Here is a 67,818-nt window from a genome sequence, read left to right as displayed (position 1 = left end):
TCCTAGAGTTGGAAGAGACTACAAGGGCCATCCAGTCCAACCCCCTGCCAAGCAGGAAACACCATCAAAGCATTCCTGGCAGATGGCTGTCCTTTTATTTAAAATGCATCTCTGGGTTATTTGTGGGGCCTGCCTGGTATCTTTACATGAGTAGAATGTGTGATTTTATTTAAAATGCATCTCTGGGTTATTTGTGGGGCATAGGAATTCGTTCATTCCCCCCCCCCCCCAAAAAAAGTCCGGCCCACCACATGGTCTGAGAGATGGTGGACCGGCCCATGGCTGAAAAAGGTTGCTGACCCCTGATCTAAACAGAGGGCCCTGAACTAAGAACTGAAAGTGCTTATTGGGGCAAGTGCCCTGAACAGCCTCATGGGAGGGGGCCGCAGTGCCTGAGTGCTTGCCCAGAAGCCCTCCAGGAGAAATCTCAGTTGTGGGCCCAAGAGGGGAATTTTCGCAATAATCTCTCCCTCCCATTGTTCCTTCAGCAGGACAAGAATAATCCTGTTGGACTACTTTACAGGGTTGTAAGTGTTACTGAGAGGACGTGTGTGAAAAACTTTCAGCATGAGAAAAAAGCAATGAAAGGCTCCCATATATTCTTCCACTTGCCTCTCCTGGTCCTGCAATACATTGTCGCCAAGTTCTGCCACCCTCATGAGCCTGCCTGGTTGGCTATGAGGACCTGGCCTCCCCATCACCATAGAAACGGAGCCAGCTGTGGAGTGCACCTGAGCAGAGGAGGGGGAAGGGGAGGGAGGGAGGAGCATCCACTCACCTCTCCTCTCTGGACCACCTGGCCTCCCTTTGGAGGCAAGCAGGATTATACCTGGCCTAGTTAGGTAGGTAGCTTGGTTGGTAGCCGAGCTGCCTTACCAGGTAGGGACTGGTAGGCTCCTGGCACTCTCCCACCTTTGGCATGCCAGTGGGGCTGCATGGGATGGGAGTAGGGGACCCTTTCCCAGGATAATGTCTGACCCAGTAATATCCCCTTCCTCCACCAGAGGCTCACCAGGAGGGTGGGAGGGGGTAAAGCAGCTGCTGAGCCTTGCTGGAGAACCTTCAGACTTCCTGATCCCTGGCTTCCCTTTCTCTTTCCAGGTCCTCCTCCTGGCCATGGAAACAGTCACTGGAGCTATGCAGGTAAAGGCTGGTGATGAAGGCTGCCCCCCCTCTCCTCTGGGCTTCTGGCCAGAAAACAGACGCTGTGGGGCTTAATGATTAGCCAGCTCCCTGCTCCCTCCCTCCCTCTCTCACCCAGAGCCCTGCTCTTCCTGGGCGGGTCTGGGTCTGGCTGAATGAGAGTGGGGGCAAAGACCTCTTGCCAATCAGTCCTGTTGGTCCCCCGGCTCAGTCGGGCACAGTGGTGGACCGGGAGTTCTCTGCAGCTGCAGAACAGGTGCCACCATCTCCTGTGAAGCTGGGCCCCCCAGGGCCTCCTTCCCTTCCGTGGATCCAGCACTCCCTGGCCCCCTCCTCCCCTAGCAGGAAGCTCAGGTGCCTCTGCTGGCACTTTGCCCTGTGGGAACCAGCTGCTTCTGAGATTCAGCCGGTTTGCCTTGGGGAGGAGAGCAACCTTGGCACGTGCCCTTGAAGGCCTGGCTCAGCGTGGCCGTGTGTGGGGCCCAGCTGGGGGGGGGGAGGGATAGCAGGGAAGCAGACACCACTTTGCAACAAGGGCAAGAGAAGTTGAGCTGCTTGCCTCTCATCTCTGGGGTCCTTGAGGGCCTCTTAGTTTATCCCTCAACAGCATCAGGATGAGAGTGAAGGGCTTGTTCAACCCCCAAGATGGGCCACAAGGGGCTAGAAGGAAAGCCCCTCCCCTGATGCCTGCTCTCCTCTTTCAGACAAGGCAGAGTGGGCCTCCGATTTCCCCCACTGCGGGGGCCACATGCAGTCCCCCATCAACATTGAGACGAGGGCTGCCCTCTTCAGTCCCCAGCTGGAGCCCATCCTGCTGCCTGACTACAGCCTGCCTCCCAGGGAGATGCTCCGCCTCCAGAACAATGGACACACAGGTGAGACCCCCTACCTGCCAATGCCCAGGGCAGGGAGGGGTTGGCACATCAACCGTTTGGGATTTTCATGAGGCTGGCAAGGGGCACCCCCACAGGTTGGAGGCCCAGGCAGCCTTTGGCAGGTGGAGCTGCTCCTCTGATGACGCTCCAGTTCTACATTATTATGGTTCCCCTCCCCCCAGGGGACTTCATATCTGAACCTCGTTTCAAGCCTGGGGCTGTCATGCTGCACTCCGACCCTTCTTATTATTCATTTGTTTATTCACTTAAAATGTTTCTCAGCCCTTTCCGAAAGGCACCTGTCCTAGGGGGCTTGCAACAGTCAACATTTACAAAAGGATCAACAACGCGCACAAAAAGAAAAGAAAACTTCCCTTTCCTCCCCATCCCCCACTTTCCCAAGATAAAAAAACCAATAAAGATATTCAGCCAAGCAATTAACATTTTTTCCACAGCTCAGCAACCCACAGTCTGAGCCAGAGGGCATTTCTCAAGGACAGGCTGGTCGTAAGAGAAACTTCAACGCCTCCCCAAAGGTGAACGGGAGGCCAAGTCTGCTTCAGATCCATCAGCAGGGAGTTCCAAAGGCATGGGAGCCACCACAGGGAAGGCCCTCTCTCATGGACACCAACAGCACTGAGCTAGGAGCTGGGCGCATGCAGAGGGCTTCAGCCCATGGGCAGCCTGATAGTGTGCACTGCAGGCAGTCCATTGGAGAACTTGGGCCCAAACGGTTTACGGGTTTAAAGGCTGAAGCCATCACTTTAAATTGGGCTCAGAAATGCACCAGAAGACAGGACAGAGTCAGGACAGCAGCAGAAGGGGTTACAGTAGCTGACCACTTCTTTCCCTTGTCAAAGATCTAGTCAGAGGTGGACTTTAGTCTTTCAAATTTCAGACCCAATGAAAGGCCAACATTTGGGGACCCCCCCATCTTTCACATGCCATTCTGCTTAATTCACTGTGTCATAGCTGTTACACCCCCTTAGTTCGGCACCCAGTGCGGGAAAATTGGTGACACTGCCCTAAAACCACCTCTGCTCTAGTGGCCACATTTGGGACCAGCTGCCTTTCAGAGCAACCCCATGCAGAGCACATTGCAGTAGTTAAGCCTGGATGTGACTCCAGTGTAGGTCACAGTTTCTAGGTCAGACCTTTCCAGGTGGGCTGAAGCTGATGTACAGTGCTTCTTCACCTGTCAGCCAAGCTGCATGTGGGATATAGAAAAGGCAGGATCTAGCCCAGAGCCGTTCCCCTGCACCAGCTAAGGATATCAACAGCCTTCCTGGGATAAGGAGGTGGGGGAAAGAGACAGAGCCAAATGTCATACTGAGGGTGCTGCACCACAAACCTTGGGATAACAGCCTCCCAGCAGTTCATGGAGAGGTTGAAAAGCATGGGGGGTGGTGGCGTGGACCCCTAAGCTAGGGGGTATGGGGCAAAGCAAATGCCCTCTCCCCAGGCTCCATCATTCTGAAAAGGCTCATCCTGGAAGGACTGGGACCTTGTGAAGCCTAAGCCCAATCCAGACAGATGACCAGAAAGTTGCTGTGATGGAGGGCATTGAAACCACTAAGAGGTGAAGGAGAGAGACAACAGGAGTGCCCCCTGTCCTCTCTTCATCCTTTGCCATAAGGAGGCCTGAGCTGGAATGGATCCAAATAATCAGCATCATGTGAGGCCACCTGGAAGTGAGAGACCTTCAGCCCCTTGCACCGAAATGACACATTTGAGAGCAGATGGTGGCTTTTGATACTTCTGGTGCATCTCAGGGAGGTGGGATTGAGGACACTGCTTCAGTGAGTCCACTCTTACTCCCGGTCTGTTTCCACGGTAGTCATGGGAGGCGACAGTTCAGCGCCATGCCATGTGAGTTGCCCTGTGGTGTTCCCTGTGCACTTTAACATCTATATAAAGCTTCTAGGAGATTCAGAGTGAAGTGCCTTAGGGAGATGACACCCAGCTCTATCTCTCTGCTCCATCTGAAACAGGAGAGGCAGCTGAGGTTTTAGAGCAGTGCCTGCAGGCAGAGAAGGGCTAATAAACTGAAGCTGAATCCTGAAATGACCGGTGTTGTGTGTCCTGGGTTCTCACAACTGAGAGGTAGGGAGGCATCCTGCCCTAGACGGGAAAGGAACAGGCTTGCAGCTTGGTGGGATTCCTGGATTCAACAGCATCCCAGAGGCTAAGTGGCCTTGGTATCTCCTGCCATCTTGCCCCTTCTTGTGCTGCTAGTTTCAAGGGTGTCTGGCTGACTGGTCAACAGGCAGCAGGTGATGTGAGCAGTACTTTGCTCCCAATGCAGGGAAATCCACCTGGCTCTCTTGTGCTTTTGCCCTTCTACCCACCTTCCTCCAACCCTCTCCTCCTCCTCACTTTTGCTGGGCTAAACAGAATTATTCTTCTAACCTCCGCACAGAAGAAAGGACTTTTGGAGCTTCCCAAGGATCATCTCCATCCATTTGAAAAGTCTTCCTCTGTGCAAAGTTAGTCATTTGGGGGAGGGAGGATGAGGCCCCCGCCCCATTACTCTCTCATAGGCAGCAGGGAGCCTCTTGAACTCCCGGGGGCTGCCTGTGTACTCTGGAGCCCTGGTTTTCTTTCCTGAGCTCTAAAATGTGTGAAGAGCCAACAGCTCCATGGAGTCTCTCTACTCAGAGTGGCTTGACCCTCTGCCTCTTGGAGGACAACCAGGAAGGCGAGGGAGGGTGTTGGGCAAGCAGGTTCATCCCCACCTTCCTCCTCTGCATGATTAATATCTCAAGCACAAACCCAGCTTCAAATGGGGCTCTCGTGTTTTCCTGCAGATACTCAGATGACTGATACTACCTTTTTGCCGTCTTAGTCTGTTTTGCAGCAAAAGCAGCAATGGGGGGGGGGGGAGGTTGAGGCTCCCAAGAAACTAGTGAATGCACAGAAGCAGAAATACATTTTTTGTGGAATAAAGCCTCTAGCTACACCTGATGGACTCCAACCTTCAAAAGCTTCTTCTGTTGTGTATCTGAGGAGCCTAAAGACTCAGTGCCAGCAAAGTGTCTTTAATGCTCATCCCGTAGGCAATAGAGAAAGTGAGCCCAAGGAGGGGGCAGGCAGGTCTCACTGGGGCCAAATTGCCCCAAAGGCTTCCCCCCAGCACTCTGGCCAGGCCCTGAATGCAGAGGCATAGCAAGCCCAGGTGGTACCCAGTGTGGAATTTTTTTGTCAACCCCCCCCACGCCGCTTTCTGGGGCGCTGGCAAAGCTGCACCCTCTTGGGAGCCATGGCTCCCGTCCATCCCCCTCACTCCTTCCCTCCCTTGCTCGCTGCAAAACGGCAAAGCAGGAGCCAGGGTGGGAGGGAGGCTGGGAGGGGCGGGATCCTCTGCTCACGGCTCCAGTTGTGAATGGAGAATCCTCTACATGCGGCTGCAGTGGCGCAATGGCTTCTTGCACCGCCGTGGCAGGGCACCGCCTTGTCACCCCCGGAGACATGCCACCGGGAGCGCACTCCCCCCCCCCCGTTGTGATGCCACTGCCTGAATGTAGACTATCCTGCCTCACCAGGCTGTTGTGAAGACGTGGAAGAGAGGGCCGGCCGGGCACTTTGTGCAAGGCGCTTATCGGATGTAGGATGACTGTAGGGCTGGAATAGCTGCCATTTGAGGAGAAACATAAACAGCCCATGCTCCAGGAAGTAGAGAGGGCAGGATACCTGAGCTCATGAATCATTTCTCTCTCTCTCTCTCTTTTTTTAGAAGAATATTTATTAAGGATTTTCTTGGTTTACAGAAATATGTGCAATGTCTCTCGTAACATTTTGACAGATCAGTTTCATTTATTGAGACATTGGGAGGGAAAGGGGGGGGAAGAGGTAGATGGGGGAAAGGGGGATGGGGTGGTTTGGGGTGATGATGTTTCTATTTTACTTAATATATGTGGGGGTTTTGTCAGCGTCGCTTGTGCAGGTTCTCTGTTGTTTGCTTGTGTTCCTTTATGAATCATTTCTCTTCTTTTATAATATGAAAGTGTAAAGGAAGCTCAGTGAAGGAAATCGGCTGCAGGTGTAAAGCTAGTCAGGGGGCGGTGGCTGCTTTTCCACACCCAAAAAGGTCACGGAAAATAAAGAGAGGCAAAATGATTATGGTGGATGCAGCAACCACACAAAGGGCCTTTTGACGACTCAAGGGGCATTGTGAGAGAAAGCAGGACTGAGCATGTGCAGCAAGCGGGGGGGGGGAGGGGGGAGAGAGAAATGCCTCAGGAAGAGTGAGTGAAAGTGTTTCTGCAAGCTGGTGGAGGGGGCGTGGAGTAAGTCTGTTTTGTCAGATCACGAGGGGGCATCTGCTGGAACCCAGGCAGAAACCCTGTCTGTGGGTCCTGGTGGGGTGCCAGGAAGGGCAACATTGGGGGGTGGAGCTGAAGGTTCCAGTGGGCAGAGGCAGAGCCGACTGCTAGTCTGGTCTCCTCCTCCTCCTCCACCCTCGTGAAGACCACGGAGCTGCAATCCTTTACATGGCAGGAGGAAGTGCCATTGAGCTCAGTGGGACTGGTGTCTCACTCCTGTATTTAGGCAGCCTTTAGACCCTCTTGCACAGACCATAGTGTCATTTACAATGAAGCAACTAAATAAGGCCACACAAAACATTTTAAGACACACAGCAACAAGTCACTGGTTCACAATTCTTGCCAGGAGCAGCAGTGATCCTGAAACTCCTGCCCATTGTTGCCCAATTTCCCTCCCCAAAAGATGCACCTTGACCAGCTTCCTGAAGTTATAAAGCAGGCATCCCCAAACTGCGGCCCTCCAGATGTTTTGGCCTACAACTCCCATGATCCCTAGCTAACAGGACCAGTGGTCAGGGATGATGGGAATTGTAGTCCAAAACATCTGGAGGGATGGAGTTTGGGGATGCCTGTAAAGAGATGAGGCCAGATCCACCTCAGTAGGGAGAGAGTTGCACACAAGGAGCCACCACCGGAAAGGCCCTTTCGAGGGCCCTCGCACCACGTCTTCCACCTCGCATAGGGATCATCCCCTGATCTTAGCCCAGGCAGGTGATGGGGCTTGCTTTGCTCTATTATATACACACACAGAGACACACTTGGAATGGAGTCTGGGCACGGCAGTGCAGACCCCAAGAAAGACATGAGAGAGAGCAGAAAGTCAGTTGTTATGGTTGGGGGGATTGGTAAGGAAAACTAGGCTCGAGGTGTGGGCTGGGGGGAGGCAGTGCCCCAGTTCCCCATAGCAGAAGACATCTTCTGGCATTGCTGGGAACCCTGTTCTGCATCCTCCCCCTGGCACTTGTTGACTAGAACTGGAGTCCAGCTCTTTAAAAAGCCACAGAATATTTGGGAGGCATCAATAGAGTTGAATCTGGGGAACTCCTGTATACATTTGATCTGCCTGCCCCCTCCCTCTGATGCCTCATATGAGAGGAGGTCCAGAGCCAAGGCAAAGGATCTTGGCCAGAGGGAGCTCTTGGCCAGCCCTTGGAGCCTGAGATCGTACACACTGGAGATGGTGGGGGCTGAGCTGCAGACCTCCTCCTCTTCCTCTTCTATGTGAAGCAAGGGTTCTGCCAGTCCTACAGCCAAGCAGGGAAGGCCCATCACACCTAAGTTAGCCTGACTCTATTCACGGGGCAGTGTGAGGGACCCAACAAATGGCAAACAGAAGAAGCTGGGTGATGGATGGGCACCCTGGCCTCCTCCTCTCCATTGTCATGGCCATTGGTTCAATTATTAAGAGAGAGTCAGGGAGTGTCACATACCCCTGTCTTCCTCTCTTTTTGGGTGATCACTCCTAACTGAGTAAGATTGTCTTCCATGAACACAATCTTCAGAGGCGTGTTTCCCATAGGGCTTAGAGCCTGTTGCGCCAGGGCGCCGGCCTCCCAGGGGCGCCCCAGCAAGTGACGAAGCTGTACGGCTTTGCCTTCCCCCTTCCCTGCACGCCACCAGATGTTTGGCGGGGTGCAACGAGCCACTAAGCCCTATGGCAGCTCCACCACGGCCGCCTCTCCCTTGGCCGTGGGAATCCCCTCAGCCGCCAGCTGCCAAGCCGCTGTCTTCTGAGGGAGCAGCGGTGGCGGGAGCAGCTCCCGAGGGGCCTCCTCTGTGTCACCAGTGCCTGCCACCCCATCACCACCACTCCCCAGGACCCAGGCGGGTGGCATGGCAACCACCTCCTGCTCCTCGGGCCACTGGGCAGCAGCGAGAGTGCCGGCAGCGAGCTGTTGTCAGGCAGTGGAGGAGGAGAAAGCGCCCCGGAGCCTCGCAAGCGAGTGGGGGGTTCCGGCCATCTGGCCAGCCGCACCACAGCCACCACATCGGCGGTGTCTTATGTGGGCAGTGGCTCCTGGGGCTGGGCCCTGAGTTCTAAATTCTGGGAAAGGGAGGGGGCGCCAGAGGGATCTTTGTGCCACGACGCTGGATGTGCTTAGGACGGCCCTGACAGTCTTAATAGTGTATCCGTAAGTGACTGTGGAGGCCAATTCTGGATCCACACATCTTCCACAGTGGGGACATAGATTTCCAGGCAGGAGTTGATCATGGTGAGGGTTTGCCAAACATGCCTTCCTCTTAGCATGTTTCTCCCTTTTGTCCTGAGTTTGAGCATCTTCAAAGTCCACAGCATCTTTGGTAAAGGCTATTCTCCAATTGGAGCACTCACATTCCAGTGTTTCCCAATTGTCTGTGTTTATACCACTTTTTTGTTTAGATTTGCCTTGAGAGAGTCCACTTTTGTTGACCACCAGCATTACGCTTTCCATTTTTAAGTTCGGAATAGAGTAGTTGCTTTGGAAGACGATCATCAGGCATCCGAACAACATGAGCAGTCCAACAAAGTTGATGTTGAAGATCTTTGCTTCTTCCAAAGCAAAGTCCCTTCAAGCCTATTGTGCTGGTTGTTGGGGGAGGGGCAGGGAAGAGCAGCCTCTTTTCTTTGCCAAACCTTTTCACTCTGGCTCCTTGAAGCCAGTGGATCCCTGCCCTTCTGGGTGGGATCTGCTAAGGACAAGCACCTGCTGCCAGCTGAGCTCCCTGCTTGTTGGCTACTCTTGTGTTTGGGAAGATGTGGGCATCTCCTTTCCTGGCAGGGGGTGGGGGGTGGGGAACAAACTGATAAGGAGCTGGGACTCTCCCCAGCAGATGTGGCAGCCAAGGCAATTTGATCCCTGGACAAATTGGACAAGTTTTCCAGTGCTAGGTTGCAATGATCTTGGCCCATCTTGCTCAGAAAACCCTACCCACTCTCCCTGGCATTTGCTCTCAGCCATCTCTAGGGATGGGACCAGGGTCACTGCCACATGAAGTCACTGGAGACAGAGGCTCCTTCTGAGGGGAGACTCTCTGAGTTATAACGGGGGGCGGGAGGGGGCAGATCCACAGTACAGTGGTATCTCTAGTTATGAACTTTATTCGTTCCAGAGGTCCGTTCTTAACCTGAAACTGTTCTTAACTAGAGGCGTGCTTTCGCCAGTGGGGCCTCTTGCTGCTGCTGAGCTGCCTGCCGGCACACGATTTCCGTTCTCATCCTGGGGCAAAGTTCTCAACTCGAGGTAACACTTCCAGGTTAGCAGAGTTTCTAACCTGAAGCATTTGTAACCTGAGGCGTTTGTAACTCGAGGTACCACTGTGGCTCTACTGCTGAGTTATGCCATCTTTATCCTCACAATCTCCTTTCACAATTTGCTGTGCAGCAAAGCAGGTTTCCTCTCTGCCTATTTCTTGAGTGGATTAGAGTCCAGCAAAGTCTGAAAAAGTCTACTTTGGGTCAGTTTGGTTTGGATGGAGGAATGCAAAGTTTTTGCCTTCAACAGGTTTGACTGATGCAAATATGAGGCAGATTGCAAACATTGTTGGTGACAGAAGTGGAAAAGAATAGAAAGTTGAGCAAAGCTGAGTGAATAAACAGGTGCCCTTGCAAAGCGATTGCATGGGCAGGAAATAGAGGCGAACCTGGAAACTCCTGTGGGCTGCAGACTGAGCAGGGCTCCATAGGAAAGAAAGAAAGAAAGAAGGAAGGAAGGAAGGAAGGAAGGAAGGAAGGAAGGAAGGAAGGAAGGAAGGAAGGAAGGAAGGAAGGATGAGCCATGATTTTTCAGGCAAATGAAAAGGGCACACATCTTCTTGCACTTGGCCTGGACAGATCTTGCTCCGTCTTGCTCTTTGCCAGTAGTCGAATTTCCTTCCATTGCTGGAGCAATGCCTTTGCTGAAGCTGTGCCTTTGCCCTCAGGCCCTCCTTCACTTATTTCTATTCTGAGAAGCCTCTTGATCAGGCATCCCCAAACTCAGCCCTCCAGATGTTTTGGGACTACAACTCCCATGATCCCTAGCTAACAGGACCAGTGGTCAGGGATGATGGGAATTGTAGTCCCAAAACATCTGGAAGGCCGAGTTTGGGGATGCCTGCTCTTGATCTTCTCCTCCCTTCAGCTGGGCTTCAGTTGACTGACTTCCCTGTGCAGTGCAAGCAGCGGCCTGCAGAGAAAAGCTGACTGAACTCAGTGTGTGCCCCCCACCCATTTCCCTTACCCAGAATAATGGCCACCCACCCAAGGGGGGTGGGATTCATGGAGGAGAAACCTCCTGATGTCTACTAGACATGAGGGCTGTGCTGTGCCTGCGCTGCCAGAGGAGTCGGTGCCTCTGAATGTCAATTGCTGGGGTTGCAGATGGGGAGAGAGGGCTGAACTTGCACTCAGGTCCTGCTTGTTTCTGGGCTTCCCTTTGGGACAGCTGGTGGACACAGGGAGAAGATGATGGGGATTAGGTTCCCTGTAGGCACTTAAGAACATAAGAAGAGGCCTGCCAGATTAGGCCAAATAGGACCCATCCATTCCAGCATCCTGCTCTCCCCTTCACCAACCCAGAAGCAGGAGCTGAGCCCCAGAGCCCTCTGCCCTCCTGCAGTTCCCTACAACTTGCCTTCAGGCGCCTTGTGAGTTTTGCCTGAGAGGTGCCCTTGACTGCAAAGAATGCCAAGGAGGGAAGCTCTGTCTCCAGCATGCAAAGGAGAGGGAAGCAGCAGCCTCTCATCTTGAGTGTCTCTCCCCTTTACCCCCCCCCCCAGTGGTCCTCGAAATGCCCAGGAATTTGACCGTCACCGGCGGGGGATTCCCACAGCCATACCAGGCTGCCCAGCTGCACTTGCACTGGGGGTCTGACCTGAAGCCTGGCTCCGAGCACACAGTGGATGGGCATCGCTATGCTGGAGAGGTAAGTCCCACTGCCCCTTGCCTGGCTCCCACCTGGTTCTGGCCTCTTGCTTGGCAGGATCGCCTGCCTTGAGAGAGTCACATGTAGAAAGGTAGCTTATGAGTAGTTCGAATAAAGAAAAACTCTGACAGCCCTGCTGGCAAAACCAAACCCTTTCAGGGGTCCCTCCCTGCCCCCCCCGAATCCCCAATCCTCCAGATCCACAGACCTGACAGAAGGGGATGCTGATCTTGGCTGGCCCTTGGCTCATCTGGGGGCCCAAAGATTGCAGCAGCAGCAGGGAAGAGCTTGGTGGTGGGGCAGCAAGCTGGATTTATGACATTTACAGTCCCCCCCTTAGAAAAAATGCCTCAACGGGAAGCTCACCAGTCCAGTCTAATCCATAACAACGAGGGCAGTATCACAATAGAATAGTAAAAAAATATTGTATGATGTCATATAATAATGACCATGATGACAGTACAAAATATTAATATCAGGTAAGCACAGGTATTTAATTTTTTTAAATAGCAGCCAGTAATTTCACCTTTTGAAATTATAGATTATTTTGCATAGACTTTCCAGCTGAAAACTTGCTGAATTCAGCTAATGGTCCATTGAGTGCAGCATTCTTTGCCCCATAGCTGCCAGCTGGATGCCTCTGCACCTCAGGAGGAATTACTGAAGGTGGGATGGCCATCCCTGGAGGAACAGAGGAAAATAAGCTACCAATATCAAAATGCCATTCTACAAACATACTGTACGATGTGAAGCACTTGGAGTACTCTACCGTTTTGGCTGCCTGACTTCTTGAGCTGCTTTTGAAGGTCCAGATGGGACTTTTGAGGAACTCATGGCTGTTCTCTCTTTCTGCTTCCAGATTCACGTGGTTTATTACAGCTCCCGCTTTGACACCATCCAGGAGGCACAAGTCGAGCCTGGAGGCCTGGCTGTGCTGGCTGCATTTCTGCAGGTGACGGTGGTAGGAAGAGAGGGCAAATGAAGCAGTGTGAGGGGGCTGAGCAGCTCCTCCTGTGCTTTGAGGCAGTGGGAGGGAGCTGCTTTGGAGACACCCACCAGCACCAGCTCATGAGAGGTGCAAACACCCCCACTCAGAGCTCTCATGAGCCCTTTCCACTGCCATTCCAGGTTGGGTCGGAGGAAAACAAGCCATATCAGCACATCCTTGAACATCTGAATGAAGTCCATGAGGAAGGTAAGAGCAAGGGGTGCTGCAAGGAGCCCACAGGCAGAAGATGCCCATCCAGCTGGTCAGCTCTTGCTGGGCTCCTTTTGCTTTGCCTTGTCTAGGGAAATCAAGATTCCTGCAAAACTCTGTGGGTGCAGAGTGGGTGCTGGGCTATGGGGAGTCTGGGCTGCCTCTCCCTGGGCTCCAGCCCCTTTGGGCAGGGGTTCTGCAACACAGCTTTGCATTTGCACTTTTTTGGGGGGGGGTGCACCTCGTGATGTTTTGGGACCTGAGATATTTTGGGGCTGGAGCAACTCCCCTAGGAGGAGAGGCCACAATGTTTAGGGCTTGTCGATTTAGAAGAAAGGCCAGTGAGGTGTGTAAGATTGTGCATTGTGTATAGAAAATGGCCAGAGAGTTTTCTCTCTCACACAGTCATTACTGGAATTTTCTGAGGCCGTCTAACAAAGCAGATGTTCTGGGTCCCTTCGCTATGGACCACCCTCCCGTCCTTTCCTTTCTCAGGAGAAGAAACCTGGATTCCTGCCTTTGATGTAGCCAAACTCCTTCCTGACGACCTCAGTCGCTACTTCCGCTACAATGGCTCACTGACCACTCCACCTTGTTACCAGACGGTGAACTGGACGATCTTTAACCAGACAATTCGACTGTCCCCAGATCAGGTCTGTCTGGGTGGGTGGAGGAACATCCAGAGGGGTTGTCTTGTAGGGAGACGGTTCCCTGCATATTGCCTTGCTTCTCCATCACAGTGTGTGGTCTGGTGATCCAGCTGTGATTCCTGCATTGCAGGAAGTTGGACTAGATGACCCTGGGGAGTGCTTCCAGCCCTACAATTCTATGATTCTGTGATTTGCTGGACTCCTCGGGGGCTCTGCATTCCCTCTACAGTAGTTCTGTCTTTGGATCCTTGGGAGTGTTGTTTTCTGTCCGTTGGCCCATCTTGATGACCTGTGCCTTCTCATTTCAGATCTCCGTGCTGGAGGACACCCTTCATGCAGATGAGGACGAGCTGATCCAGGACAACTTCCGCTTGCCTCAGAGTCTGCAGGGCCGGCGTGTCCTGGCCAGCTTCCCGATGCTCCACAGCCCAGAAAGGGCTCAACCGCCTGGTAAGGGAGCCAGTCACTGGGCTTAGCTGAGAGTTCTGCCTCAGGAAGGTCACACCTCCAACCCTGTAGAGCAGCAACAAGGCAGCCTGTGGCTCCCTAGATGGTTTTGGGGCGCAACTCATGATTCATGGGCTGGAGTCCAGCAACATCTGGATGGCCACTGGTCAGGGGCATAGGGGCGGTGGGGGCGGGCCACCCTGAGTGGCGGGCTCCAAGGGGCGCCATCGCGGCCGGCCGGCCCACCCCCAAAACGCATGCCCCACCCCTGGAACGCATGTCACACCCCTCCGGGAGGCGCCCCCACCCCCAGAACGGGCACCAGCCCCGCCCCCGCCACTGCCACTGGTTCTCCATCCCCTCTTAAGGAGGGCCAGGGATCAGAGCAGGTGGAGAGCCTTCCCAGAGACACCTCCTCCGCCACCGCAGAGTCCAGCCACTTCTCTCTTTGGATGTTTCATCCCCTGACGCTCACCAGTATTTATATCTCTCTCACAGGCTTTCACGGATGAGCCTTTAGTCTTTGTTTCTAGTAGCCCCCTGCCCTGACCCCTTTCCTTCTCCTCCTTGTTTTGGTACTTTGTCTTCCCTGTACTGGGAGCAGCTGTTTTGCAGGGGGTTGGACTAATTGACCCTTGGGGTTCCTTCCAACTCTAACGTTCTGTGATTCTCAGAGTCTAGAGCAGCTCCACTCGCCCACTGATTTCTGTCTTGGCCTTGTTCTGGATCAGAGGATCAGTCCCTCCATTAAACGTGATCTTGAGCAGCCTTGTCTCTTGTGTACTGAGGTCCATGACTCTGGGACAGACTGACACAGCCCTTTCTTCTCCTCTCTTCTCCCTCCCTTGGTTCCTGGCTACTTCCTAGTCTCCTCCGTCCCACCCACAAAAACACAAGCAGTCTGACCCTGATTCCTTGGGCTGTGGGACAATCTTGTTATCAGTCAAGGCTGTTGATCTGGCCTCCCTCCCAGGGCTGCCACTTGCCCTCCTTCCTGGTCTCCCTGAATGGGCTGCTGCGTCACAGGAAGGTTTCCCCTCCCAAGGCAAGGTGTGCCTCACCTGGTGGCTAGCCCTGGCCTGGGCGGGGAGGCAGGTGGAGCCCTTTGAAGGAAGAGATAGGATTGTTTGCCAGGCTCAGCAGCCACAGGAGGGTTTCGGGCTCCACCGTCTCCACCTGGCATGGACGTCACTTGAGGGCATCTGTGGCTTTGCTGGGGAGATACCAGACGGAGCCTGAATCTTTGGTGCCAGGGAGGACCTTACTGCTACTGAACAGGTGAAAGGGCTCTTAATATTAGACAGCAGCACCAAGCTTGGGTAAGAAGCCTTTGATGAAGCTGAGCAAAGCCGTCAATCCCAGGACAGCTGTGCAGAACGACAGCCCCTTCCCAAAGACAACCGTTGATATGCATGACACTTGGTACCTATGGGGGGCAGTTTCAGGCAACCTGGATGGTTGGCTGATGGTTAGCTCAGTTGGTTAGAGCCTGGCGCTAGTAAAACCAAGGTTGCAGGTTCTTTGATTCCTGCCTTGCAGAGGGTTAGACTAGATGACCCTCATGGTCCCATCCAACTCTACAATTCTATGCATCTACTACCTCGCCCGGCCACGCGTTGCTGTGGGTCATCCCTGTGATTCCCCCCCACCCTGCCCGATCCATGATGTATCCCACCCCTCCTCCCTCCAACCCCCTGGCTCATCCCTGTGTTTTGGTAGGACACCCTTCTCTCTGTTTTCCCCGGGGAGTGTTGTCCCCTCCCCCCTGTATCGCCATACATTGGCCCCTGCGCACGCATCGTGAACATTTTTATATATTTAAATTTTAAATTTTTGAAATAAGAACATGAGAAGCAGAAGTTATTATTGTTTACTTTTATTTTTGGGGTTGTCATTTATTTTGGTGGGTATTGTATGATTTGGGCGTGGTTGTGTGTGTGTGTGTGTTTGTTTGTTTTGTTATTTGGATTTTCTAATTTTGGAGTAGGTGACCCAGAGAACCTAGAGAACTACTTTAATAATCCCGACCTGGGGGGGGGGGAATCAAATAGCGAAGACCTACCGCCCCGTAGCAACAGAAGGCGAGTTCTGAAGCACCCGAGCTGTTTGGTTCCATTAAAAACCCAGAAAGTGGCAAGGGGAAGGTAGGAGATTGTAAATGGGGGGGGGGGTTGGCCACTGCAAATATCCGAGGACTTAAACTGGGGAGAGAAAGTGCATGGTTGTTGTTTTTTAAAGACGCAGAGGCTTGCAATCAGTCATACAGTAGTATAAAGCATAGATTAAAAGGGGCATGAGTGCCCTTACTTAAAATGGCCGCCAGAGCCTCGTATGTGACACAACGGCCGCTAAATTTTAAAGTAAAAACCCTTTGCCGTGCCCCCAAGTGCGTTGCTGTGGGTTATCCCCTCCCCCCGGGCCTAGCAGGGGCCTACATAAAACAAAGGCCATGCTGCGACCTGCGATCCGGGCGCTCACCTTCTCCCCCCCCGGGCCTAGTGGGGGCCTAGCAGCCTGGCAGGGCCTAGGGGTCTGGTAATGGCCGCCTTGGTGGTTTCAGTTGCTTGGTTGATGATGTCATTATTTGGTTTGTGGGTGTGGTGTAGATTTCACAGGAAGGGAGGGGGTGTACTGTGGGAGGAATTCCACTTGAGGGCGCTGTTTTACTTGGGGAAAAAGCAGGTTTCCACCTGCGCAGGTGTGATATTTGAGGGTTTACCCCCCTGCAAACACTTGGTGAGTGGCATGGATCATTGTGTCCAAATTTCAGGACGATTGGTCAAGCGGTTACGGAGAAAAGTGGAGCCCACACTTTCACCATTTTTACATATATATATATATATATATATATATATATATATATATATATATATATGATTCAGGCAGTTATGGGGAAACCAAAGTCATGGGATGGGCGTTGTTGCAAGTCCTGCTCAGGGAGAGCAGTATCCTCCCCTTACTTTTCCCACCAAATGACAAATCCAGCCACACTCCCTGGAGGTGCAGCTGTGGCAACTCCCTTGCACTCCTCTCGGAGGCTGTGAAGTTGGGCCACAGGGCTGCCAATTTCCTGGGATGAGGTGGTTGCCCCAGGGACATAGGAAGCAGAGGGTCACAGGGAACTGCCTTGAACAGAATCAGACCCCTGGAACATCATGCTCAGAGAGCAGCAGTGGCTCTCCAGGTTTCAGGAATGACTCTCCCAGCCCTTTCTGTAAATGCCACCATTAGAGATTGAACCCAGGAGCTTCTGCCTGCAAGGCAGCAGCTCCACCACTGGGCCATGGCCCTCCCCTGGCCCCAAGGGGTCTCGCTACGGGGCTCAGTCTTTGCCTGCTGCTTTGAGTGAACACAAGGACCAAAAGCGCAAATCAAACACTGACCAGATCCTTGTGCTCGATCCTTCAGGTGAGGGGGCATCGACAAGGGTCCCAGATCCTTATGGTCCTGCAGAGGAAGGCGGGGGCAACAGTGCAGGATCTGCAGCAGGTAAGGCCTTGGGCTGCCCCCAAAGCGAGGGGGGCTGGCGGGGAGGTCTGGCTGGCAGCTCTGCTTTCGGGCTTCCTCTGGGGCGGAGGCTAGAGGGGGAGACATACCCCTGCCCCCCCCCAGCCTCGATACTCCAGTTGGTAGGCTCAGCAGGCACTTCCCCTTGGGCTGCCTCTTCGGGCAGAAGCAGCTGTGGGTGAGGAGGGGCAGCCCCAGGAGCTTCCCCTGGAGGGGCAGGTCTGATGCTTCTTGGTCTCCTTGCAGGCGGAGGGCAGCCCCTCACCCCAGATGGTGCCTCAGGGAGAGACTCTGAACCAGCCTCTGGAGAAGGTATGGCTCTCTGGCTGGTGGCTATGCTGCCCCTCCTCTCCCCCCAGGCTCCTTTCCTCCTCTGCTCCCTCCCCAAAACCCTGCTCTTCATGCTGGGTTGGCCACTGCCGCTGCCTCCCTGGTGCTTGTCTGGGCTCTCCTTTGGCTGTGGTGCCCAGGGAGCTAAAATCTGGGCTGAGCTGCACCCTATAGGCTGTGGGCCTGATGTGGGGCTGGGTGGTGTGTTACATAACCCCCCTCCCCTGCTCCCTAACCTGCTGCCTCCCTTCTTTCCCTTGCTCCTATTCTTTGGGGAACAGTCAAATCATTCCTCTTCCTGCCAAAGAAGAAATGAATGAAGCCCTCAAAGGTTCTGCCACTGCCTCAGCACCCCCCAGAGTTTTTGGGGGGAGTGGGGTCCTTGTGAAGCTCCCTCTGTGGCTACACAGTTGCTGTGGCTTTTGTGTGGTTGCTGCTGTGAAATCTTCCTTGGTGCAGCAGCATAGCTGGCTGGCTGGCCACCCAGGAGTGGAGAACACGAAGGCACCCTCCAAGGGGGAAGGGTGTCCGTCACGCGCATGCGCACACAGGAGGGATAGGACGTGGCGACGCAGCAACACAGCAGGCAGCTGCGGGCAGTGTCCAGCAGGCCTCCCCCTCCTCCTCTGGCCTCCCTCTGCCTGTCCTTACCGCGCTCAAGGTGGTTCTCCTCACAGCCAATATGTACTGGCTCCGCAGGGGCCGGTCCTGCTCACCCACCGTCTGGCTTTCTTCAGGGCCATTGTGGAGGCGGGCAAGGGCTGCACTGCTGGCGGAGGGCGGCTCCTCCGGCAGGGAGGATACGCTGTGGAGGAGCCGGGCTCGGAAGCCGCTGGAGCTCTTTTCGCAGCGCACCCTGGGCTCGCCTGCATGTGGGTGGCAAGGGGTGCTCACAGCGGCAGCGGTGGCCGTCGGAGGTGGTCACCCCCATCCAGCCTGCTGCCCCCCACCCAGCCTGCCGCCCGGGGCGGCACGCCCCCCCCCCATTACTACGCCACTGCCTTGGTGGGCACATGTGAAAATTGGGAGGGGAGGAATTCACATCTTCTCTCTTCCCCCCATCCACCCATCAATCAATCAATCAAGCTCTACCTATTTTTTTGGCACCAGGCTCCTCCTTCCCTTTTTACCTGGGTATTTGGCAATTAATCTTGAGGGTTTTAAGTGCTGTTACGCCTTTTCGTGTGGCAGGTGACGCCTTTCCCTGGTGCTTTTGGGGTTTATACTGCTCTGCAGGCTTGTTCTTGTTGCTTTTAGTGTCTAGACCAGTGGTGGTGAACCTATGACACGCGTGTCAGCACTGACACGCATAGCCATTTTGGTGACACGCGGCCGCATGCCAAGACCTCACTTCTGGCCGGCAGCGGAATGCTGCAGGCGATGCATCTCTGGGGGCCTTGTGGACTTGCGGCAAGGCAAGATGGCGGTCGGCACGGAGCCGCGAAGCTCCTGAAAGTGACCAGCGCTGCAGGAGCTGCAGGACGGGCTTCTGAGCCACCGAAACCGCTGCCACCACCCAGACACTGGGGGCCACCACTGCAGCAACCGGGGAGCTGCCGGACCCCACCCCCACCCCGCAAACCTGACGGACGACCTCGAGGCGGAAAAAGGAAGCCCCGGCCCCATTGCTGCCGCCGCCGCCGCATGAAGCAGAAAGAAAGGAAGGATAAACAAGGCAAAGGAGAACAGGAGTTCGCTCGCTCCGTTGCCGTCCCTGTCGCCCCCGCCTCAAGGGAGAGAAGGGGGCCCTTGGAGGAGGGAGAAGAACCCCAACCTCAACCCCAACCTTGCTGCTGCCACCGCCGCCACCTCGCCGCCATCCTGGGAAGAGAGAAGAGACACCCAAGTAAGCTGAAACCCCTTCCCTGTTGCCCCGCCACCGCGCAAGCATAGCCGAGTGAGGGGAGAGGTGGGCTGAAGAGGGCCACAAGGAGGCACAGGCCCAACCCAAGCCCACCTCCCCAGCGGCAGTCCCGTTGGAGGAAGGCCTGAGCCCAGAGTCCCACTGGAAAAGACCTCTGGGTTTTGCCTTATTTTTTCCCCTTTCAATATATATATATTTTTTAAAAAATTACAAAAAACTTTAATAATTTCCCCCTCCCCTTTTTCCTTTTTTAAAAGGGGAAACAATTATACATTTTTGTTATTTAAACTATAAATATCGCGAAATTATGGTTTTTTTCTCGGAAGTGACACACCACCCAAGCTATGCTCGGTTTTTTTGGCGAATTTTGACACACCGAGCTCAAAAGGTTGCCCATCACTGGTCTAGACTCTCCTGTAAGCTTCTTTGAGACACTTGTGAGCAAAGCACCTAATAAATATACAGTGGGACCTCGGTTTACGAACACCTCAGGTTACGAACTTTCGGTTTACGAACAATCTTAACCCGGAAGTAAGTAACCCGAGGTTTCTGAGGTTTCCGAGGCCCCCGCGGAGGCATCGGAGTGTCCGCGACTGGGCCGCAGCCACGGAAGCGCTCCGATGCCTTCGCGCTCCCCCTCCCTCCACCCTAGACAAATGTCTCCTCTCACCCCCCCAACCCAGCCAGTCCCCCCCCCCCGGCGCACTCACCCGGCCTCCCGCATGACGTTGCCGTCCCCGCAGTCGCAGGCTCCGCCAGCCTGGCTGCGGAACATGTTTTATTCGTGGCCGGCATGCTCGCCTTGGTGGAAGCACTCAGCGCACAGGCTCAGATGCTGCATGTCCGGCACCGGTAGGCCACGAAGTTGGCCGTCCACACCAGGCTGCACAGCGTGGCCGGGTCGTAGGCCTGCACCGCTCGGCTCCGCTTTCCCCTCCCTTAGCCGCCTCTCGCGATAGCCGAGAAAGCCGGCCCGCCTCAGGCTGCCTCCTCGGCTCGGCCCGCCGCCACCTCCTTCTGCCACGGCTGCGGTCCAGGGACTGCGACTGGGACGCAGCATGGCTGTTGACCTCTCCGCCGCCGCCGCCGCCTTCGCTGCCTTCCAGGGTGGCAGCCATGGCCGCCACTAAACGCTGCACACCGCCGTCACGCTCCTTCACGATCCAAGCCGGCGAGAGGAAGCTGAAGCTGCAGGCGGCCACGAGGCAGGAGGACCCAGAAGCAGCCCACACAGCTGAACATCCTCGGCAGGGTGGTGGCGGTGGGAGGCGGCTGGCCCAGGGAGTCCGTGGCTGCTCCGGCTGCCATGTGCTCCCGCAGCAGCACCGCCACTTCCACGCGACCGCCGACGGTGCCTTTCTTCTTCTTCGCCTCCTGCTTCTGGCGCGCTGGCATGGAGGGCCCTCTCTGGCTGGCTCACCTTGGGCCGGGAAGGGAAGTGAGCCGGCGGCCTGGGAGGGCCATGGGACAAGGGGCAGCGGCACATGTGGCGAGCAAGAGGCGACCTCTTAGTCGTCCTTCCTGCACACTTTGGAGAGGTCAGGCGTGCCCTTGGAGGGGTTTGGTGACGCTTGCACGGCGGTACGCCTCCGTGTGCAGCAAGCAGGTGCACTCACTGACTCTCTCGCTGCCCACCACCGAGTGTTTTCTTTCGCTCGGCTCCCGGTAAGAAAAAAATCACATTTTCATTTTGTCTTAATTATTTTATAGTACAGCACATTGATTATTGCCTTCATTTTATGTTTCAATGGTCTTGGTAGACAGTAAAATTTGTGTTAAATTGCTGCTTTAGGGGGTGTTTTTTATTGTCTGGAACGGATTAATCCACTTTCCATTACTTTCAATGGGAAAGTTCGCTTCGGTTTATGAACGCTTCAGTTTATGAACAGACTTCTGGAACCAATTGTGGTTGTAAACCGAGGTATCACTGTAAAAGAAAACAACAGCAGCTCCTCCTACAATTCACTGTCTTGTGTGTTTTAGGTCAGACTCCAGCGACAAGTGCAGGTAAGAGCAGAACTAGGGGCTTGTGCCTCCCCTCTTCCATCTTCAACACACACCCCCCGCAACCTGAGGCATTGATCACTGGTTAGTAGCTGGAAAGAGGAGCCCCCCCCCCAGCTGCCCCTCCCTAGCTTCTGACTCCCATTTTTCTGCTTTGCTTCCAGGTGCTGACCAGCAGGTGGGCTCCTCCCTTCAGACAGGTATGTGCCCCACCCCTTGCTCCACCTGGGCACTATAGCTTGTGACCTCACTGCCTTCTCGCTGGGGCAAGAGCTCCCCTCCACCAGTTTCCCTGCAGGCTTTGTGGTTCACACTGCCACCCTTTATGTGCGGGTCACAGCTGCCCTCCTTGCAAGCCTGGAAGGTGCATCAAGGGGGTTCCCCCCCCCACCAGCCCAGTTTCTCCAGCCAGACAGGGCAGGACCTCCCTCACTCCCCCCACACCACTCAAGGCCTCCCCTCGGCCACCTTCCCCAGGACAGAACCAACAGGTTGCTCTCTTTCCACAGGGGACGTGTTGGCCGCCGTGTTTGCAGCTCTCTTTGGCATCACTGCTCTCGCCTTCTTCCTCTATGTCCGGAAGCAGCAGGCCCAAAAGCGCAGGTAAGAGGGGAGGGGGCATTGCAAGCCCCTGGAGCTGAAGGCACAAAGCCCAGCAGAGGCTCCTTCAGGGCAGCTCCTGGATCTGGGGCTTCTGCCTAGGCCCCCTTTCTGGGAGGGGTGCCATGAGAGCTCACGTGGCTGAGGAGGGAGCCCATGTGCCTCCCCGGTGCTCCTTCTTGGCCTCTCTCCCCTCTCCCGCTTCTCAGGAAGGGCCCCAAGAGCTGCTCCCTTTCCTGCCCCTGTCTCTGACCTGTCTGAGGCACAAAGGAGTCCAGTGGAGACTGCTGCTGGGGAGAGGGGGAAGAAGGCTGTCCTAAATGTGCCTCTCTTGTGTCTTGACTTGCCTCCCACTCCCCACCCCCCCGCAGACGGGATTGTCAGCCCACCAAGTCCAGCATCATCTACACAGCAGCCACTACGGAGGAGAATGCAGCCTAGAAGGAAGCCCCAGCAGCTTCGACTCCCTCTGCCCCGTCTGAACACCTCCCTGCCCCCACCCCACAAGGAAGAGACACGCAGGCACCCATCCCCACGGTGTCCCCACAGCCTTGGCCCTGGCCCTTGCCCCCTTGACTGAGCAGAAGTGTGCAGGAAGGAGCCTCGGAGACCAGCACAGGGACCTCGGCAAGGGCCAAGGGCTCCTGGGTGAAGCAGTGGCAAGCTCTCTCTCCCTTTACCCCCAGTCCTGGGCAGCAGCGGCTGGATCTGGCCCACTGGAGGGGGCTCTGCTCTGCTGGGTCAGGCCCAAGGCCTCTTGAGCCCAGCCTCCTGTTGTCCCCTGTGGCTACCCAAGTGCCTTGTGCAGGACTTCCCTGGGATGGGAGACCCTCCCTGCGGCTGCTCTCAAGAGTCCAGGTGCCTCTCCTTCTACAGCCAGCATGCCCTGTGGCCACAGAGGGCCTCCTCCTCCTCCTCCTCCTCCCTGCCTTGGTCCAGTCCGCCTTTCAAGGCTCCCAGGTGGCTTGCTGACACTGCGTCTAGTGGGAGCGATGTCTAGCCTTGGAGAAGGAGCCCTTCCTGCTGTCCATCCTGAATATGTCAACAACTGTCTTTGTTCTGGTTGGTTCTGAATGGAAGTAAGTCTGAGACTGAGCACCAGATGAAGCCCATCTCACCATTCCCACCTTGCTAGGGAGACAACTTGGGCCGGCTGCTCTGAGCCATTGCAAAGCAGTGCCAGGTGGGCATCTTGGCTGATGAAGGGATGCCCAGCCTGGGAGATGAGCAGCGCAGAGACAGGCACCAGGAGGAGGCATGCGCTCAAGATTCTGCTGCTTTCTTTTTTCATCCTGAAAACGTTTTTACCGGGTTATGCTGGCAATGTTACAACCAGGAGAAATACATACAGGGAGGAGATGGAAGAGAAACGTAGCATTTCCGCATTTTCCTTTTGTCTCTTCCTCTTCCTCTTTGTATGTGGCGTGGTTTATTTTGTTTCCTATTTCTATTCCTTTCCTGTGGTTTCCTTGCCCACCAGCAGCACTCTGGACTGCATGGATGGGATGGAAGCCTGGCTGGGTGTGGACTTCACTGCGGCAGCTGTTGGGTCGCAAAGGCCACACGCAGAGCATTTGTTGTGAACTGAGACCTTCTCGCACCCCACCCCCTTTTTACAAGAACCCACAATGGAAACAGGCCTTTATTGTGTCTTCTTTTTTGCATTACAAAAAGGTTTGAAGCACATGCTCCCATCTCTGCCCACTTTTTAAAAGAGTCACAGATGTGTTGGGTTGGAAGGAATCAAAGCTAAAGCATCCCTGATAGATGGCCATCCAGCCTCCAGTGAGGGACAGACCACCCTCTTCCCAGGGAGTCCCCTCCCCACCCTATCCGAAAGAGCAGGGCTTCAGGGAGACCCCAAAGGGCCCTGAGGATGGGGAGAGGGGAAGGCAGGCCTCAGAGCCAGCGTGGCCTGCTTCTGCCCCCAAAGGCTCTAGCCCTGCTGCTTCTGATGCCCACTTGGCTGTGGGGTGTCCTTCGGCCAGGCACAGCGGAAATGAAGTGTGGCACTGGATCCAGGTGTGAAGGTGATGCCCCACGACACAAGGCAGAGATGGGCAAAAAGGCCCTAGGCAGCATAGCACACCTAAACCATGTTGTCCACATCCAAGCAAGGAGGCCTTCCTGGAAACTGCGGATTGCAGGGGGGTTGGACTAGGTGACTCTTTGGGTCCCTTCCAACTCCACAATTCTAGGATTGTACAGGAGAGGGAAATGTCAGGATGCAATGCGTGAATGGATCAAGACCACTTTGCCAGTGGCGCTGCCATGTCAGTCGTTCAAGAGAAATCAGAAGCCCAAGAGCACATAGACAAGTTTGGTGACTGAATTGCCATGGCCAAAAAACCAGCTGAGGTGGGAGATGGGAAGGGCTGTAGAGCACCTGCTTTGCAGGTAGTAGTACTCCAGGTGAATCCCCAGCATTTCAAGAGTTGGGAAAGAGTCCTGGCCTGAACCTTGGAGAGCCGCTGTCTGTGGAGAAAGTGTGGGACTCACAAGACCCAGTGCTTTCTGGACTCTGCTGCAATGCCAGGCCCAATGGCAGTGGTGGTGGGCACCTTTTTAGCAGGGGGGAGGGAGGGAGGGCCTGTGGCAAGAGAGGTCCCTGTAGCCTAGGGGCAGCTGCCTACTGGCATGGCCCTGAGGCTGAGCCACAGGAAGGGGGGAGGGGCCCAACAGGCCGTTTCTGTAAATCAGGGCCAGGGCACATTTTTGGCTCCACAGACCAGCCTTTACTAAAGCTGGCAGGTGGGTGAAGCTGGCCGACTGTGAATCACATGACCTCATGCTGTCACCTGATTGACAGGTGAGGTGTCCTTGCCACCTGTCAAGCTCTCTTGGCTGGGGTTCCTGGTGTGGTGGCAAAGTGGTGGCTGCAAAGTGGTGGCAGCTGCAAGCAGGACTTTTTGGCTTTGCCTGCAAAAGGTTGCTTTCTGCCTGTTCTGCTTGCAGGGTTCCCATAATGGGCATCTGGTTGGCCACCGTGAGAACAGGATGCAGAACTCTATGGCCCTTGGCCTGATCCAGCAACCAGGCTTCACTTAGGTTACTGTTTTGTCCTCCTCACCACTTGACATGGGAAGGAGAAACAAGGAAGGAGTCAGCCAAGCAGGATTGGCCTCCCATCACGCCAGCTGGCAGGGGCTGGCAAGGGCCCTCCTGGCACTGGACTCAGCCTGGTACTGCCAGGATTGCTCTCTTCACACTGGCTTGATGTGAAGGCGCCACAATCCTCTTCTGGGCATGGATTTAAAGGCCAGACTTCTCAATCCCCAAGAATGGACAACGATCAGCAGGACAGAGATGGACCAGGTGAAGACCCCTTAACCAGCAATGCCCCTCTTTTCTTATATTTATTTCTGTTCTCTTTATGGCCAACATGTTGGCGTGTCAGGCTGATGGGAAGCTAATTGCAGAGGTTTACTGGCCAGGGGGGTTTTTGTGGATTTGGCTGAGGTTGAATGTAGGTATATCCTTAGGGTATCAATGAAGGGGGTATAAAACGCAAACAAACAATGATGTCAGAAGCAGGATAAGCAAAGTGAGAGGCAGTGAAAGAGCTCAAGCTTAATGCTCTCAGGATGAATCTTCATGGCAGTTATTTGGAGCTATAGTAACTTTTTCCATAAAGAAAAAGTTTGGGGACGGTTGGAGGAGGTGGTTCATGTGGCTTTACCTGTGTAATTTATCAAAGAAGCTGGCTCTTTCTATTTGGGTGCTCTTCACATTGAAAAACTGTCCCAGAATATACAACAAAACAGGAGGTATTTTGGGGCCCAATTAGTACTTGTGTTGAAAACCCTGGCTTGGGGTCCAATTACCCGAACGTATTTATTCATTTAATAGAATTGTAGAGTTGGAAGGGACCCTGAGAGGCATCTAGCCCAACCCTCTGCAATGAAGGAATTTCAACTAAAGCATCAATGGCAGCTGCCATCCAAGCTGTGCTGAAAAACCTCCAAAGAAGGCAAATCCACATCCTCCAGAGCAGTGTTTCCCAACCTTGGGTCTTGAGCTGCTTTTGGACTACAACTCCCATCATCCCTAGTTAGCAAGACCAGTGGCCATGGATGATGGGAATTGTAGTCCAAAACAGCTGGAGGCCAAAGGTTGGAAAACACTGCTCCAGAGGGAGACCGTTCCACTGCCAAACATCTCTTGACACCAGAAAGTTGTTCCTAAGGTTTAGTTGGAATCTCCTTTCTTGTAACTTGAAGCCATTGGTTGGAAGCTTACCCTCCAGAGCAAGAGAAGACAAGCTTGTTCCCTCTTCCATGTGACAGTCCTTGAGATATTTGAGGATGGCTCTCATATCTCCTCACAGTCTCCTCTTTTCCAGGCTCAACAAAACCAGCCCCCTCAACCATTTCTCATCAAACTGGAAGGACACCAAAGGAGATATTGCCGCCCCCCCCCCAACACAATCCAAACAGGAGGGGCCCCTGAAGCAACCAGCAGCCAACCCAGCCCTATTTCTCTCTGCCATCTCCCAGCTCTCAGAGGATGCAGCCCCACCTCTGAAGCCCCCCTCCCTCAACGTAGCACCATCAACCCCACCGCTGCTCGCAGACAGGTGCGCACACACTGTGGGCCTCATCTAGCCTTTTTATTAGTACAAATGTGCAGAGATGTGCCCCCCCCATAAAAGAAATAGGCCAGGTGGGGCACTCCCCCTTCCCCAGTAACCCCCACCCTGATCCCCTCTCTCCTCTAAGTAGACCACACAGCTGGCTCTCCCTCTGAACCCCCACCCCAGAGAGACAGATGCTCAGCGCCCCCCCCCCCCGGACACCCTATGCCGGCATCTGTCATTCGCCCCAGCACCCCCAAAGCCCACCCCTATTTAAACAAAGCCAGCTGGCCAGAGCCAGGAACCACTCTCTGGAGGGAAGGGGCTCTTGCTGCAGATTCACAGGGTCCAGGAGCTCTGCTGCAGCGCCCCTTGTGGCTGGAGGACAGGCCCAGACCTTCTACGGCAACTCGCCCCAAGAGGGGCTTCTAGGGGCAAGTCCAGCGGCCCCCGACTCGGGCCCAGAAGCACTCCCAAAGGCACAGCAGCTGCGTCCTCCTTGCCCCAGCAAATGGCTCCAAAGGACAGGGCGGGGGAGCCCAGCGGGGCCTCAGGATCCGGGTGGCGGCGCTGTCCCACTCCGCAGGCCTGTGGAAACAGACAAGAGGGGGTCAGAGGCAAAGAGGGATGGAGGGGCCAATTCCAGGGGGAGCCAAAAGCCTCCGGGAGGTGCGCACACACTGTAGGCCTCATCTAGCCGAGAAGCAGTGTGGTGTAGTGGTTAAGAGCGGTAGACTCGTACCACATGCAGCTGCTGGGTGACCTCTGGCCATACTTACACAGGAGGAAGTGGCGCAGGTTCTCTTTGGAGCCGCCAGAGACGAGGAAGGCCCAGACAGCAGCACCTGCCATGAGCAGGTAGGCAGGGAGGAGGCTCCCCAGGTAGATCGGGTTCCAGAACGTCTGCAGGAAGGGAGACAGCATCACATTGCAGTAGACAAACCGGGAGGGGAAGCTAATGCTGCAGGAGGCAGAATCTGGAGGAAGAACTAACTAACAAAAGGCATTTCCATAGGGACAACTGTCAGGTTTTGCAATTAGACGGGAAGAACCAAGTGCACAAATATAAGATGAGGGACACCTGGCTTGCCAGCAGAGCATGGGAAAAGGATCCAGGGGTTTTAACATGAGTCCACCGTGTGATGCAGCAGCAAAAAGGACTAATGCTATTCTAAGCTGCATCAACAGAAGTAGTCGAAAGGCTCCCGGGGGGGGGGGGGTGGACTCTCCTTCCTTGGAAGGTTTTCAATAGAGATTGGGTGGTTATCTGTGAGGGATTCTTTAACCATGCTTTAACCATGGGCTAGATCAGGGGTCCCCAAACTAAGGTTTGGGGGCCGGATGCAGCCCAATCGCCTTCTCAATCCGGCCCGCAGACGGTCCGGGAATCAACATATTTTTACATGAGTAGAATGTGTCCTTTTATTTAAAATGCATCTTTGGGTTATTTGTGGGGCATAGGAATTCGTTCATATTTTTTTCCCCAAAATATAGCCCAGCCCCCCACAAGGTCTGAAGGACAGTGGACCGGCCTCTTGCTGAAAAAGTTTGCTGACTTCTGGGCTAGATGGCCTTTGGGGTCCCCTTTCAGCAACAACTCTATAACTTAGGATTTTGAATCACTTTAGACCAGGCACCCCCAAACTGCGGCCCTCCAGATGTTTTGGCCTACAACTCTCATGATCCCTAGCTAACAGGACCAGTGGTCGGGGAAGATGGGAATTGTAGTCCAAAACATCTGGAGTGCCGAAGTTTGGGGGTGCCTGCTTTAGACCACCTTATGCTAAATGTAAGGTAAAGAAGGGCAGAAATTGAGTTTAATTCTGAATGAAACTTTCCCATTCTCTCCTTTGTAGGATACAGCTCTCAAATGTGCTGCTGCGTTTCTTGTCTTTTTAGGATTTTTAGCATGTCCTTGATAACTTAGAATCATAGAATCATAGAGTTGGAAGAGACCACAAGGGCCATCCAGTCCAACCCCCTGCCAAGCAGGAAACACCATCAAAGCATTCCTGACAGATGGCTGTCAAGCCTCTGCTTAAAGACCTCCAAAGAAGGAGACTCCACCACACTCCTTGGCAGCAAATTCCACTGCCGAACAGCTCTTACTGTCATGAAGTTCTTCCTAATGTTTAGGTGGAATCTTCTTTCTTGAAGTTTGAATCCATTGCTCCGTGTCCGCTTCTCTGGAGCAGCAGAAAACAACCTTTCTCCCTCCTCTATATGACATCCTTTTATATATTTGAACATGGTTATCATATCACCCCTTAACCTTCTCTTCTCCAGGCTAAACATACCCAGCTCCCTAAGCCGTTCCTCATAAGGCATCGTTTCCAGGCCTTTGACCATTTTGGTTGCCCTCTTCTGGACACGTTCCAGCTTATCAGTATCCTTCTTGAACTGTGGTGCCCAGAACTGGACACAGTACTCCAGGTGAGGTCTGACCAGAGCAGAATACAGTGGTACTATTACTTCCCTTGATCTAGATGCTATACTCCTATTGATGCAGCCCAGAATTGCATTGGCTTTTTTAGCTGCTGCATCACACTGCTGACTCATGTCAAGTTTGTGGTCTACCACAAGTTTGTGGTCTACCAAGACTCCTAGATCCTTTTCACATGTACTGCTCTCAAGCCAGGTGTCTCCCATCCTGTATTTGTGCCTTTCATTTTTTTTGCCCAAGTGTAGTACTTTACATTTCTCCTTGTTAAAATTCATCTTGTTTGCTTTGGCCCAGTTGTCTAATCTGTTAAGGTCATTCTGAAGTGTGATCCTGTCCTCTGGGGTGTTAGCCACCCCTCCCAATTTGGTGTCATCTGCAAACTTGCTCAGGATGCCCTCAAGCCCATCATCCAAGTCATTGATAAAGATGTTGAACAAGACTGGGCCCAAAACTTGCTCCCACCCGTTCAGATTTCTGCTGGTCTGACAACTGAATGGAAGAGTATCTCAAACCTGCCTCACTCTTTGGCTGCCAGCAGTGTGTTGGGGGGGGCACCCTCGGAGGACCATCAAAGCCCCCCTTTCATGGTAACCCAGAGACTCCATTCAAGTGTGCTGGCCCAGGTCAAAGTGGGCATGTCACACACACCCACACCCCAATACAGCCAGTGCTTGGCCCATGACGCCTGAGCTCCCCATGACTAAAATGCCAGGTTCAGGAAACCACCTCAAAGCTCTCTCTGCGCAGGTGAGGGCAGAAGGTGCCCAGGAGCACCTATGTTGGGTCTTGGGAAGACAGGGCAGGAGAGGCAGGGAAGGGCGGAAGAACAGAACACGGAGCCCCTCAGCTGGGGGGAGGGCGGTCCAAGTCTGGGGCCAGCCCTTTCTCCCCCCAAAGTGCACCTGGGAGCTGGCTGCTGCTTCCTGAACTGGTTTCTGTTCCCGGCCTGTCCAAGGGTTACGGCCCTCAGCTCTGATGAGGAAGCTGAACAGCCCCAAATGAAGGAGGAAGAAGAGGGAAGGCCGTCTGGGATCTTGGCCTACGCCATAAACATTGGGCCTTAAGGAGCGTGAGGGCGTTCCAGGACTCGGCACCATAGCAGAACAGTGGCAAGAGGCACCTCTCTGGCTCAGCATGGGAAGGGAGCTGCGCCTGCGGCAGCCCAGATCCTAGAGGAACATCATGGGGGGAGGTGTCTCACCATCCACCCCGATCCCTAAGACGATACACTGGCTGCCAGTGGGAAACTGGGCCTGGCTGGTTGCACCCAGAGCTCGGAGCGACTTGGGACCCCAGCGCTTGGGACAAGAGCTCCTGCGGGGGGGGGGGGCTGACTTGCGGTGGCAGCCCAGCAGCAAGAAGCAGGGCCTTCTCGGTGGTGGTGGTGCCCCCTTGACGCAACTCCCTCCAAGGCGATTTTCAACTGGCCCCCGCATGAGAAGCATTTGGGTACAAGGTAAAAATGGCTCTGTTTGTCCTGCTTTCAGGGACTTTAAATGATCTGTTCCTCAGGGAGCTTTTGGAGAGCTGCTTCTCCTCAGCTGGCTTCCCCACTCTCCCACCCACCAGACTTCTCTGCCTGCTCCTTTGACCTTGGTGTGCCGCTAACTCTGAACATGAGGAGACTAGTATGGTCTTCCCCATCCTTTCATGCCGTTTCCATTCCCCCCCCCCCCCCCGAAGCATTTCCATTTCTGTGGACATGGACTGAATCCCTCCATGGAGCAGCTTCTCCATCACACGTCTCCCTCCCCCTGTCAAACTTGCTTCTCCTGTTTGGTAATACTAATTTTATACCAGAAGTTCTCCTAACTTTTGCATAAAGACTGCAAACACTTTGGGGACTTCTCTTCTTTTTACCTGGGACAAGTATTTGAGAGGCAGATGCCGTCTGTTTTATGCTGGCAATTAAATGTAGCTAAATAACAGCAAATTCTCAATTTCTCTGGAGATTCATTTTAAAATATAAAAAACTATTAAAATACCAAATACTAGCAAGTAAAGAACAGTTGGGAATTTGGAGGACGGAAGTCAGTATTATTTCACTTATTCCTTTATGATTTAGGTTCATGCATTTTCTCTGCTTTTCCTTCTTAAGGGAGCTGGAATGGAGAGTGTGGAAGAGACACCCCATAGCAGCCTGTGGGGCGGCCGGAGGGGGTGGCAGGGCTTTCCCTCTCCCCTTCCCAGCCCCACATCACTGCCAGTCACCGGCAGGGGAAGGGGGTGGGCGGCAGGGAGCTCAGCACAGAGCAGGTGCAGTGCACCACTCGACCCCAAGCCCCCCCCCCAATGACAGCCAGGATTTATCACCCAGGATTTGTTTTTGGTAGCATGACTTCATTGATGCCATCATTTTTATATTCCATTTATTCTTTTATCCTTCCCTTTTATCCTTCCTTTATCACAAAGGAATAAATGTTACACCTGATTTGTTCATTACGCAATATACTGTTTGTTTTATGCTACAGCTTTATAGCAAATAAATAAATAAATACATCCTGTTTTCCGAAACAGCCACATGAGAAGTGAGCCCCTCTCTGCCCTCCAGCTACTCACCAGGCCAGAGACGATCAGGTGGGTGAGCACCACAGCCCCCACTTCCCACCACTGCTTGGTCTCACAACCGTGGAAGAAGATGATCCCCCAGAAGGTGTGCAGAAGGACCAGGACCAGCGTCATGAAGGCTATGGCGGGAGAGAGTGTCTGTTAGGCAGGGAGGAGGCAGGCCAGAGCAGAGGGGTCAGGGGGAGCCTTGAGAGACGCTTACCTGACGTCAGGAAGTAGAGCTGGGAGTCCCCGTGGATCCCCACCGTGCCTGGCCCCAGAGCGTCCGCCAGCAGGTTGATCATGGAGAAGGCCCCACTCATGAGCCCAAAGCCCAGGCCGGCCACTGCGGGGATGCAAAGCCATGAAGAAGCCATTGTGCGCAGAGTCAGACCATGGATCCCTCCCACCCCCTCCAGGCTGACTCAGACATTTCGCCAGGAATGCTCCCAGAGCCTCCCCCATGTTCCTGGACAAGGGGGGGGGCACTGCTCTTCTCCCTCACAAGCACCTCTGCAGACCCAGAAGGGAGATGGCTCAGCCCCAGAAGAGAGGCTGCCCAGCTTGTCTGGACCAGAGGGGTGGGAATGCTAAAGCAGCCCCTCCCATGGCTCTAACATTCAGGCCCCTCTGAAAAAACGTTTGTATGGGGACCCCACCACCCGCTTCTGGTCCTCCTTTCTCCCTCCCTCCCAATCCCCAAGGGAGCCTGGGCTGAGAACGCCCGTGTCTTGACCAGAGGGAGGCAACCTAAGGCCCGAGGGCCGGATGCGGCCCAATCGCCTTCTCAATCCGGCCCGTGGACTGTCCAGGAATCAGCATGTTTTTACATGAGTAGAATGTGTCCTTTTATTTAAAATGCATGTCTGGGTTATTTGTGGGGCATAGGAATTAGTCCCCCACCCCCCCAAAAAATAGTCCAGCCCACCGCATGGTCTGAGAGACGGTGGACAGGCCCATGGCTGAAAAAGGTTGCTGGCCCCTGGTCTTGACCAAAGGGTCTTTGCCCATTTCTCTCCCCACCCTCTAGAAACGCACCGTACGCCATCTGCTGGATGGAGATGGGAGAGCAGCCATCTTCACTCAGGGCCAACAGCCCCTCAATCGCCTTCCTGGTGAGGGGAGAGAATGAATCCTGAGTTTTGTACTGGAAATCTTCAGCATATCTCATCTTAAGCACTTTGGCCTATCTTAGAACCAGAGAATTGTAGAGTTGGAAGGGACCCCCAAGGGACATCTAGCCGCACCCTCAGCAATGCAGGAATCACAATTTCACAACTAGAGCCTGCAGTCTTGGTGCAATGTGAGGCGACAACCTTCCTTTCTTCTGCCTCTATTTTCAATTTTTTTTCAGGAGAATAAAGTATACCCCAGCCAAGCTGATGGTTCAACTCGAGTCCACACAAGGCAAGCCCCCCTCTGCCTGCCTAAGATACCCTGTTGGCCACCACAGCCGTGGGGCAGCCCACAGTCTCTCCCCATGAGCTCCCGGTGGTTGCAAACAACTCATCAGGATCAGCCTTTGAGGGGAATCTCTGTGCTCCAGAGGTGGATGGGGGGGCGTGTCTTGCAGACAGGACAGGCGGCCCTTTGGCCCAGCACTCCCACTCCAGCCAGCCAGGCCCATTGGCCTCAATGGGACCAAAGGCCCAGGAAAGCCCCCTTGCTACAGGCTGACCAGTATCTCCTCTGCCCCCACAGCAGCCATTGCTGTGTCTGCCAAGCCCCTGTGGTGGACTGTGAAGCAATCCACACCCTCTCTGCCCCAGGGATCTCACTTTGCCCGGGAGTCTCCTCCACCCCAAAGTCCTCATGGGGGTGGGGCAAGTGAAACAAGTTAGTGCTAGAAACAGGAAGGATCATTGTGCTGACAGCAACGTGCAACCTTGGAAGGTAAGATTATTCCGCAGGATGAGATGTGTTGGAGACCCAAGAGATCCGAGGGTCCAAGGTGCAGTTTAAGAGCAGAGCAAAGAACAGTCTTGTTCCCTCTGCTTGCTGCCTCTCTGCTCTGCTTCCCATGCTTTTGCCCAGCTGGAGGCTGTGGGATCGTGACCCTCAGGCCTGAGTGCGAATCCCTGAGCATCAGTCCAAAATGCCAGGGGAAGGGAAGACATTCTGCTGCACAAGCACAGGCTCAGGGAAGATACAGGGAGGCCCAATCTTCAATCAGCCTAAGAATCTGCTCTGATAAGCCTCTTCATAAGGTAAAGGTAAAGGGACCCCTGACCATTAGGTCCAGTCGTGACCGACTCTGGGGTTGCGCGCTCATCTCGCATTATTGGCCGAGGGAGCCGGCGTATAGCTTCCAGGTCATGTGACTCATGACAAAGCCGCTTCTGGCAAACCAGAGCAGCACATGGAAACGCCGTTTACCTTCCCGCTGTAGCGGTTCCTATTTATCTACTTGCATTTTGACGTGCTTTCGAACTGCTAGGTTGGCAGGAGCTGGGACCAAGCAACGGGAGCTCACCCCGTCACAGGGATTCGAACCGCCAACCTTCTGATCAGCAAGCCCTAGGCTCAGTGGTTTAACCCACAGTGCCACCTGGGTCCAAAGCGCCACCTGGGTCCAAGCCTCTTCATATACCAGTTTAATCTGTATTTTCTCATGGCTTTGTTTCCTTCAGATCACTGACATATATCATTTTGCTGTAGGTCCCAGGAAGTATGAAGAGGCCAGGGAGAGCCCTGTGCCCCCCACCCCGGCCTCCCTCCAGGTTGACCCCCTAATCAGGCCACCTTGTCTGTGGCTGCTCAACCTACCACGGATGGGAACAGGGGGAGCTGCCTGGTGCCCCGCCACACCCCTCCACCCACCCACCCAGCCCTGCACTGCCTGCCCTGACCGGCAGTAGCCACAGCAGTCCAAGCATTCAGGCAGGGGCTTCTCTCAGTGCTGCCAGGCCTTCTTTCCTGGGGGTCAAATATGGGCGCCTGGACAATCTGTGGTATCAACTGGCGTAATGGGTCATGGGCAGCATCATTTTGCCCAGGACTGGCATCAGGCTGGTTGGGTGGTGACTCCCGGGTGGCCTCGCTTGCCACCTGCAGCTTCCACCGCTGCTGCTGCTGGGTTGCCAGGAGGGTCCCCTTGGCAGCGCAGGGCTTGGCTTTAAAGGGACTTATCCTGGCCTCCCCAGCGCCCCTACCTGAGCAGCTTGTAGTAGAGAAAGCGGAAGGCCTCCTGCAGCAGCACGGAGAAGATGACGCCAAAGATGAGGAGGCCCCTCTGGAGCGCCTCGTTGGATGGATCGCTGGCCTTGGCCGCAATGAACCAGACGAGCGAGGAGAAGAGCAGCGAGGCCAGCCAGAAGAAGGCCCTGCAGCCGGAGGAGAGGAGGGCCAAGGTCACCGGCGCCCCCCCAGCCAGGTACCCCCCAGGCCAGCCCAGGAGCCCCAGGGCCCAGGCCAGGGCACTGCCCCCCAAGCCCACCGGCGCTTGAGGATCCGGCAGCCAGAGGCCGACCTAGCTGCTCCAGCACCCGAAGCGGCACAACTGCCGGGCACCCGGGGAGAGCGATTTCACCCCGCAGTGATGCCACCTGGGCCAAGCCGCACCCACCGCACCCCGGAGAGAAGCCGGGCCCTCGCGGGGAGGGGGCGCGGTTGGTCTGCGGGGGCGAGCGGCTCTCCGGTGGAGGGTGGGGGGTGGGCAGGGGGGTGGCTTCCCGGTCCCCCTCCCCCTCTCCCTCTCCCCCCCCCGGTCGCTGACCCTGCGATGAGGATGATGATGCGCAGCGGCTCGGCCACCACCGTCAGCAGGAAGAGCGCCAGCGCCGGCCCGAAGGCGATGAAGGCGCAGCCGAAGAAGACGGCCAGAGTCATCGCCGCGCTCCGGCCGCGCAGGGAGCCCCGAGGAAGACCCGCTTCCGATCCCTCCGCTCCCTCGGCCGCCCAGCCGGGCCTCCTCCGCCCCGCCGCTTCCGCCCTCCTGACGTCACATCCCGGCCCGGCGACGAGGGCGGACTCGGAGGCTCCTCCTCCTCCTCCGCCTCCTCGGGGCCTGGCGAGGGGCGGCGTCGCAGGGGGCAGCTCAGGGCGAGGCGGGAGGAGGGTGACCCCCAGTGCCGTTCCCGAGCGGGGCTGGCGGGCGCCTCGTCCGTTGCGAGCGCTTGGCTTTGCTCTTTGCTCCTGGAACTGCAGGCTGGGCGGGGGGGGGGGGAGCAGGTGAGCCCCGCCTCTCCAGAGCCCCTGTGACTGGCAATGCCCATCAACTGCGGGGAGGGGTGGGGCTGGCCCCCTCCAATATTTTATGGGAGGGCGAAGGTCCCTCGGAGTGGGCGCCTGGGGGGCTGGGAGTTGCAGCTCCACGAACTCTTGCGGTGGGGAGAGCGCCCCCCCCCGCTCCTGCCCCCTTTGCAAACTGGGGACGCCATCTAGGAACACGGGGGACAGAGTGGATCTTGACTTGCTTGGGGGGGGGGGGAAGGGGCTCATGGGTACACAATACCGGCACCTTTTTTCAAATGTTAAAAGTGTGACACTTACTGTAACAACTTCATGGTGAGTACGGGCACCTTTTTCTATACAGTATATAAAAAAATCACTAAGGCTAATTCCACAGGGAGGGTGCCACTACCGAGAAGGCCCTCTGCCTGGTTCCCTGTAACTTGGTTTCTCGTAGCGAGGGAACCGCCAGAAGACCCTCGGCACTGGACCTCAGTGTCTGGTCAGAACGATGGAGGTGGAGACGCTTCTTCAGGTATACTGGACCGAGGCCATTTAGGGCTTTAAAGGTCAACACCAACACTTTGAATTGTGCTCGGAAACGTACTGGGAGCCAATGTAGGTCTTTCAGGACCGGTGTTATGTGGTCCCGGCGGCCGCTCCCAGTCACCAGTCTAGCTGCCGCATTCTGGATTAGTTGTAGTTTCCGGGTCACCTTCAAAGGTAGCCCCACGTAGAGCGCATTGCAGTAGTCCAAGCAAGAGATAACTAGAGCATGTACCACTCTGGCGAGACAGTCCGCGGGCAGGTAGGGACTCGGCCTGCGTACCAGATGGAGCTGATAAACAGCTGCCCTGGACACAGAATTGACCTGTGCCTCCATGGACAGCTGCGAGTCCAAAATGACTCCCAGGCTGCACACCTGGTCCTTCAGGGGCACAGTTACCCCATTCAGGACCAGGGAGTCCTCCACACCCACCCGCCTCCTGTCCCCCACAAACTGTACCTCTGTCTTGTCAGGATTCAATCTCAAGAAAGAAGATTCCATCTAAACATTAGGAAGAACTTCCTGACAGTAAGAGCTGTTCGGCAGTGGAATTTGCTGCCAAGGAGTGTGGTGGAGTCTCCTTCTTTGGAGGTCTTTAAGCAGAGGCTTGACAGCCATCTGTCAGGAATGCTTTGATGGTGTTTCCTGCTTGGCAGGGGGTTGGACTGGATGGCCCTTGTGGTCTCTTCCAACTCTATGATTCTATGATTCAATCTGTTAGCCGCCATCCATCCTCCAACTGCCTCCAGACACTCACACAGGACCTTTACCGCCTCCACTGGTTCTGATTTGAAAGAGAGGTAGAGCTGGGTATCATCCGCATACAGATGAACACCCAGCCGAAACCCCCTGATGATCTCTCCCAGCGGCTGCATATAGATGTTAAAAAGCATGGGGGAGAGGACAGAACCCTGAAGCACCCCACAAGTGAGAGCCCAGGGGTCTGAACACTCATCTCCCACCACCACTTTCTGAACATGGCCCAGGAGGAAGGAGTGGAACCACTGTATGACAGTGCCCCTGGCTCCCAAGCCCTCTAGACGGTCCAGAAGGATGTTATGGTCAACAGTGTCAAAAGCCACTGAGAGATCCAGCAGAACTAGGAAACAGCTCTCACCTTTGTCCCTAGCCTGCCGGAGATCACCAGCCAGTGCGACCAAGGCAGTTTCAGTCCCATGATGAGGCCTGAATCCCGACTGGAAGGCATCCAAATGGTCCGCTTCTTCCAGGCGTGCCTGGAGTTGTTCAGCAACCACCCGCTCAATCACCTTGCCCAGGAATGGAAGATTGGGCGATAGTTGGCCATATTGGCCGCATCTAAAGACGTTTTTTTAAGGAGTGGTTTAATAACTGCCTCTTTCAGCGGGTCTGGGAAGGCTCCCTCACAGAGAGAAGCATTCACCAACCTGCGAAGCCCATCGCCCAGCCCTTCCCGGCTAGCTTTTATAAGCCAGGATGGGCAAGGGTCAAGGAGACAGGTGGTTGGTTTCACTCGTCCAAGCAGCCTGTCCACATCCTCGGAGGTAACAGATTGGAATTGATCCCACCCAACTGGACTAGACAGGACTCTAGCACTCCCCCGCCCTGGCCCTGCCCCCACGGTGGAGTCTACCTCTTCCCGAATCTGAGCGACTTTATCTGCAAAAAACTTTGCAAAATCATTGCAGGAGATCATGTGGCCCGTACTGGGCCCGGATGGAGCAGGTGGTTCTGCTAAATTGCGAACCACCTGAAAGAGTCTCCTGCTGCTGTTTTCTGCAGATGCGATGGAAACGGTGAAGAAGGTCCTCTTCACCGTCGCCATTGCCACTTGGTAGGCTCGAAGTTGAGCTCTAGCCCGTGTCCGGTCTGATTCAAAATGAGTTTTCCGCCACCGGCGCTCTAGCCGTCTCAACGACTGTTTCATCGCCCTCAGCGCCGGGGAAAACCACAGGGCTGTCCGGGCTCCATGCAATCAATAGCCCTGGTTAACTCCGCATTCCAGTGGGCCACCAGGGAATCAGCTGAAAGGCCATCAACATGGGATAAAACATCCCCTACCACTCTCTGGAAGCCAATTGGATCCATTAAGTAGCGGGGGCGGACCATCTGAATCGGTCCCACCTCCCTGCAGAGGGGAAGGGTTGCGGAGAAGTCCAGTTGCACCAGAAAGTGATCTGACCATGGCACTTCTTTGGTTTCACTTTTACTTAATGTCAGATCACCAACATCCATAGAGGTAAACACCAAGTCCAAGGCATGTCCGCGGCTATGAGTTGGGCCAGACTTATTCAGGGACAGCCCCATGGAGGCCATGCTTTCCACGAAGTCCCGAGCGGCTCCTTGTAAGGTCGTGTCGGCATGGATGTAAAAATCCCCTAAGACAACCAAGCTAGGTGTCTTCAGGAGCACATCCGACATGACCTGAAGCAGCTCGGGCAGGGAATCCTTGGTGCAGCGGGGAGGTCGGTACACCAAAAGGAATCCTGTATTGCCCAACTTCCAGAACATGCACTCAGAAAACTCGGTCTTACCAACTAATGACTTCCTAAAAACCACTGCAACCCCCCCTCCCCGCCCAGATGGCCTGGGTTGCTGTGCAGAAGAGAAACCTGGTGGGCAAGGAGAGGCACATCTGCTTCATCCAACCAGGTCTGTCACACATGCCAGGTCAAATCCTCCATCCACAATCAGGTCGTGAATGGCAGTGGTCTTATTCATCATTGACCTGGCATTGCACAGGAGCACCTTCAGGTCATGTGGGTATCCCTTGCCAATTCCAGTATCCGTCCGGTCAGGACCAGACCCGGAGGCAGGGATAGTCCTCAAACAACGACTAAACCTGCCTCCTCGGTAATGACATGGTCTGGTCTTAGCGTAACTCCTCCTCCTACCCGTGATCACTGAGAGCGATCGGTTGTCCCAGTGCATCCCCACCTGTGTCAGCCTTGTTTAGGGAAGTTTTTAAATCTGTGATATTTGATGTATTTTAATGTTTGTTGGAAGCCGCCCAGAGTGGCAGGGGAAGCCCAGCCAGATGGGCGGGGTATAAATAATAAATTATTATATTATTATTATAAAATGTGGGTTGAACGAGGTGGATTTGTAGCTAGTTGACTGACCAAGCCCAAAGAGGACTCCTTAATGGTTTTTTGTCATCCTGGGAAAAGGTGACAAGGGGGTTGCTGCAGGGTTCTGTCTTGGGCCCATTGTTGTTCAACATCTATAAGTGACTTAGATGAAGGGGTTGAGGGGATGCTCATCCAATTTGGAGGTGACACCAAACTGGGAGGGGTAACCAATGCTGCAGAAGACAGAAGCAAGATTCAAAATGACCGTAACAGATTGGAGCTCTCGGCCCAAGCTAACAAAATGAATTTCAATAGGGACAAATGTAAGGTTCTGGACTTAAGCCGGAAGAACCAGATGCACACATATAAGATGAGGAACATCTGGCTTACCAGTCGGACATGTGAAAAAGATCTAGGGGTATTAGTGGAGCACAAGCTTAACATGAGTCAGCAGTGTGATGCAGCAGCAGAAAAACTGAATGCTATTCTAAGCTGCATCAACAGAAGTCTAGTGTCCAGATCAAGGGAAGTCATAGTCCTGCTCTATTCTGCCTTGGTCAGGCCACACCTGGAATAGTGTCCAATTCTGGTCACCACAATTTAAGGAGGATGTTGACAAGCTGGAACATGTGCAGAGGGTCTAGAAACCAAGCCTTATGAGGAACAGTTGAAGGAGCTGGGTACGTTCAGCTCAGAAAACAGGAGGAGATATGAGAGCCATCTTCAAATATCTAAAGGGCTGTCAAAAGAAAGATGAAGCAAGCTTGTTTTCCTGCTCTGCAGGGCAGGACTCAACCGGCTACAGACTGACAATACACCAGGAGGAACCTTCTGAGAGCAAGAGCTGTTAGACAGTGAAACGGACTCTGTGAGGGATTCTTTAGCTGTTTTTTTCCTGCATTGCAGGGGGTTGGGCTAGATGACCCTTGAGGTCCCTTCAAACTCTACAATGCTATGAAATTTAAGGTATATTTATTTTGCAGCAGTCTGCATCACTGTACTTATTTTCACTGACCTGCATTTGCCCTTTTACTACTTATTCATCCGACTGAGGAATCCTCACAATGCCTTTTGGGGTTTAACCATTCTGCCACATTGGGTATCACCAGCAAACCTTTCCCCTGCTCTTCTCGCCCCCAACTATGTCCAATCCTGTAGGGAAAGGGGCCTTTGGCTCTTGCCCCCCCCCACAGGGATCTCCTCTGGCTGGCAGCCTTGCCTAGCCAGCTCCTCCTCCTCCTCCCTGCCTGGCCAGCCAGCCCGCCTCCCCTCAGGCCCCATTGCTGGGCTGCAGCTGTTTGTGGAGCACCTGGCTTGGTGTGCGGAGGAGTCCAGGGTCCGTCCTCCACAGAGAGCAAGGAAGGAGGCCCACCTGAAACTGGAGAGCAGCTGCCAGCCAGTGCAGACAACACTGAGCTACATGGCCCAGCAGTCAGCCAAGGGACTGAGGCAGCTTCCACTCTTCCAAGGACTGGCTCCTCTCCTCCAAACGCCCTCTCAGACACCCCTTCCTCTTCTCCTTTGAGTCAACCACCAGGGCTGGCCCACCCCTGAGACAAGGTGAAGCAACTGCCTTGGGCGGCAGGAGCCACAGGGGCAGATCAAAGAAAGCCATTGCCTACAGGAGGCGCTGCTGCTCTCCTCCCCTAGGGAGCAAATGGCAGGTGCTGCCCTCTGGGGTCTCCTGGGTGCTGCACTCACCCCTTAATCCTAGGGGGGGGGCTGTGGTTCACCTCAGCTGTCGGCCCTGACCACCCCAAAACTAAGAGGGGCCACAGATCTTCCCTAGCACTTCCCCACCCCTCAAGGGAGTATCCACAAGTACATTAGCCTCCCCCCCAGAGGACAACAATGAGGCCTATGTCCAGAGAGGGGGTGTGGAGGCAGGGAACCCCCCCCTGCAGTGGGCCAGTCACCTCCCACTCCCTGCCCCTCCCTCCCTCCCTGCTGTCCCACCCAAAAGAGACCTCGGGAGACACAGCCGTCTTCTGTTCAACTTGCTTTAATAACTGGACAGGCAGGTGAGGGGCAGTGCAGAGGCAGAGCCCCACAGGGGCCAGCACAGGCCTGGGGGGCAAGGGGGCTTCCCTTCAGCAGGAGGTGCTGGCCGGGCAAGAGTGTGGGGCAGGGGGAGGGGGCCGCTGCTGCTGCTCCTCCGGACCCTCCTCAGAGGTTGTTCAGTTCCAGCAGTGTCTGGTCCAGGACCTGGTGGATGCCGACGTTCTCCTCCTTGGCGCTGGCCAAGTTCTCTGCAAACACAAGGCAGGCAGGCACCCAGACACACCCCACCACCACCACCACCAGAAGTAAGACCACCCCACCCACCCCAGGAGAGAAAGAGGCAGGAGACAGACACACACACAAACACACACACACAGAATGAGGGCCAAGTCAGTTCAGCGGCTCCATCCAATCGCAAGATACCCCCTCCGCCCCAGTCCCTGGAGGGCAGCTGTGGTGGCCCCTCCGTCCTGGTTGCCCAGAGGCCTGCCCTCTTCGCCACCACCTGCTCCTTAGGAGAACAGTCAGCTCCAGTCCCCAAACACCTTGGAAGAGGGTGTCGATCCGTGAAGTGGAGCAAGACAGCAGCAGCAGCAGCAGTAGTTCAAGAGAGATGGAAAGGCAGAGAGGAGAGGTGGTGCTTGCCAGGATCCTGTCCCATTCACCCCACCCCTTGTTCAAAGGGGGCTCCCACCCTGCCCAGCATCTGCTGAGCTCTTCTCCAGCTCAGACTGGGAACCACACCTCTCTTCTGGGAGGCCCATCCTCCAGGAAGGAGACCCCCTTCCCAAATCCTCTTGCTCCAGGAAAAGGGCTTCTCACATGGGGGAGAAGGGAGGGGCAGAGGAGGGGCTTTCCCCCCCCCCCCCAAGCAGGCAAGGGCAGGGGCAGCTGGGGGGCTCAGTTGTGGAGGCCGTGGAGGACCAGCCGCAGCTCAGTAGCCAGGAGGCTGTTTTTCTCCTCCTCCTGCCGGGAGCGCTCTGGAGGGAAAGATCCATGTCCAGCAGCAAGAAGGGAGAAAGAGAGAGACAGAAAGAGAAAGAGAGAAGAGGAAGGGCAGGAGGCCCGTCAGCACCAGAGGAAAAAGGGAAGCCATGGACATCAGGGCTGCTGCTCCAGGGCGGCCTCCATGCCCCGGCCCCATAGCCTTTTGGAGGGAGCAGCTGGTCGAGACCCCCAAGTCCCCTTCCAGGAGCCAGGAGCACTTCCCTGGGGCAGCTGCCAGGCAACCCAGCCACGGACACCCCAGTTATCTCCTGCCACCTGCCATCTTCCCCAATCTGGAGCCAGGGGAGGAGGCCGGCTGCAGGATGGAGGGCAGCTACCCCCCCCCCCCAGCAGACAGGCAGGGGTCAAGAAGCTCCCTTGGGGCTCCCAAGGAGTCACACCACTCAGTTCCCCCAGAAGGCTGGCCAAGGGCAAAGAGGCAGGAACCTCCAAGCCCCCTTCCTCCATGGGGCTCACAGGGAGAGACGCAGGGAGTGAAGGAAAGCCCTTTGATGCCCCCCCTCAGATGGCCAGGGTTCAAGGAGCCCTCCCCTCTTCCCATGGGGAGGGAGAGGTTGAGACAGCAGATGAACTAACCAGGCATGTTGGGCAACAGGTGAGTCCAGAGCCCCACAGAGGAGGAGACAGAAATGGAGGCGAGAGAATGAGAGAGAAAAAGGCGTTTGCTGAAACTGTTTATTGAACCAGAGACTGGAGAGGAGAACAGAGTCATGAAATGCAGCATGGAGGACAGACAGTGGGACAGGCAGACAGGCAGAGCCAAGAGGGGCACAGCAGGGCCTTAGAGGGACCTGCCGGGGGGGGGCGCTAGGCTGCTTTCCACAGTGGGTTCTCACTCCCACCCACCAGGGAAGAGGCCCAGATCCCCTTATTCCCCCCAGCTCCAGCTAAGGTTGCATGGCTAGCAGAGCCCCCAAACCCCACCTCCTCTGCCAGGAAAGGCACTTCTGGCGCTGGCACAGAGCCCCCCACCCCCACCCCCCTATCCCCACCTGAGGTAACTTGGCTTCCCCTCTACCCCCCCCCCCACAGCACACACACAGGGGAGCACTTGGGGGTGTATCCTGGGCAAGCAAGGGGGAGGGCGGGAGCAGACAGAGATGGAGCTCAGAGGGAGGTGATGTCATTCAGGGCATTGTCCAGCTCCTCACTGATGGCTTTGAACTTCATCTTCTGGGCATAGACCTCGTCTGCAGGTGTGCATGGAAGGTGGAGAAGGTGGAGGCAGTGAGGCAGAGCAGAGCAGAGCAGTGCAGGGGGGGTGGAAAGAAAAGAGTGAACGTGAGAGGGAGAGGGAGGGAGAGGAAGGAGGGTGGCTGGGACAGAGAGGAGGAGGTGGAGGAAGAGGAAAGGAGGAGGACACCCTCACCACCTTCACAAGGACCCAACCCTCTCGGAGACCACCCCCTGCTTTGGGTCCCAGCCCAATGGAGGGGGCAGGCAGGGGGAGCACCGTCTTACCTTCCAAGTCGTCAATGGTTTTCTCCAACTTTGCAACAGACCTCTCAGCAAACTCTGCCCGGGTCTCAGCCTGGGGGGGGGGGAGAGGGAGGAAAGAGATGAAGAGCCCATTGGGTGGGAGACTCATGGGGGGCATCCTCCCAGGTTGCTGCTGGGTCCAGAGCTGCGACCTCCACCCCCTAGAAGGCAGGAGCAACTCTGCAGCCGCTCTTGCAACACCCTCCAGAGCAGAACACAAAGGCTCCCTCTTCTGCCCACCCCACCCCCACATCATGAGGAGGTGGTGAGAATATTCCTTAGTGCATGGGTAGGCAAACTAAGGCCCGGGGGCCAGATCCAGCCCAATCGCCTTCTAAATCTGGCCCGCAGACAGTCCGGGAATCAGCGTGTCCTTTTATTTAAAATGCATCTCTGGGTTATTTGTGGGGCATAGGAATTTGTTCTTTTTTCTTTTCTTTTCAAAATATAGTCCGGCCCCCAAGAAGGTCTGAGGGACAGTGGGCTGGCCCCCTGCTGAAAAAGTTTGCTGACCCCCTTAGTCCTTCAGTCCCGATTTTGTTGTCTTCCATCCCCTTTCGTGATGACTGATCTCTTGTTCATTTATGGTCATTTTATTCTGTATGTTAAGAAGCAGTTCCCTCCTTTGGGGGTTCTTTGTACAAAGTCTTGTGCAAATAAACTTCATGCTCCCCTCAGTTCAGTGGCAACTCTGGCTTCCCAAGATGCATGCACAGAATAGTAGAGCTGAAAGGGTCCCCAAGGGTCATCCAGTCCCACCATCTGCTGTGCAGGGATAAGAGTTCATTGGGATTGGGCTCTGCGTGGGGATCACAGCTCCAAACATTAAGTCGGCCGTAGCTGTCTCCTTTCCTTCCACATGTCCAGGGCTGCCCCCCCCCCCCAGCCAGACCTGCCTCTGCTATTTGGCATGGGGTTGGGGGGAGGCTCCCAATGCACAGAGCCCCCTGGGCAGCTAGGTGGGGTGGAGGAGAGATTTCTGCTCCGGCTGCTGCAGGCTGAAGGGGTTCATCACTCCCCCTGCCCGCCAGGGAGGGTCTGGCCCTGACCCCACCCCACCCCCCGGACTTGTTCTGCTTCTAAATGCCTTTCCAAATGCAGCAGAGCCTGGATCCATCTTGCTTGTATGGAAAATGGAGAAAATGGAGAAAATGGAGAGAGTAGAGGTTTCCTTCCCTCTCCTAACTCAAGAGCTCATGGTGAGGAGATTCGGGGATTCTGACTCGAGGATCTTTCCCCCAGCCGAATCTGCTCCTGGGACTGAACTTTCTGCCCCTCAGCTTCAGCACCTGCCCAGACCAGCTTTGGATGGAGAGGGGAGACACCCAAAGGACCAGGAGCCCCACCCCAGGCACTGCTCACCTCCTTGAGTTTGTCTGTCAGCAGCTTGATCTCTTCCTCGTATTTGTCCTCCTTGGTGGAATACTGGAGATGGAGAGAGCAAGTGTGAGGGGAGAGGGGAGGGCAGCCCCTGCCCCACTCCAAATAGGACCCCCCCACCCTCACCCCTGTGCCATCCAAGTTCCCTCGCCTCTACCAGGGAGCTCAGTCCCCCGCCCCACCCCGCCTACCTTGTCCGCCTGGGCCTCCAGGGACTTGAGGTTATTGGTGACAATTTTCAGCTCTTCCTCAAGATCCCCACATTTACTGTGTCATGTCCAGATAGACAGAGGCAGGCGCAGGACAGGAGGAAGAAAAGGGAGAGAGGGAAGGAAGGAGAGAAGGAGAACCAGTTGAGACAGCAGAGAAGACCCTGAAGAGGAAGAAGCAGCCGGAGAGAGAAAGCAGCAGCAGGAGGTTCCTCTGGTGCCACAAGAGGCATCGTCAAGGCCCAGAGAACCCTCCTCCTCTGTGTGGGGAGAGACACAAGCTGTGGGTCTCCAGCAGCAAAGCGAGGCCCTTGTATCTTGCAGGCATCCAGAGGCCTCTGTCTTGGCACAGCACACTTCCCTGGGGTGAGCTGAGAGACAAAAAGCTACCTTGGGGGCAGGCGCACTGACGGGTGTGTGTGTGTGTGTGTGTGTGTGTGTGTGTGTCAGACCGAGGGCCAGCTCTGCCTCTGCAAGGCCAGTAACCTCCCTCGGACCCCTTGCCACTTAAGCTCTTTGCCCTGGTTAAGACGCCCCTTTGGGGAAGGTGGCTGGGAGATCCCCGTCTCCTTCTGGGCTGCCTGCAAACCACGTCACCCTTCCCTGCCAGTGGACTCTCACCAGGGCCAGGCGGGCAGCCTGATTCCTGCCCCATCACTGCCCATTCCCCGCTTGTGGGATGCTCTACCCATGGAAGGCTTGCCTGGTGCCATCATTATTTATCTTTAGGTGCCGGGCAGAAACTTTCCTGTATAACCAGGCCTTTGGCTTCTAACTATCTGTGTCCTTTCAGAAGTTGGTGGGTTGTTTTTCTGTATTCCCTCCATGCTGGATTTATTTATTTATTTATTTATTTATTTATTTATTTATTTATTATTATTATTATTATTGATTGATTGAATTTATATACCACCCTATACCCGGAGGTCTCAGAGCGGTTCACAGAAAAGATCAACATAAAAACCACAGGTAGGTAGCCGTGTTGGTCTGGGTCGAAGCAAAATAAAAAAAATCCTTCAGTAGCACCTTAAAGACCAACTAAGTTTCTATTTTGGTATGAGCTTTCATGTGCATGCACACTTCTTGCACACGAAAGCTCATACCAAAATAAAAACTTAGTTGGTCTTTAGGGTGCTACTGAAGGAATTTTTTTATAAAAACCGCAATACAGTATATATAATCAAAATAAAAACCCAATAACACCCCCACCTCCAAAAAAAAGGCCACATTTTAAAAGGGCGTATGTATCTATGTGGGGTTTTAAGTCACTTTGGGTTGCCTTGGGCAAGAAAATCCGACAAAAATAATAATACATAAATATAGCATATAAATGCAATCTCTGCGCTCGAGAGGCCATGGGCTCCAAGGCAGAGCCCTTCCCCAGTGCCCCTCGAAGGAGCCAGCTGCCCTCCATTCCTAGCCAGACAGCCTCGCCACCCTTGCCTCTGGTGACCCTCTGCGAGATGGGCAGATGCAGAGTGGGGCCAAAGCCGCCTCTCAGCCTCCCCTTGAGGGTCCTGCATGGGGGTGGCATCTCAGCCAGGCAGGCACAGAGCGGAGAGACAGGATGGGAGAGGAAAGGAAGAAGCGCTCCAGAAGGACAATGACCAGAGGAAGCCGGAGCAGGAAGTGTGCACAGCTCAGAGAAAGAGAGAGAGAGAGACGGAGGCCGGGGGGTCCCCTGCTCAGTACCTCTTCCTCTGCAGCCATCAGGGATTTGAGGGCCTGATCCATGGTGCGGAGCTCCTCTTCGAGCTGCCTCATGCGGCTGGGGGGGCAAGGGGGCGAGCAAGGTTTAGCAGTGGGGAAGATGCAGCCCCCCTGAAACGCCTTGGGCCTGGCTGCCCCCAGAGAGCAGGACCCCACTCAAGGTGGGGAGGAGGTCAGTCTGGGGTTCAATCCTGCCTGCACTGTTTTCCGTATGTCATGAGAGGCTCTTGCGGTATGAGGAGGTCAAAAATGATGAGGAGCCAAATGGGTCAGCTCCACAACAAAGAGAGGGGTGGATGAAATACTCCCCCCCCCTTTACAAAGGAGCACCAAGGACACACAGGGGGCTATGCGGCACCAGCAGACCCCTCCTCACAAGGAGTTGAGGGAGGGGAGGGACGGCTGCCCTTTCTAGTGCTATTTGGCCCTTGGAAGCCCCTCTGCCGCAGGTGCCTCAAGCCACATGGCTCAAAGACAAGGGGGCAGAGGATGAAGGCCCCCCCCCCAAAGGCCAGGGACCGCCTCTCCAGCGCTGGGCCTGCAAAAAAGCCAAGGTTCCCTTCCTCCCCCACTCCCACCCTAATGGGGTGGGGGGAACAGAAGGACCATGCTGGGTGTTGCAGTCCCAATGCAGGACAGCCTCAGGCACTTTGATGTCCAGACCTGATGCTCCCCCCCCCCGCAAGGGCAGCCAGCGAGGGAGCCTCTCCCCCCTCTGCCTGTGGCCACACTCACCTCTCGGCCACCTCGGCCCTCTCCTCTGAGCGCTCCAGATCCCCCTCCAGGATCACCAGCTTGCGGGCCACCTTGGAGCCAAGCAGAGAGACGTCAGGAGTGCAGTCGGGGTGGGGCAGCTGCTTCCCTCCCCAGGCACCCTCCACCCAGCAAATCTCCCCTCACCTCCTCGTATTTGCGGTCGGCATCCTCTGCAATGTGCTTGGCCTCCTTCAGCTGCATCTCCTGGAGCTCCATCTTTTCCTCGTCCTTCATGGCTCTGTTCTCAATGACCTTCATGCCTCTGGGGAGGAGGAGAAACCACAAGCCCCGTCAGCCACAAGGCCCAGGACTTCCCCACGCAGTCCCAGAGAGCCTGCCCTACCCAGGAGCCCCAAGGAGACGTAAGCCCTGGAGTCGGAAGGGACCCCAAGGGTCATCTATCCTGGCTCGTCTTGGCCTCGCTTGCACACCCAAGGCAGGAACTACCCCAGAAGCTCATCCAAGACAGGCTCTCCCCTCACCCTCCATGTCCAACATCCCACACACAGAGGCCAGGAAACAGGCAGCCTGCATGATCCTCAGTGACCCTGCCTAGAGTGCTGGCCTCTTCAAGGCTCTGAGGGGGCAGACCTCCCTGCCTAGAGTGCTGGCCTACCTTGCAGGGAGGACCAGGCCACACAAAGGCACCTCAAGGATCTCTGTCATGGCACAAGGGAGCACCTCCCTTGGAAAGGCTGCCAAGAACGGGCTTCTCCCCCAGCTGCCCTCCCTGCCATGGCCGAGAGGCCAAAGAGACTGCAGCCCCTCAGCAGCCTGGCTCCCCTCTCCCTCCGGCCAGAGCTGGCAGAACCTCTCTCTTGTGTACTCGGACACAGAGACCCCCCTGCAAGTGGGGGAGGGTCTCCCAATGGATCTCCTCCTGACTGGGCAGATCCAGAATGGCAGCAGGAGAGTTGAGAGGAGGAGCATGAAGCACTTGAGCCATAAGCTTCCTGCCTTTGAAACCTCTCCTAATAATATCCAGATAAGGGATGAGTCGAGAACAGCACTTCCTGCATCAGAAGGAGGTGGGTCTGGATGACCTCTGAGGTGCCTCTCGACTCTACACTTCAGCTATTCCCTGCCTCATTTCACGTTCCCATATTCAGATCTTCATCAGAGGATCTTCTTTGCCCCAGGGCCTTTCAAGCCCACCCAAAGTGGCCCCAAGGCAGCTGTGGAGAGCTCAAGCAGGCCCAGAGGCACCCCCCCAACCCCCTTGCCCACCTTTCGCTCTCGTCAGCCATCTTTTCCGTCTCCTCCAGCTTCTGCAGGGCGGTGGCCAGGCGCTCTTGGGCTCGGTCCAACTCTTCCTCCACCAGCTGGATGCGGCGGTTGAGAGAGGCCACATCGGACTCAGCCTGGGAAGGAAGGAAGGAAAGAAGAGGGCCGAGAGGTCAAGCACAGCCACAGCCCTGCTCCACAGCCCAACCTCCCCCCTTCCAGGCAAGCGCTGCCCTCCCCATGGCGCCCAACCACAGCCACACAAGGCTGCCCACTCCCACCTCACAGCCCTTCCCACCCCACAGGCGGCAAAACACAACCCCAGGAAAGCCAAGGCCATTCCAGGCACATCAGAAGCTGTGCCCACTTGGCCAGCCCTTGGTGGATCCAGCCAGTCACTGGTGGGCAGCCAGGACTCGCAAGGTGCCAGGCAGGGGTCTGTCCCTGGGGATGACGCTCTGCCCCTGAGCTCCAGTCCCTCCCCTCTCCCTGCTGACCCAAGCCAAGGCCCAGCCAACTCAGAAGCCAAAAGGGGCCTTGAGTCACCACCAGCCCCCCACCTGGCCCCACAGATCACACACAAAGCCTTGGACCCCTTTCCCATCCCAGTCTTGAACATGCCGGAGCCTCACCCCCTTCCCCATTGCTGGCCCTTTGGGGAGCCCCAGCATCTTTCCCTGAACCTCTGCTCCCCGCCCCCGCACAATTCACCAAGCCCAAAGCCCCTCAACTCAGCCCCCATGACCTTGCCTCACTTCTCCTGCTCTTGCACATGTGTTTCCCCCCCCCCCCATGAGACATGGGGCACAGTTTCCCTTTCGATACTCCCACTCTTGGCCTCACTTTCAGGAATCAGGAGAACTTTCCACTTTCTTAAACTTAGCTGTTTAAAGTTTCTGAGAGCTTGCAAGCGGGGCGTTTGCAAGGATTGCAGGAGGAGGTGGAAGAGAGTGATCTTGCGTCTTTGGCATGAAGGCTGCTTGTCTGAGCCGCTTGCTGGCTTGAGGGTGCGGCAGAAGGCAGAAGGCAGAAGGCTCTGCTGAGCACATGATCTGAGTGGGAGGAGCTACTGCTGAGAGGAAACCAGGCTGAAGGAGGAAGTGAGTTGGGGAGGAGCTGGTTGCCACTTTTCGGAGTTTGTGCACAGAGTCCTTAGCTAGGACTCACGGTGTGCATAGGACCAAGGGACATGGAAGGTGAGGGAGCTGCTGCCGTGACCTGCAACACCTGCGCCATGTCGATCTTCCTGCCTGAGAACGTGCAAAAGGGCAAATTGGTTGACTAGCTGGACGAAAAGGTCCAGCAGCTTGAGGCCTGCCTAGGCACACTTTGAGTGACAGGACCACATGCAGGGTTTCTCAACAGAGCTGAGCGGATGTGATAGAACAGCAACACAGGCGGGATGCCCCTACAGAGGAGGAAGATTGTCCGTTGCAAGAGATGAACCCCTGGAGGAATGTGGCTGTCACTGGGGCTGCAAAATTGCTTCCATGCTTTCACCCCCGACACCAATTCTGGGCCAGAAGAGCTGGGACAGCAACTGCTGCCTCAGAATACAGCAAGATGGCTGTGAAAGGTACAGAGCAGAGAATGATTCCTGCTACCCCCCCAGAGGAGGAAGAGTCAGGAAGAGATGGGTTTGGAGGAAACATTTTCCGTTCTTGACCAAGAACTCTGCTAAACTGGTAAAGAAATGTGTTTTATATGCGATATAACACTGACACCAGATGGCGCTGTGGAGTCCTGTCTTTCCCAACCAGATTTCCCTGGATGAGTTTACAATGCATATGACTGAAATGCTTCTTTGATGTGTCTGGATCCAGCCCTAACCCCTCCAGATCAAAGACTGCTGATTGTGGATGAGTATGCCGATAACCCACTTGCTACCTTCCAAGGAAATGATCTCAAAGAAAGGGAACTGCTGTCTGGAGAAAGAAAGTTGAGAGGAAGGAGTAGGAAGTACTCAAACCATAAGGTTCCTGCCTTTGTAATTTATCCCAATAATATCCAGATAAGCTCCAATAGACAAGAGGGCAAGACTCTCAAGAGCAGCAGCGGCAGACCTTAGAACACTCCAAGGAGGCTTTGAAAGGCAGAGTGCATAGAACAATTGCTGACACTCCCAAGGAGAGAGAGGGGGGGGAGGGAGGGAGGAGTGGTGGTAATAGAGGGCTCCCTACTGAGGGGGACAGAGGCAGAATTATGCAGCGGAAACAGGATGGCCCAGGAGGTGTACCGTCTTCCAGGTGCAAAGATTCATGATGTGACAGAGAAGTTGCCAAGTCTTATAAAGCCCACTGACCGCTACGCTACCCCTTCCTTCTGATTCATGTGGGTACAAATAATACTGCCACATACAGCCTGCAACACATAGCAAAGGACTAGGAGACTCTGGGCAGGAAGCTGAAGAACCTTGGAGCACGGGTGGTCTTTTCATCACTCCTTCCTGTTGAAGGCCACGGCCCAGGAAGTGAGGAAACTAATGGAGGTAAACTACTGGCTGCACAGGTGGTGTCATCAGGAAGGGTTGGGCTTCTTGGATCACGATCTTCACTTCCTTAAGGAATGACTTCTGGCAACCTGCAGTGGTTGGCAAGAATGCCTTTGCCAAGAGTCTCGTGAACCTGGTCAGGAGAGCTTTAAACTAGATCTTGAGGAGGTGGGAGACAACACTGCAGACAACAGACGAACACATGGTACTGGGGATAAGAGCTTCATTGATGCACAGGAAACTGAGGTGGTGCTCCAGAAACCTGCTAAAGAGCAACAAATCACAAGAAGGAAGCAGCTGGAGGAAGGGAGCGACTCATGGTTTCAGTTGTCTCTACACAAATGCACAGAGTATGGGAAACAAGCAAGACGAATTGGAGCTTTTATACAGGATGGCAAATATGACCTGGTAGGCATTACTGAAACCTGGTGGGATAAGACTCATGACTAGAATGTAGGAATTGAGGGGTATAACCTGTTCAAAAGGAATAGACTAAACAGGAAGGGAGGAGGAGGAAGACCTTTATACGTAAAGAATGTGTACACTTGTGAAGAAAACCATGACCTGGCGCATGAAAAGCAGATTGAGAGTATATGGATAAAAAATGTAGGAGAGAAACACAACAGTGACCTTACTGTGGGTGTCTGCTATAGATCGCCGAGCAGATTACGAAACATTCAAAAATGAGAGATATAAACATGGGGACTTCAACTTCCCCATATCTGTTGCAACTCAAACTCTGCCAAAAATGTAAGCTCTGACAAATTCCTCCATTGCCTCAATGATAATTTCATTGCCCAGAAGGTGGAAGAAGCAACATCTATCTTGGACCTGGTCCTCATCAACAGGGAGGAACTGATCCATAAAGTGGAAGTACTTGGAAATTTGGGAGGAAGTGATCATGTCCTCCTGGGTTTCATGATATACAGGCAAGGGAAAGCTGCCTAGAGTCAGACATGCACTCTGGACTTTAAGAAGGCCAATTTCAAAAAGCTTAAGGAGCTACTGGGTGAGATCCCAAAGAGTCCAAGATGGATGGGAGTTTCTTAAAAGTGAAACATTGAAGACACAAATGCAAACAATTCCAGCAAGAAAGAAAACTGGGAGGCGTTTAAGGAAACCGGTGTGACTGCTCTAAATGAATTCCAATTTCCAGGTGCTGATAAACTGAATCCAAGGGTACTAAAGGAGCTTACAGATGAGCTGAGAGTTAAGAAGGGCATGTATAAGAAATGGAAGAAAGGGGAAATCACAAAGGAGATCAATACAAAGCAAAGGTGAGATGGGCTGGAAAGGAGGGCAAGAAAGATCTGCTTCTGCTCCTTGGGAAGGTCAGGAAGGAGAGGCAGCTGACTTGGCAGCAGCTTCCTTGAATCCAGGCCTTTCCAGAGAAGGACCTCAGCAATGCCTGGAGGGTCTCAAGCTACTGAATGCCAGAATCCCACCGGTGGGGAGGGGGAGGGGCTCCACTGCTCAGGTCCTGCTTGTGAGTTTCCTAGGCCTGTTGTTGTTTAACATCTTAATACATGACTTGGATGAAGGAATTGAAGGGATGCTCATCCAATTTGCAGATGACACCAAACTGGGAGAGGTAACCAATGCCGCAGAAGACAGAAACAAGATTCAAAATGACCGCAGCAGATTGGAGACCTGGGCCCAAGCTAACAAAATGAATTTCAATAGGAACAAATGTTAGGTTCTTGACTTAAGCAGGAAAAACCAGATGCACACATATTAGATGAGGAACATCTGGCTTACCAGTCGGACATGTGAAAAAGATCTAGGGGTCTTAGTGGACCACAAGCTTAACATGAGTCAATAGTGTGATGCAACAGCAACAATAATAACTAATGCTGTTCCAGCCTGGAACCAACAGAAGTATTGCATCCCAATAAAGGAGAGAAAGTCCCATTCCATTCTGCCTTGGTCAGACCACACCTGGAATACTGTGTCCAGTTATGGGTATCATAATGTAAGAAGGATATTGACAAGCTGGAACATGTGCAGAGGAGTGTGACAAAGATGGTCAAGGGCCTGGAAACTACGCCTTGTGAGGAATGGTTGAAGGAGCTGGTTGCGTTCAGCCTGGAAAAGAGGAGACAGAGAGCCATCTTCCAATATCTGAAAAGTTGTCCCATGGAAGATGGAGCAGGTTTGTTTTTTTCCTGCTCCAGGGGGTGGGACTCAAACCAAGGGCTTCAGGTTCTAAGAAATGCGATTCCAGGAAGAACTTTCTGACAGTAAGACATGTTTGACAGTAGAACCGTCTCCCTTCCTTGGAAGTTAGATGGCCATCTGTCATGGATGTTGAGATTCCTGCATTGCAGGGGCTTGTACTAGATGACCCTTGGGATCCCTTCTATCTCTACAATTCCATGATTCTCCCAGGTTATCCTGTTTGTGCTCTTTAGTCCCTTCCTGCTTGGGCTGTTCAAGAGGCGTGAGGGAAGAGACAGGGGCTCTGCCCGCAGAAGGTCTCCCGTCACTTCCCAGGAAGGTTCCTTCCCAGCTCTGGCTTGCGGTGGCTCCCCCAGGCTTCCCCCTGCCCAGGTGCTTTCCCGGCCGCTTCCTCTCTCTTGAGCTGGCCCAACTTGTGCAGCATCGTCCCCATCCCTTCCCCAACTGCCCCCTCCTTCCATCTCGTGTACGTAAGACTGAACATCTGCAGGCTGGGACTTGTAGGCTTTTAAACTTTAGCATGCATTAGGCACTTTAAAGCACAACACGACTGGGGGTGTGCAGGGCAGGGGGGCCGTTCTCCCTGCCAGCAGCACAGAAAAGAGAGAAAAAAGTCCTCCTTCTGCAGCGGCAGTGCAATCAAACTGTGGAACTCCCCACCCCAACTTGGATGGTTTTAGAGAGAATTAGACAAATCCATGGAGGAGGAGGAAGCCAGCTCTCAGTGGCTCCTAGCCAGGATGGTTCTGCCCCACAGGAGGGGAGAAGGCTTTTGCCCCCCAATCCTACTCGAGGGCTTCCCGTAACAGGCATCTATTTGGCCTCTGTGAGAAGAAGGTGCTGCATGGGCCCGAGGCCTGATTCAGCAGGCTCTTCTAAATGACACTCCTGAGACACACACCCCACCCAGGTCCCCGGCCTACACAAGAGGAGTGCCATTCCACCTGCAAGGTGACGTCACATCCCAACTTTTGTGTGGTGAAAGCCTTTGGCACAGGGGCTGGTGCCACCTCTGTGCAGCGGCCAGCACAGGGCAAAGAGCAGTCAGGCAGCTCTGGGGAACCTGCCCCACCCAGACAGGATGGCTGTTGGGCCACAGCAGCTCAGCCAGGGGTCCAGGGCAGCAGCAGCATGTGGGGTGGGAAAGGGAGGCAGCCCAGCGAGGGGGGAGGAGCAAGAGCAGGATGGGTGCTTTGCCTGCCTGCCTGCGCTGGCGTGACTAAAGCGGCAGGAATGCCTCCAGAGCAGATTCGCTCCCAAAAAGGAGATGGACGGGAGCTGCTCAGGGGGTGGGGGGTGGATATCCTGTTTATTGCAGCTGCAAAGCAGGGGGGTGGGATTCCCCCTCACTCCCCATCCATGCTCTGGCTGAAGGGAAGGGAGGAGCCAGCGGAGGCAGGGCTCCTCCCCCACCTCCTGCTTCCCCCCACTCCCTCAGCCCCTCCCTCCCCACATTCCAGCCAAGGGAGGTGCTTTCTGCTGCTGGTTCAGGCCGAGGGCTGAGCTGAGCCGGGATCAGCAAAGGGGGCACAGCAGCAGCCACAGAAGGCTGAGGACTGCCCCACGGAGAGGCAGGAGATCAGGAAGCAGCCTTCCCCCAAGACCCTTGGAGAGCTGGGCCCAGGGAAGGAAGAGGCAAAGAGGCAGCCAACAGCAGAGGAGGCCGGAAGGGCTTGGGGGGGGGCACAGGACCAAGGAGGAGGGGGAAGCTTCTGGGATGCTCACCTGAGATCAGAAAAGGAAGTCTCCACGCCCCACCCCCACTTCCCCATGGCAATTCAAAAATGCCTAGGTAATGCAGCCCTGCATCAGGTGGTTGGACTAGATGAGTCTTGTGGTCCCTTTCAACGCTCCAATTCTGTGGTTGCATTCTTCTACTGGTAGGGCAAGGTATACTCCTCTGGATAGGTAGGCTCTATTCTGAGCTAGGAGGGTCAGCCATCCTGAATCCTGCAAAGGTTCCAGCAGAGGCCTGCTTGCCCCTCCACCTGCCACCCAGAGTCCACACAGCAATGCACAGCAATGCTATGAAATTCACTGCCACCAGACACACCACCAGCCGCTGCTGCAGGTGGCTCTACAAAGGAATTAGGCAATGAATGGAGCCAGATTGAAAAGAGCATAGGAAGCTGCCTTCTATGGCCACTGGTCCATCTGCCCCTGTATTGTCTACACTGACTGGCAGCAGCTCTCCAGGGTCTCAGCCCTACCTGGAGATGCTTCCGGGAATTCAAGCCAGGACCTTCTGCACTAAACATTTTGGTGCCTGAGGCAGGCAGGGAAACAAGGGGGCGGGGGGAGAACGATCTGCTGCCTGAGATGGTCGCCTCACCTTGCCTCACGGGAGCCCTGGCACTAACCACAGGGCTCTTAAGACAGAAGGATGCACGCAAGAAGCAGTGGGAGACTTCTGAGTACCAGAACAGCCATAAGGCAAGACCTGCACTTTCCTGAACGTGTTGGCTGCTTCGACCTGCAGAACTGGCCCTTTGACAGGTGCCCCATTAAGTGCCCCAGAACTTTGGAACTCCCTGCCTATTGACATCCGGCACGCACCTTCCCCTTATTATTTTTGGTGCCTGCTTAAAATATTTTTGCTAGGCTACTCCTATTCATTCACTGCTGATTCTAACCAATTTTCAATGTTTAATTGCTGGTTTATGGTTGGACAGTGTTCTTGAAGCTACCAACATGAGTTTGACCAAACTGCGGGAGGCAGTGGAAGACAGGAGTGCCTGGCGTGCTCTGGTCCATGGGGTCACAAAGAGTCGGACACGACTAAATAGCAACAGTATGTCTTACAAACCACTTAGATGTTTTGTTACAATCAAGTCATATATAAATTTCATAAACTAAACAGAATTTAAATTAGAACAAATTATTTGGCTGTTGGTGGAGCTAAAGACTCCGTCTCTGATGGCTGACCAGGGCTCCAGCCTGAAAATCTGGGCAGCTGCTGTTGCGCAGTGCAGACACCCCCAAGCCAGGTGAGCCAGGTGAGCTTCCTAGGAAGACCCAAAGCTGTTTGTGGGCCTTTGTAGCCCAACTAAGCCAGGCAGCCTTCCCACTCCACGCCTCACCCAATGGAGTCCTGGGGCTAAGTCCCCCACCCCAACTGCCAGCACCAGCCCACTTCTCCTTCCACCACACAACCAGCTTTGCCTTGGGAACAGCCCACCGGTGGGATTACTCAAGATCCTCGAGGGAGGGATGCACAAGGAAGGCCCTCTCACCCACCCAGAGGGCCAGAAACTCCAGTCCAAAGAGGCAGGGAGGGAAGGAAGCCCCCAGAAGGACTTTTCTAGCTTGGGAGCTACAGACAGGGAAGGAGGCTCCTGCTCATTCCCTGCACTGCAGAAACACTCTCACTCTCACAGAAGGCCCCCCTCCTCTTATTTGTTCCCTTCCCCCAGGTGTACTGTGCAGTAGATAATCTGATTCCACCTGGGACTGGAGGGGGGGCACCAGCTGGGGCTGGCCAGGAAGCCACCCGCAGGACTCCTGCCAGCCTCCTGTCAATTATTTACCGGGCTGCTTCAGTTCCAAGAGCCTGCAAAGAGGAGGGTCAGGAATACAGGGACAGACACACACCCGCCTCAGTACTGCACCCTCAGGATTGTCTTCCTCTTGGAGGCAAGACCACTTTCAAGCTCCCCACCAGGCCAGGCATGTCCCACACCCCAATCGTCGGAGCCCCCCACAGAAGGATGTCACAGGCAGTAGCAGGCCCTGGCCAAGGGGGGGTGGGTGTCAAGCTGACCCAAATCCTGTCCCCCAACCCATGGGGCTGCAAAACAGCTCCCCACCCCCAGGCAAGCACTGCCAGCGCTCTCCCTGCAATGCGCAGCGCACCCTCTTCTCTCAGGTAGGACCCCACCTGGCTCGGCAGGAACCTCCTTCTCAGGCACAGCTGATCCCACCTTGCCCTCTTTGCACTACTAGAGACGATCCTGGGAAGAGGTGCGAGTACCAGAGTGAGGATTCAGGGGCAGGAACTCCAGGAGGAGGAGGCGCCCACCAGGCCTCACACTCCGCTGCAAAGAGGCCCGTGGGCAGCATGCCAGCCTCACATCCTCCGCTCCCCCATCTGGGAAACGGGCACAAGGGCGTCCCCTGCCAGGAGTGGCTGAAAGGGGAGCTCTACGAGCTTCGCGCGCCTCGCACATGCTGCTTTGCTAGAGAGCAGAGCCCTTTGCGGAGACCCCGTCCTCTGGGACCACCCTAGCTAGCACCCTGCTGAAAGACCACTCTCCCGAGAGCGCCCATGTGGCCCGCGGGCGACGAGGCCACGCCCCTGCTGCCTTCGGCCGGGGAAGGAGCGCGGAGGAAGCGGCGCCTCCCCGGATCCAGGTGGGCCGGGCGGCTCTGCGCTGGGCGGAGCGCGAGAGAATGAGGCAGGCAGGATGCAGGCGGATGCCTGGCGAGCGAGTCCCCCGACGGGAAGCCCCACCCGGAGGGAACTAGCCCTCTGCACATGCTCGGGAGCCCCGCCCTTCCAAGTCGCTGCTTCCTTGGGTCGCCCTGGGGAGAGCCCAGCGCCGGGTGCCCCGGCAGCCCCACACAAACTTTCAGAGAAAAGGTCGCCCCGGGGCTGCCGACACCGGCGGCGCTCCGGCCGGTCCCCTCGGGGCGCCGGCCGAGCTCTTCCGGGGGGGGGGGGAAGCGGACCCTCCCGGCCGCCGCTCTCTCACCCGCTCGCGGGCCTGGCGCTCGGCGTCCACTTCCCGCTGGAGGTGCTCGGCGCGCTCCTCGGCCTCGTCGGCCACTTGCTGCAATGTCTGGATCTTCTTCTTGACCGCCTCGATGGAGCTGCTCCCGGCCATCTTCCCGGGCAGAGGCGCGAAGGGGCGGGCGGAGGCTGGAGCCCGTCGGGGGGGCTGGATCGGGTGCGGCGGGCGCGCGGCGGGCTGGCGGGGCTCCTGGCCCGAGCTCTGGCTGTCGGTCGGTCGCTCCGTCTGCTCGCCTACCCGCCCAGCAGGAAGAAGCGCTCAGGATGCGGGGCGAGGCGGCCTTCCGCGCCCCGCCTCCTCCTCCTCCTGCCGGCTCTGCCCATCGCGCGCCTCCTCCAACGCGGTGGCCCGGCCTCGCTCGCTCGCTCGCTCGCTTGCTCTTAAAGAGCCCGCCACGGAGGGAGGGAGGGGGCTAGGCTGTCCGTCGGGGGTCGCGGCGCCGTCGAAAGCGAGGCAGCGCGCGCTAGGCGGGCCGGATGCAGGCGCAAAAGGCCACGCGCAGGCCCGGCCATTGCAGGCCTCCTCGCAAGCGGGGGGCCCCGGACTCTCCGACGCTTCCTCCCGGGGCGACGTGCCAAGTATCGCTGCCCCGGGAAGAGCCTCGCCCGCCCGCCCGGCGGCTTCATGCGGTGGCCTTGGGGAAGACTCCTCTGCGCCCCCTTCTGGGCTCGCTTTGCCCCACAGGGCTGATCCGGTAGCCACTTGGCTGGAGGACTGAGAAGATAACCAATTTGGAAGCCAAGTGGGGACTTTCGGATCTCCCTGCTGCTGTGACTCCGCCGAAGGACAACTGGATCCACTGCCACTTGGTGACCTTTGGATAAACTGAACCGGGTCTCCCCATAAGACGGGGTCAGCTGCTGGACGTGGTTGCTGCAAAGGCACAAGAATGAAGGCCACATCTGCTGCTCCAAGGCTGCTCTTGTAAAGCTGAGCCATCGGTAGGGATCTGTGTTAAAAGAGATTCGTCGAGGGAAACTGCAGTGCTTCTGGCATTTTGTCCTTAGAGCTGCAGGATATTCGGTTCTGGTCTTACTTTCTTGCAACATGGCACTTAAAGCACAGCAGCACCCAGTGGCTGTTCCAGGGACGCAGCTGCCAGGCCTCCTTGGCTTCAGTAAGGTGGTTGCCTCCTGGGCATAACTGGCACCCTGTGTATGCTCAGAAGCCCGTGGAACAGACCTGTGAATCACAAATGGGCAGAGGGCTGATGGAAGAAGAGGGTCCCCATCAGGGCCACTGGGATTTCTCGGCTCCTTTTTAAGCTGCCTTTATCCCATTTATCACAGAGTGTTTAGACGACACCACTGCATAGCAAGGGGGAATAAAATTCTGCTTAAGAACCTGAGAAGAGCGTACTGGATCAGGCCAATGGCCTATCTAGTCCAGCATCTTTTTCTCACAGTAGCCAACCAGATGCCCTAATGGGAAACCCAATAGCACTTTCCCCTCTTCTGGTTTCTAGCGATTCACATTCAGAAACTGTAGAAGCAGAGCAGAGCCCTTTATACCCTTACCCTCCATGAATTTGTCTAATCCCCATCTAAAACCCATCCAGGTTGCTGACCATCACTACTACCGGTACTTACAGTGGCCGACTTTGGGGTCTCCAATTTCAGCGGCACCCTGTGCAACACCGAAATTTGGTGTCCTTGCTTCTCCCCATCCCGAGACTCCATGCCCAACTGGTTGTTGTTGTTGTTTAGTCGTTTAGTTGTGTCCGACTCTTCGTGACCCCATGGACCATAGCACGCCAGGCACTCCTGTCTTCCACTTCCACAAGAGACGACTCTACACATGGATATCACCAAATGGGCTGCCCAACTGGTTGCCCTTCCCTAACTCTGCCACTGACCTCTTGTGGGAGTGAGTTCCATAGTTTAACTGTGCACTGTGTGAAAAAGTCCTTTCTTTGATCTATCCTAAATCTGCCAACATTCAGCTTCTTTGGATGTCCAGGAGGTCTAGTGTTGAGAGGGAGAAAAGCCTTTCTCTTGCCGCTTTCTCCATGACTTCTATCATGTCGCCTCTTCCTTGCCTTTTTTCTAAACTAAAAAGTCCCAAACGTTGCCACCTTCCTCCATCGCCACATGCATTTCAGTTGTTCTTTTCTGAACCAGATCTGAAGTCCTTTGCCCAGTTCTGGGCTCCTCCACTTTGCCGTAGATAAACTGGAATGGCTTTGAAGGAAGGTGAGAAAGATGTTCAAGGAGTGTGGAAAACTAGCCTTGCAAGGCCAGGTTGGAGGAACTGAGCCTGCTTTCCCTACAGAAGAGGAGACATGAGAGCCTTCCTCCTCTTTCTCTTAGTCTTTGCTGAAGGGCTGTCATTACACAGAAAAGGGCAGGGAGTTCTCTGCTGCTGCTGTCCCAGGTGGCAGGATGAGATGTAGAATCATAGAGTTGGAAGAGACCACAAGGGCCATCCAGTCCAACCCCCTGCCAAGCAGGAAACACCATCAAAGCATTCCTGACATATGCCTGTCAAGCCTCTGCTTAAAGACCTCCAAAGAAGGAGACTCCACCACACTCCTTGGCAGCAAATTCCACTGCCGAACAGCTCTTACTGTCAGGAAGTTCTTCCTAATGTTTAGGTGGAATCTTCTTTCTTGTAGTTTGAATCCATTGCTCCGTGTCCGCTTCTCTGGAGCAGCAGAAAACAACCTTTCTCCCTCCTCTATATGACATCTCCAGGCTAAACATGCCCAGCTCCCTAAGCCGTTCCTCATAAGGCATCGTTTCCTTTGACCATTTTGGTTGCCCTCCTCTGGACACGTTCCAGCTTTTCAGTATCCTCCTTGAACTGTGGTGCCCAGAACTGGACACAGGTGAGGTCTGACCAGAGCAGAATACAGAGCAGAATACAGGGTGGCTATCTAAAGAACTTTTAACTGAGTTAAGAAAATGGAAAAAGGGGGAAATCACCAGAGAGGAATTCAAACATATAGCCAGCACGTGTAGAGACAAAGTCAGAAAAGCTAAAGCACAAAATGAACTCAGGCTTGCTAGAGAGGTTAAAAGCAACGAAAAGGGCTTTTATGGGTATGTCTGTAGCAAAAGGAAGAACAAGGAAACAGTGGGGTCACTTAGAGGAGAAGATGGTGAAATGCGAACAGGGGACAGAGGAAGAAGAAGAAGAAGAGTTTGGATTTGATATCCTGCTTTATCACTACCCGAAGGAGTCTCAAAGCGGCTAACAATCTCCTTTTCCCTCCTCCCCCACAACAGACACCCTGTGAGGTGGGTGGGGCTGAGAGACTTCAAAGAAGTGCGACTAGCCCAAGGTCACCCAGCAGCTGCATGTGGAGGAGCGGAGACGCGAACCCGGTTCCCCAGATTACGAGTCTACCACTCTTAACCACAACACCACACTGGCTCTTGAGGAAGGGCAGAACTCCTCAATGCCTTCTTTGCCTCAGTCTTCTCCCAAAACGAAAACAATGCCCGTCCTGAAGAATATGGAGCAGATGATTCAGCAGGGGAAACACAGCCCAGAATAAGTAAGGAGGTAGTACAAGAATACTTGGCTAGTTTAGATGTATTCAAGTCTCCAGGGCCAGATGAACTACATCCAAGAGTATTAAATGAATTGGCAGACGTGATTTCAGAACCACTAGCAATAATATTTGAAAATTCCTGGAGAACAGGCGAAGTTCCAGCAGACTGGAGGGGGGCAAATGTCCCTATTTTCAAAAAGGGGGAAAGAGAGGACCCAAACAATTACCGCCCAGTCAGCCTGACATCAATACCAGGAAAGATTCTAGAGCAGATCATTAAGCAAACGGTCTGTGAGCACCTAGAAAGAAACGCTGGGCCCAAGACAGAACCCTGTGGCACCCCACTAGTCACTTCTCTCCAGGATGAGGAGGAGCCATTGATGAGCACCCTTTGGGTTCAGTCAGTCAGCCAGTTACAAATCCACTGAATGGTAGCATTGTCTAGCCCTCATTTTACCAACTTCTTTACAAGAATATCATGGGGCACCTTGTCAAAGGCCTTGCTGAAATCAAGATAGGCTATATCCACAGTGTTCCCTTCATCTACCAGGCTTGTAATTCTGTCAAAAAATGAGATCAGATTAGTCTGGCATGACCTAGAAACCCATGCTGACTTTTAGTGATCACAGTGTTCCTTTCTACCTGGCTTACATTACAGGAAGGCCTCTTGATTGATGGTAGGAGCAGTTTGAGGATGGTGGGAGCACTTCCTGCTCCCTGGAGGACGAGGCTGAGCCTCTCTGTCCCAAGTGGTCTTCAGGCAGGACCAGGACATCCATCCGCTTTCTTTTTGAGGTGGGGGCTCGAGCTCTGGGTTTCCTCCACTGAGCAGGGGGCTGGACTAGATGGCCACCAAGACCCCTTCCAGCCCCTTCTTGGGTGAAACAGCTGGTGGTGAACGCAGCCATTGTGGCTGGTAGCTAAGCACCTGCCACCTTTCAGCATGATAGGGCGACTCTACAACAAGTCCCAGCGTGTGAGTGTGTGTGTGCGTGCTGGGGAGGGGGTGTCACAACACTCTATGCCAAGCTGAATGTGCTCATACATTTCCCATGTGTTTCTACACCCTGGTCTCTTGAAATACTATGTTGCTGCTGGCTGCACTGGAGCACAATTCCTTCTCTCTGCCTTCTGCTGAGTCAGACCACTGGGACCATCTAGGTCAGTAATGTCTGCACAGGCAGGCAGCGGCTGTTCCGGATTTCAGAAACAGTGTCTCCCAGCCCTGCCTGGAGTTGCTGCCATTGGAGACTGAGCCTGGGAACTCCTGCATGCAAGGCAGATGCTCCACCCCTCAGCTGTGTCCTGCCTGTCTCTGTTTTATATCATTAAAGCTGTTTTAATAGTGTTGGGTTTTCAGGTTTTCTCTTCTTTTACTATTTCCTTGCACAGCTCCCAGAGTCTGATAGTTCTGGAATGCCTAATGTTTTAATTTAATCAAATTAATTATGTTGAGATTCCTTCATTGCAGTGGGTTAGGCTGGATGACCCTTAGGACCCCCTCCAACTCTACAGTTCTGTGACTCTAATTAGAATACGAGATGCTCATAAATTCAAAAAATGGCTCTGGGGTGCCAGTAGCCATCTGTGGCCACTTACTTACTTTCCGTTCCAGAGGACCAAGGAGGCTTCCACCTGAAAGACTCCCTAGTCCAGGGCTGGGGAGAGGCTGGCCCCCCTCCCCCAGGCCAGCCTCTAGGGAGCCTTCAGCTGTGAGGGTGCCAGAAGCAACTCCCCTCCACAGCAGCATATATCCATTGCATGACCTGGCAGCCTCCTGGTGCACAAAGAGAAACACCAGCCCCCTGAGGCAGAAAAGCATGCTGGGAAGAGTCTTGGGGTCCAAGGGTGGGCTGAGCCAATCCTGATCTCAGAAGAGCAAACCTGAAGCCCAACCTTTGCTGACACTTAGAAACACCCTCAGGTCCACATCTTCTCCCAGGGACACCCTCCGCGTGGCTCTTCTTTGGCTAGGCGCCGCACTGGCCCCCGCTTTGAGGCTGGAACTCAGAGGTCAGGGTTTCTTCCTGTCCCTCTCTGCCTAGGATGTCCCTCCCCACACAACCGCTCTTGCCAAGTCTCCTCCTGGGGAGGCTGAGTGAGGGCAAAAGTATCTGTCCCACAGGGCCAGGGAAAGATGCAACTGGCCTGGGACATTTATGACCATAGTCCCTTCTGAATGGGGCAAGTTGAGCCCCCTGGACCAGTGAATCTGGGGCCACCTCCCCTTTTGCCTCCTCTGAGAACGTCCGCACTGTGCTATCACCCTGCTACATTCCCAGCCTTCAGTTCCTCTCTTTCCATTCAGGAAGAAAAAACACCCCATGGTTTGTCCACATTCCCGTCATTTCCTGCTCTTATGCTGCACATGATGCGCACCTACATGCTTCCATTCAAGGACCTCCACCTCTCAGGCACTTGCCTTGTCTCCTCCAGCCCAGTCAGGCCCCTGAGCAGCCTCTGGCCACCTGTGGTGCCCCTCCCCTGCTGCTTTCTCCTTCCCTCTTGCTCAGCTTGGCCTCCTTTAGCTGCCTCCTGCATCCAGTGGCAGCTTCCCCAGACCAGATGACCACCTGGGCTCTGTCCCCCCATGACCAGCCCTTTGAAGTGGCATCAGTCAGCATGTGTGTGCTGGACTCATGGAAAAGGAGGGACCTGAAAGGCAAGCCTGAGGAATGGTGCCAGGCCAGCTAGCCTGCTTGGTGCCCCCAAACGGGCCTGGAGCCATTGCAAAGCAGTCCGATGTTCCCTTCCAAGTACAAGCGCAGGAAATGGGCGGGGGGGGGGCTTCTTAAGGCAAAGTCACATTTACGTAAGGACTCATAAGAAGCCACACACACTTCCGGGATGGAGGGGGGGGCATTTACTTCCCTCATAGAGTTGCGAAAAATGTCCTCCATCGGCAGGACATAGGAAACATGGGGCGGCCCCGGCCTGCCTGCCAGAGCCCAGCTGCACTGGGGAGAAAACCTGCATCTGCCTTGTTCTGGACGGGCCGCGAAAGGAAAAAGGGACCTGCCTCCGAGTGGGGCAGAGCCAAGGCGGCTGCGCTGCGCTCCTACATCCCGGCAGTTGCTCTGCGCCAGTCAGCACACCCCCCCGCCGCCCTCTAGCCAGTCTCCTCCTCTGGGCTCGGGGAATGGCCAAATATGAGCAAAGGCGGCGGAGGCTGGGACGGGCTGGATGCTGAGCCTGAGCCAGCTGCGCAACACAGAGCGCAGAGGCTGGGCAGCCCAGCAGCCAGGAGGAATAGTAGATTCAAAGGACTGAGAAGTTGGAAGGCACCCAAAGCGCCATCTAGTCCAACCCCCTGCAATGCAGGAATCGCGGCCAAGGAGGATCCCTGGTGGAGGCGAGGGTGCGGAAGGAGAGGCACCCATGCCCCTTGGAGGAGTCGCCTGCAGCCTCCCGGTCCTGCGCCCAAGGGACTGGCTTCCAGACTCATCTGCGCCCTGCAGCAAGCAAGAAGAGCGGCTCTCGTGCCAACCTGCGGGAACTAAGGGGGGTCATCCAACCATGGGGCCCTGTGCACTGTGGCCTTGGGGGGGGCGGGTCAGCAGGTAGACCGTGTCTCACCCAAGGCCTCACGGGTCTAAGACCAGGCTGCGTCGCCAGCCTCCCGCCTCTGGGTTAAGCCGCTGGAGAAAGGAGGAAGCGGGAGCCTATTAGCACCCCGATTAGCACCGCCTCGCCTGGCATCTGTCTGGCTCGAGCCTTCCAAGAGGAGGAGTCTGCAGACGGGCTCTGCCTGGAGGGGTCATATCTGCTGGCAGTGCCCACTGGCACTCGAGGAACAGCCAGGGCGGCCTCTGCTTCTGGACTGGTCCGGCATGATGGGCTCCGTTGGCGCAAAGACAACCGCCAGGCAGGCTGCGCGTGTGGGCACCGATCTGCCCCGGCCAAGAAGGGGCTTTTCCACGGGCCGGAAACACGTTCGGGCAGGGGCTGGTACAGTGCCCGAGCTGTGCCCGGACCAAGCCAAGCAAGCAGGCCGCCTGGAGAAGCCCGGTCCGAGCACGAGAGTCCCCGCTTCGCTCCAGCCGCGCAGGTTGCGCCCCCTCCTCCCCCGCCCTCCCTCCCGCTGTTGGCGGCGGGTCCGGGCTGGCGGCGCTCCAAGCGGCGGGTCCCTTTTAGGCGCTCCTTAAGACCCCCTGATCGCCTTTCACCCGGGCCTCGGGCCTGGCTCGGGCAAGGAGCATTTATTTATAGGGTGTCAAATGCCCTCGAAGGAGGCCGAGCCAGTCGCGGGCTCCTCTTTAAAGCCATGGCAGCTGTTGCTCCCTGGAGCTCGGCCTGGCCGGAGGAGCTCGCCGTGTCACCACCTCCCGCGCCAAGAGCCCCTTCCTGGCCCCGGGGAGACCCTCAGCTAACGAGCGCCCAGGAATGCCTTGACAACTTGACGGGCGGCGCGGGTGCCAAGGCCCGCGCCCGGAGCCTCCCCTGCCCGCCCGCCCGCCCCCTCTTAATGGCCTAGTGACGGCTCAATTCATCCTCAGGGAGGGAGGGAGGGGGAGGCCCCACTGGCGGGCAGCTGCTCGGGGCTTAACGAGCTCGGAATACCTGGAGGGACGCCCCCGTCCCCTATGCCCTTGCTCCTCGGCGCCACCCACCCTGGCCCGGGCAGGATTGGCCCTCCGAGGGCATGCCTGCGCCTTCCCTTGCCGCCCCTCCGCCCCGCGGGCCGGACTTACGTCGCCGGCCTTCTTCTCGGCCAGCTCCAGCTTCTCCTGGGCCTCCTTGACGGCCTCCGAGTACTTGTCCACTTCATCCTCCGTCCCCTTCAGCTTCTTCTGCAGCCCCTGCTGCTCCTCCTCCAGCTGCGGGGGGTCGGGGGAGAGAGAGGGGAGAGTCAGCGGGAGGCCGAGGCGCTGCTGCTCGCACCTACCCGGCGGGGAAGGGGGTGCCCGGGGTAAGGGAGGGGCGTGACGGGGGGCAGGAGGGTGTTATCTGAGGTGGGGAGCCTCCAGAGATGGGAGCCCATCTGCCTGGCTTATTCTGGGCAGCTGGAAACGGATTCACAGCTAGTGGGGGGGTCTTCTTGCCAGGCAAAGTGTCCACCCAGAGTTGGGGGTGCTTCCCAGATCAACTGTCGGGGGTGAAGGGGGGCTAGTGAGGTGTGGTTCCTCCTGGGGGTCTGCCCTTCCGCCCTTCTGGGGAGCGGGCGCCAAGAGGCCTGTGGGGCTGGGCGGGCGGGCGGGCACCTGCTTGCAGCGGTCCTCGGCCTGCTTCTTGTCGGCTTCCGCTTGCTCCGCTCGGTCGATGGCGTTCTCCTTGTCGAGCTTGAGCATCTGCATCTTCTTCTTGATGGCTTCCATGGCTGCGGCTGGAGAGGCGTCGGGACCCGACGGGAAGGACGGTCGGAGGCGCTCAAGCGGGCGAGAGCGAGAAGGAAAGGCGAGCGGAGCCGCGAGTGGTGGATACTGGCTGCGCGCCCCGAGCGGCTCCCACTGCCTAAAAGCCGGGGAGGGGCCGGGCCCTCCCCCACCGGCCGAGCAGCACCTTTTAGGGACAAGCTGGCAGGGACGGGACCGGCCGACGAGCCTCGACGGGCGGGAGCGGAAGGCGGGAAGGCGGGCAGCCGGCCAAGCAGGCAGGCAGGCAGGCAGGCAGACGCGGAGATGGGACGCCCCCACCCCATCACCACTAGCCAGCCAGCCTGACGGCACGCGCCCCGGCACCTCTCCCCCTCCCTCGAGCAGGAGCCTCCCCGCTACCCCTTTCAGCTCGCTCCGTCCAGCTATCCATCACTCTAGCCTTGGATCTGTTGCTATAGTAACCGCCCCATCCCGGAGGCTGCCCGCCTAGCCCGCCCGCGCCCCGCCAGCGGCCACTGAGGCACCGGTCAGGGCCTTCGACCCTCTGCAGGGTCGCCCCATGGCCCGCTTGGCCAGGAGCCCCCCCCCCCGGCGAAGGCAGGCCCCGAGTGGCCCCCCTTCTGCTTGGGCAGGCGAGGCGGGGGTCGCCAGGCCAAAGACAGCTGCCGCCCGGCCAGCCGCTTCCCCC

The 67,818-nt window shown here is 55.4% G+C and overlaps 3 protein-coding genes and 1 long non-coding RNA gene across 13 annotated transcripts in view; 1 reads left to right on the top strand and 3 right to left on the bottom strand.

Annotated features, from left to right (window-relative positions):
• The window catches only part of LOC148684508 (uncharacterized), a 2,766-nt gene extending 1,615 nt beyond the window's left edge, over window positions 1-1,151 (bottom strand). The window contains exon 1 of the long non-coding RNA XR_015946213.1: window positions 1,013-1,151. This is a non-coding gene — a long non-coding RNA (uncharacterized LOC148684508). The remainder of the gene's footprint in view (window positions 1-1,012) is intronic.
• CA9 (carbonic anhydrase 9) overlaps window positions 1-23,463 on the top strand; it is a 28,981-nt gene extending 5,518 nt beyond the window's left edge. Inside the window, exons 2-14 of one of the 3 annotated variants that reach the window (XM_060280445.2) lie at window positions 1,102-1,143; window positions 1,848-2,018; window positions 11,078-11,223; window positions 12,083-12,175; window positions 12,352-12,418; window positions 12,917-13,074; window positions 13,380-13,521; window positions 16,927-17,007; window positions 17,272-17,337; window positions 21,203-21,226; window positions 21,388-21,423; window positions 21,733-21,826; window positions 22,195-23,463. In XM_060280445.2, coding sequence (XP_060136428.2) covers window positions 1,102-1,143; window positions 1,848-2,018; window positions 11,078-11,223; window positions 12,083-12,175; window positions 12,352-12,418; window positions 12,917-13,074; window positions 13,380-13,521; window positions 16,927-17,007; window positions 17,272-17,337; window positions 21,203-21,226; window positions 21,388-21,423; window positions 21,733-21,826; window positions 22,195-22,264 — 1,190 coding nt within the window. In that variant the 3' untranslated portion in view covers window positions 22,265-23,463. The remainder of the gene's footprint in view (window positions 1-1,101; window positions 1,144-1,847; window positions 2,019-11,077; window positions 11,224-12,082; window positions 12,176-12,351; window positions 12,419-12,916; window positions 13,075-13,379; window positions 13,522-16,926; window positions 17,008-17,271; window positions 17,338-21,202; window positions 21,227-21,387; window positions 21,424-21,732; window positions 21,827-22,194) is intronic. The other 2 variants (XM_088653211.1, XM_088653212.1) reach the window with 2 other exon arrangements.
• Window positions 23,464-26,417: 2,954 nt separating this feature from the next.
• On the bottom strand, window positions 26,418-35,297 carry LOC118077287 (gamma-secretase subunit Aph-1b). Its single transcript, XM_035100867.3, has 7 exons — window positions 35,102-35,297; window positions 34,539-34,709; window positions 32,425-32,498; window positions 31,610-31,732; window positions 31,399-31,526; window positions 27,176-27,299; window positions 26,418-26,984 (listed from the first exon to the last, which is right to left on the bottom strand). Exons 1-7 carry the CDS (start codon window positions 35,212-35,214, stop codon window positions 26,947-26,949), a joined length of 771 nt encoding a protein of 256 aa, XP_034956758.1. The 5' UTR covers window positions 35,215-35,297; the 3' UTR covers window positions 26,418-26,946.
• A 5,842-nt stretch (window positions 35,298-41,139) lies between these two features.
• TPM2 (tropomyosin 2) lies at window positions 41,140-67,228 on the bottom strand. Of its 8 annotated transcripts, none has more exons than XM_035100467.3 (9): window positions 67,017-67,228; window positions 66,507-66,632; window positions 48,924-49,057; window positions 47,841-47,958; window positions 47,676-47,746; window positions 46,923-46,998; window positions 45,004-45,066; window positions 43,624-43,693; window positions 41,140-41,402 (listed from the first exon to the last, which is right to left on the bottom strand). In XM_035100467.3, the coding sequence occupies exons 1-9, from the start codon at window positions 67,128-67,130 to the stop codon at window positions 41,320-41,322; spliced, it is 855 nt and encodes a 284-aa protein (XP_034956358.1). In that variant the 5' UTR covers window positions 67,131-67,228; the 3' UTR covers window positions 41,140-41,319. The 8 variants fall into 8 exon arrangements, with proteins under 8 accessions (XP_034956358.1, XP_034956356.1, XP_034956363.1 ...); XM_035100465.3 differs by lacking the exon at window positions 46,923-46,998 and adding an exon at window positions 45,213-45,288; XM_035100466.3 differs by lacking the exon at window positions 41,140-41,402 and adding an exon at window positions 42,824-43,352.
• Window positions 67,229-67,818: the final 590 nt, after the last annotated feature.

Source organism: Zootoca vivipara, chromosome 10 (assembly GCF_965207765.1).
Source record: "Zootoca vivipara chromosome 10, rZooViv2.hap1.1, whole genome shotgun sequence".
Taxonomy (NCBI): domain Eukaryota; kingdom Metazoa; phylum Chordata; class Lepidosauria; order Squamata; family Lacertidae; genus Zootoca; species Zootoca vivipara.
Note: the sequence above shows the minus strand (reverse complement) of the source record. Positions and strands in the feature narration are given on the sequence as shown.

What these genes read in the sequence shown, in the direction of transcription:
- LOC118077287 (XM_035100867.3), bottom strand. Translation starts at nt 35,214, where the DNA reads ATGACTCTGGCCGTCTTCTTCGGCTGCGCCTTCATCGCCTTCGGGCCG. An exon ending in ACCTGATCGTCTCTGGCCTG is followed by an intron (nt 27,300 to 31,398) that starts GTGAGTAGCTGG and finishes CCCTTCCTGCAG; the next exon opens with ACGTTCTGGAACCCGATCTA. An exon ending in CCTGCGCCACTTCCTCCTGT is followed by an intron (nt 26,985 to 27,175) that starts GTAAGTATGGCC and finishes CTGTTTCCACAG; the next exon opens with GCCTGCGGAGTGGGACAGCG.
- TPM2 (XM_035100467.3), bottom strand. Translation starts at nt 67,130, where the DNA reads ATGGAAGCCATCAAGAAGAAGATGCAGATGCTCAAGCTCGACAAGGAG. An exon ending in CCGAGGACCGCTGCAAGCAG is followed by an intron (nt 66,633 to 67,016) that starts GTGCCCGCCCGC and finishes GACCCCCCGCAG; the next exon opens with CTGGAGGAGGAGCAGCAGGG. An exon ending in TGACAGACAAACTCAAGGAG is followed by an intron (nt 43,694 to 45,003) that starts GTGAGCAGTGCC and finishes CCCCCCCCCCAG; the next exon opens with GCTGAGACCCGGGCAGAGTT.